Source organism: Mustela nigripes, chromosome 17, assembly GCF_022355385.1.
Source record: "Mustela nigripes isolate SB6536 chromosome 17, MUSNIG.SB6536, whole genome shotgun sequence".
Classification (NCBI taxonomy): domain Eukaryota; kingdom Metazoa; phylum Chordata; class Mammalia; order Carnivora; family Mustelidae; genus Mustela; species Mustela nigripes.
The window spans coordinates 17,657,723-17,726,482 of record NC_081573.1 but is presented as its reverse complement, the minus strand read 5'-3'; the positions used below and the strand labels follow the sequence as shown (position 1 = coordinate 17,726,482).

Sequence of the window (68,760 nt, the reverse complement as noted above, 5' to 3'; positions counted from 1 at the left end):
ACCGTCATCTAGAAGCTGAGCTGAGGAGCCTAGAACAGATCCTTCCCCCACCCCCAGCTCTCAGAAGGACCAACCCTGCCAACCTCGATGTCAGACCATGGCCTCCAGCACCGTGAGACCATAAATTCTGTTTTGTAATCCACCCAGTCTGTGGTACCCTGTCACACCTGGTTTTGAAGGCTTGGCTGGATGGGAGCATTGGCTACCCCTTTGGCCAGGCACAGGCCCTCCAGTGTCCCATCCTCCTGGGGCCTGGGGACCTGGGATTGCAGATTTCAGTGACAGTGGCCCCACACTGGCCTGTGCATCCTGCCCCCAGGGACAGCCTACGGTTCACACCTAGAGAGGTGATGGGCCCCCAAACTGTGCAGGCCCAAGACTCCAAGGGGGTTGGCATTGAGGTTGAAGGCTGTGACATAGGAGCACTCCAGGATCTCAGTGGCCTCCTCCAAAGCCCAGGCACCAGGGCCCTCTCTTCTCTAGGACCCAGGCGTTCAAGCCCCACCCTGCTCTCAATGGGCCTTTGTCCCTGTCTGGGAAAGGCACGGGCAGAGTCTGACATCATGAAGCCTGAGGTGGGGGTGGCACTCCCCCTCCCCCTCCATCCAGCCTTCTCTGACTCCACACACTTGGGTCTGAGGGATTTCCCTGCCCTTCACCCTCCCCACCCTGGTGAGGTTCTTCCCTGGGAGAAAGGAACCCCCCGCCAACTCCCCGAAAACCACTCTGGCCTAAAGGACAGAAGATACCCCAATGTGACTGAGCAGCTCATGGTCAAACCATTACTACACTTGGTCACAGTACCATGGCTCCCTCCATCGCCCCCCCACACGAGCACCTTGCAAAGGTCAAGACCAAGGGGAACAGTTGGGCTGCGGGGAGGGAGGCATTGTAAAGTCGGGAATCTGTCAAGCATCGTGCTTCATAAGCCCCGCTGGGCACCTGGCACTGTTCTAGGGGACCGAGGGTGAAGCAGACAAGCAGGCAGAAACCCAGTCCTCTGGGAGCTCCCATACTAGTGGGGAAGGAGGGCCCCCGGAGTGCGGTCGGCAAACGCACAGAGGCCTGTGGAAGGAGAGGGCAGCATTTGAACGGAAGGGCTTGGTGTGGTGAGAGGGGCAGGGCAGGCTCCAGAGGAAGTGGCATCTGGGCTGAGAGCCTAATCGATGTGCCCGGCTATGGCCTATGGCAGAATGGGGTACAGGATGGGGTGGGGAGGCCTGTCCAGGAGGAAGGAGCAAGTGCACATGTCGCCAGTCAGAAGATGCCTCTGGCTATTTGAGGAACAATGTGTGCACCCACCCTGTGGTTTTGAAGCTTAGCCTGCTGCCAGGAGCCATTCTACAAACAGGTTAGAAATCAGCCAGCAAAGCCCTTATCTTCTTGGAGATCATGTTCTCGTGAGAGGAGACAATCAATGCATAAGTTCATTTCCGATGGCAAGAAGAGTCTGGAAAAGAGACCAGGATGTGGGCACCAAACATGATCCAGGGACGTGATTCAAGAGAGGGTGGAGGCGACGCTGAAGCCAAGAGTGGGCAGGTCCTCTCTCCTGCTCGGCTCCTCAGTGGCCTCTTTGGTCTAAGGTCATACCTGTCCCGGCCACTAAGATTCCCTAGATGCTGAGAACCATGCTTTTGTTTCTTAGCCTGAGACTTCCAGAGATACTAGAAGACCCTCCCAGGGACCCAGGACCAGGGTGCACAGTGATGGAGGAGGGAGAGCAAGTGAAGCTGCCTCCCCCCATCCCCTCCAGGAAGGAGCTAGTAGAACCCAGGCATCAGACTGCCCAGTTCCAGCAGTGGTGACAAGGGCCCCTTTGTGCCCCCCTCCCTCGGGGGCAGGGAGGAGCTGGGCCCTGGAGGCAGGCGGCCCCTGGCACCCGGGGGGAGGGGACGGGCTTGCAAGTGGGGGCCTGGACCCTAGGAGGCCAGGGGACTGTGAGCGGGGCTGGTGGAGCAGAGGGACAGAAGCAAGAACATCCAAGTGAGTACTCAGCCGAGAGGGGCCGGCAACCCGGTGGAGAGCGGAGGATCGGGGCTGAGAGGGTGGGGCAAAGGGGGCCCAGAAGCACGTGCGAGGCAAGGTGCTCTGGGCCATGGATGGTCACCGGGAGCTGCCACAAGTTTAGGATGGGGCAGCGTGCTGCTCAGGACAGCTCAAGGAATGGGCTGGGACCGTGGCAGGGACAGTGACCGGGCTTAGGGAATGAACCACAGAAAGGAAGAACACAGGGGTCTTCTCAGCATCCCTGGGGTCTGCAGAAACAGCTGCCCTGGGGCTCCTGAATTTGGGGCAGACTAGGGAGGGGACGGTGGTCTGGGGCTAGAAGAGGAGCAGAGGGATAGATCGGGATCCTGCCATCTGTGAGGGGGCAGGGGCAGAGAGCTGTGGGGGCTGAGAGCTGCGAGTGAGGCTGTGTTAGCACTGGGGCGCACGACAGGTGTGTGTGTGTGTGTGTGTGTGTGTGTGCACACATGTGCACGCACGTACCTCCCCTGGGTGAGCTTCCATCTACATCAGCGTTCCTCAGCCTTGTTTTCATTATATTCCACTAGGGCACAATTTTAGAGCTCTTTTTCCTAATCCCATTCCCACCGTGAAATTTTACGACCACAGACGTACAGTGTTTGTGTTTATGAACTGTGGCCCTTCAGAGAGTCACAACTCACCCTTAACAGCTAAGATGAGAACCAGTCTTTGCCCCCATTACAAATAGGTGGGTTGCCCGCTTACATCCCAGGTGTGCCCAGGCCCGGTAACCGGCCCTCCCAGGGGCCCCGTCCCCTCCTGTCACAGTGTGTCCAACTGCCTGCATCCAGGTGGGTCTGTCCTCGGCCACCCCCTGGTGTGTGTGTGTGCACGGGTCTGTGCGTCTTTGTGAGCACGTGTGTGCCTGAGTGCCCATGTCAGCCCCATGGTGTGGAGGGCAGGAGGCAGGACAGTGCAGGGGTGCCTCTGGACTGTGTGTGGGGGGCAGTCTGTGGGTGCAGGGGGCTCGCTGCCCTGCCCGGGTGTGTGCCTGCGTCGCTATTGTGTGAGCCTGTTCCTTCTGGTTGGGTCTAGATCTGTCACATTTCAGACTGGCATTTGCATGTGTCTGACTATGCATGCGTCCGTGTCCGTGGGAAGAGGGCGGTGTAGGCCAGGCAAGGCAGCCACTTGAAACCATGTCTTTGACCTTGGGGCGACCCACAGAGCAGCCGGGTGCCAGTGACTCATAAACTCCCAACCCCAAGGTCCTTCCTGGCCCTGCTCCGAGCCCAGCCAGGACCACCCGACTCTTCTTTCATCTCACCTACCTCTAGAAGTCCCCCAGGATGAGGCACCCTTCACTTCTTCCCTGAGGGAACAGGGCTCTTTTGTACCGGGCCCTGGCCTCTGTTGAGGGTGGGGACAGCAGGGGCCATCTGTGGGGTGGGAGAGGGCGGCAGGAATTCCCGCGGCATGTTGGGAATGCTGATGCTGTGAAACCCAGTCATTGATGGGCTGGGTCCCTGCCCGCCACCCCCAGCCCTCCGCCGTGGGACATCTGCTCCCTCACCCCACTCACCACATGGCCTGCTTCACCCCCCACCCCAACGCGCTGCTGCTCCCCCTTCCTCCCCAAAGTTCTTCGCAATCACAACTTGGGGGCGGGCAGGCCATGACTACAGAGTAGCTTCCAGGCTATGTGGGAGCGTCCCCAGCATCCCCAGGCAGCGGAGACCACGTGGGCAGCCTCACAGCGGGCCACCACTCAGAGCGGACGCAGAGAGAGGGCGGCTGGCCGGGGCTACACCTGTCTGGCTCTCATTCCAGGTCGGCTGGCCTCCAGGTCGAAGGCGTTCCCAACTCAGGGAGACTGAGGTGAGGGGCAGGGTTCCAACTTCTCTTTCCCCCTGGTTTCCCCTGCTTCCTGCAGCCGGTCCAGCCCTGGCTCTGTCCTTACTTTCTGGAGATGCCCCGGGGGGGCATGATGGCGATGAAGATAATTATCCACATGTCATTACGAAGTGGTGGTTAAGTGTGCAGACCTGGAGCTTGGCAAATGGGGTTTGAATCCCAACTCTGCCACTTACCAGCTGTGTGGCCTTGGGCAAATGCCTTAACATCTCTGGACCGCAGCTATAAAATGCGGGGTCTAACTGCCACTTTCTCAAAGGGACCAAATGAATTAATACAGCGGAGTCAAGCATTAGGGCCTGGGGCATGGTCAATACATTAGAAATGTTTGTAATTCCAAATAATGATACCAGCAGTAGCCAACTTCTGAACAGGCCCCCTCCTGAAGCCTTACCAGGGGCACCCTTCACTTCTTCCCCGTGCCTTTAGTGCTCTCCTCTCCCCTCTCCAGCTGTCGCTCACTTGCTGGACAAAATGATTTTCCTCACGACCCTGCCTCTGTTTTGGATTATGATTTCAGGTAAGGACTAGGGGTGCAGGGGATCCTGGGGCTTTGGCCTCTGAGCGGGCTGGGGCTATTTCTGTGGGTCCCTGCAGCCTCCAGGGGGGTGATGGAAGGTGATAGGAGTTGTGTGCCTTTAAGGGTGGGGCGTGATGACCTGGGAAGGACATGTCGCTCCACCTCAGTGGTCCTGCTTGCCCACAGCCTCTCGTGGTGGTCACTGGGGTGCCTGGATGCCCTCATCCATCTCTGCCTTCGAGGGCACATGCGTCTCCATCCCCTGCCGCTTCGACTTCCCCGACGAGCTGCGGCCGGCCGTGGTGCATGGCGTCTGGTACTTCAACAGCCCCTACCCAAAAAACTACCCCCCAGTGGTCTTCAAGTCTCGAACCCAAGTCGTGCACGAGAGTTTCCAGGGCCGCAGCCGCCTCCTGGGGGACCTTGGCCTGCGTAACTGCACCCTTCTGCTCAGCAGCCTCAGCCCGGAGCTGGGCGGCAAGTACTACTTCCGCGGGGACCTAGGGGGCTACAACCAATACACCTTCTCGGAGCACAGTGTTCTGGATATCATCAGTGAGTCCCCAGAGCGCCTGCGCGCGGAGGGTGGGGGTGGCACCAAGTTTTTCCCGCCTTTCCAGGGAGGTTGGGGATGGCCAGGCCCGAGGTTTCTCAGTCTGGCCTGGGGTACACACCCCCCACACCCACACAGAGGAGGAAGATGAGAGAAACAGACAAAGCAGGGTCCCCAAACAGTCTTGCTGCCCTCAGAGGAGAAAACGAGGGTTCTTCCTCTTCTTCTAAAAACAACTGGAAGAAAAGCAGTGGGGCCCAGGGGTTAGAGGTAAGGCCTCTGGATTCCTGGGTTGTCTGGGTGACTAATGGCATATTACTTACTGTCTCTGGACCTTGTTTTCCTCCTCTGTAAAATGGGGATAAGACTAGCACTTACAGCTCAATGAGTGAATCCTTGTGGGGTGCTCCGAGCTGCGCCTGGCTCTGGGTGACCAGTGCTCGGGGACAGTGTGGACATACTGCTCTCAGACAGTCTGAATTTTTAAGAGAAACCAGAACTGCCTGTTTTTCTGTGCAATCTCCTAATTCCTAAACATTGGCTGCTGATTCTGATTTTTAAAAACAAATCCTAAATTTAGGCCAAAGAGCATGCAGTTCTGGGCCAGATTTGTCAATCAGAGAAGGGCACGCCGCCCAATTTCCAAGAGGCCCTATAGCATGGAGCCCCTAGATTCCCGTTCCCCATCTGCATGGAGTTCTCATGAGCCAGATCACAGCCCCAATGCAGAAAGAGACCCCACTGGCACAGCCAGACATAGATCTCCAAGACATCACACACACACACACACACACACACACACACACACACGCACACTGACATATGTGACAGGAAAATAAACCAAAGCAGACATGGGAAAGGAGAGAAATTTCTTGAGGAGGAAGCCGGAGTGAGTTTGAAGTTCATTTCTACTCCACACTAGCTGTGGCTCCAGTTTCATCATCTAAAAACTGAGCAAAGTAATGTTACCCTCCTTCTAGCTTGGCTGGAAGGACTGGCAAGGGAACCACTGTCAAGTATTCAGCCCATTATACTGTGATTTTCATTATTACACGTCTGTGGTCAGATGAGGAGGGCCTCCAGGTGAAGGGTATCCAGGGAGAGAGAAGGTTGTAGGGAATTCTTTTGGGGAGGGGACCGGGAACCGAGAACGCTTCCTCGACCCTTTTGTTCCCTCCCTCTCATCTAGACACCCCCAACATCGTGGTTCCCCCAGAGGTGGTCGCAGGCTCTGAAGTGGAGGTGAGCTGCATGGTGCCAGACAACTGCCCGGAGCTGCGCCCGGAGCTGAGCTGGCTGGGCCACGAAGGGCTGGGGGAGCCCACCGTGCTGGGTCGGCTGCGCGAGGACGAGGGCACCTGGGTGCAGGTGTCGCTGCTACATTTCGTGCCCACTAGGGAGGCCAACGGCCACCGGCTGGGCTGCCAGGCCTCTTTCCCCAACACCACCCTGCAGTTCGAGGGCTACGCCAGCCTGGACGTCAAGTGTGAGCCTGGGGACTGGGCGGGGGGCGGGGCGGGGAGCAGGGCGGGGGGCGCGGTCTGCGGGCCCGAGCCCGCTGACACCCGCCCCCTCCTCTTGTCGCGGGCCTTAGACCCCCCGGTGATCGTGGAAATGAACGCCTCGGTGGAGGCCATCGAGGGCTCGCACGTCAGCCTGCTCTGCGGGGCGGACAGCAACCCGCTGCCGCTGCTGACCTGGATGAGGGACGGCACGGTGCTCCGGGAGGCCGTGGCCGAAAGCCTGTTCTTGGATCTGGAAGAGGTGACCGCCGCGGAGGACGGCGTCTACGCCTGCCTGGCAGAGAACGCCTACGGCCAGGACAACGGCACCGTGGAGCTCAGCGTCATGTGTGAGTGGCCCCGGTGTCCGGCACTGGCTGGACAGAGGAGGGGACAAACAGAGGAGGGGAAACCGGCGCCCGCCTGCCCAGCTGGGCGGGGGCGGAGCCGGGAGCTGGGCCGGGAGCGGGGGCGGATGCGGGCGGATGCGGGCGGGCCCACCCGAGCACCGCCAAGGTTGAGGCCAAGGTGGAGTGGAGGGCTGCAGGTTGAGGCCAAGGTGGAGTGGAGGGCTGCAGGTCAGGGCGTTCCCTCCTGCGTCCCACAAGTATCTGATGAACACCTACTGCGCACCGCACCACTCTTCTCCCCCACGGCGAGGTGGGAAGACGGATGGGTCCCTGCCGCGCAGGAATGCCGGTGAAACTCTGACCAGCCGGGTCTGGGAGTGGATCTGGGCCCTGGAAATCCGCATTTCCCAATGAGCCCCCTTGCAGGGACAGCCCCCACAAAGGGACAAGGGACCCCAGACCTCACCCAGCCCCTCGCCAGCTGTTACGTTCTGGAGTCCCCCGCGGGACTGACTGGTCAGATAGGGTTCTTTGTTAGGAACCAAGGAGAGGTCATTCATTCATTCACTCATTCACAAATATTTATTGAGGCAAAATGCCCAGGCCTGTGGATAATAATAATGAGAGCTGCCGCCAGCATCCACTCAGCAGTTTCTGAGTGCCTTCCACAAATACTCTTCCCCCGGACATCCCCAGGCTAGCCCCGACCCTCCTCTTCTCATCTCCGGGAAGCCTTCCCTCACCATCCTAGTTAAAACTCCAACTACCCTGATTTCCCATCACCATGTTTGTTTCTCCCCAAAGCCCATATCCCCGTCTAGCCAACTACATTTATTTATTAACACAGTGTCCACTCACGTGGTTAGGAATCTTCATCTCACCTTGCTCAGGCTAACTCAGCTCCTGTCATTTAGGTTCTCCGTGACTCCTGTGAGGTTGGGACTATTATTAAGCTCATTTTGCAGATAAGAGAAATGAGGCCCGGAGAGGTTAGGGCGTGGGTACAGGCACAGCTGGGGAGGGGTAGAGCTGGGATTCGAGCACAGCGGGCTGGCCGCAGAGTCTCTGTTCTTATAAATAGGATAGCCGGACAGGGATTATCTGAACCATCGGAGCCAGTGTGCTCAGATTGGGGTATATAGGGTCACATTGGGGATGGGAGTTAGCTGGCAGAAGAGGCACCCTTGGCTTCTGACCATCGCTCCCCCCGCCGTCCTGCCCCTCCCAGATGCACCCCGGAAGCCGATGGTGAACGGGACGATGGTGGCTGTGGAGGGGGAGACGGTCTCCATCTTGTGCTCCACACAGAGCAACCCGGATCCTATTCTCACCATCTTCAAGGAGAAGCAGATTCTGGCCACGGTCATCTACGAGAGCGAGCTGCAGCTTGAGCTGCCTGCCGTCACTCCCGAGGATGACGGAGAGTACTGGTGTGTGGCTGAGAACCAGTATGGCCAGAGGGCCACCACCTTCAACCTGTCCGTGGAGTGTGAGTACCCCCCCGCTCCTCTCCCCTTGTCCTGCCGGAACCGGGCTGGACTTCATGTCCTTCCTCATTCCCCGCCTTAGTGGGTGGTTCATTGGGGGCGCATGGGTCGCTGGGAAGCATTCACGCATTCCAGCCAAGGGTCAGCTTTACCCCAGCAGATGAGAATGGGCAAGGTAGGGAAGCTGAATCCACAGCAACAAATTGAAAGTCCCACCTGAGAGTACTGTGTTTCCACATCCTGGGATGCGCTTTTAACCAAGAAGATTTCTGGATCCTGTGGTCTCTGCCCCCTTTGCAACCACCAATAACCAGGACATCTAACCCTTGTGTTGCATTGCTATGTACCAGGCATTGCTAGAAGCTTTGTATGGGGACCCATTCATTTCAACCACATGACATTCCCAGGATGGAGGTTCTGTTACTGTCTCCAGTTTCCAGAGAAGCAAACGGAGGCTCAGAGAGGTTATGCCATTACCCAAGGTCACACAGCCAGAGAACGGTTCACATCCAGACAGTCTGTCTCCACTGTTCTGCCGAGATGACCTCATCCTGTTGTTACATCAGAATACACTGATGGAGCTGTTGCTATGTGCCAAGGGCAGCGTGACTGTGGGGAACGTGGGGGAGAGGACCAAGAGGACACCAAGCTGATGAACAGGTGGAGTTTAGCCAGAGAAATGGGATGGGAGGGATGTATGTAGAAAGCTTGGAAGTCTTGGAAATGAAGCTTATCATTCCACTGGCAACCAGCAGCTGTCCCAACCTCTTCACTGATGACACGGCCAACACCCCCACCCCACCCCAACCCCACCCCCCGCGGCCATGCAGGGCTGTAGCCCCCAGTGAGTGGTTTCCACTCCCTCTCCTGCAGCAGCTCCCTCTGGAATGTCACCCCTATGTGGCCATCTCCTCTGCTTCCTCTTCAGCTCCTGCCTGGTTTCTGGCACTAGTTTCCAGACCTGACCAGTCCCTGCCTCCGTTATTCTACCTCCAGTCCCCACCCCCCAGGTTTGCCAGAAGGTAGTGAGCACCACCTAGACTCAGTACTCTGAATGTGGTAATAATCAGTACGTGGCAGAGACAGGCTATTTCGAGTGCCACCTTCCAAGGCAAAGGGATGACCACACACTGCTGTGCTAACCTTTCACTCTGGAGCACACTCCCTCCCAGCCCCTGCTCGCTCGCAGTACCCAAGGCAATCATGCATTGTGGGGTTCTGCTTTCTCCATCCTTGCCTCCTGGGCTAGCTTCCTCCTTCTGCTACACCCCTTTTCCCTGTCACACCCCAAGCCAGTGGCCTCATAAGTCAGAGGGTCAGAGAGCCCCCTGAGAATCGGGTAGAAACCCCTGAGCCCGAAGACCATAGGGTCTCACTTACATTGGAGTCACAGGCTCTCCTGGACAGTGAGAGGGGTGGCAGCAAATGGTCATTCATGGTATCCTCTGGGCAGGACCCTGCAGTGTTCTTCTCCTGAGCCCGTGTGGTCACTCTGTGAAGCAGGTACACGTTATCATCATCCCCTCTTTGACGGAGCAGAAGACAAAGGTCAGAATCCCCCAAGACCATGCAGCTCAGAGGGTCAGTCATAGCCAGGAGTCTTTTGGACTTTTCTCTGGCACAGCTCTTAAACCCCTGGCTGCTTTGCTGCTCTGCAGCCCGCGGCGCCCAAGGACTCACCTAATCAGGCTTCTTTTTGGAAACAAACCAATGGATTTGGAGTGGAAGGCCTTCAGCCTGCTGGAGCCGAGGAGTAGCTGTGGAAGGCCTTCAGCCTGCTGGAGCCGAGGAGCAGCTGTGCCACCCCACCGGCCCTTGCCCCACCTGCTGAGCCCTGCCAGCTTCACCCAGGCCTGGGTCACAGGTGTGCCCTATGGCAGGGCGGCCTCAGGCTTCTGGCCACGGAATCCCTCAGGCTCCTCTCTGTCCCTGAAGTCCATGTCCCCTCGCACCAGGGATTTGGTGCCCTCTGACAATGGCAGGTGCTCCTAGAGCGGGGGCATCCTTCTGACCCATTGAGCCAGGGCCCAGCATGGTCAGGGACATGCGGCAAGGCTCTCGCCTCTACTGAGTGCTTGCACGCAGGGGACTGGTCTGAGCCCTCGGCGCACGCTGACCTATTTTGGTCTCATCACAACATGATTGTGAGGGACTGTTCTTCAACCCAGTTTAAGAAGGAAACAGAAGTGTGAGCTGGTGTCCAGCACCAGACAGAGCTGAACCCACCTGGGTCAGAATCCCTGCTCTGTCTTCATCCTGCGGCGGCATGATCCCAGACAAGTGACTTCACTTTTGCAGAGCCTCTCCACTGAAAAACGGGTATATGATAACCATAGCTGACCCAAAAGAAGGCTGTGAAGAGTCTGGAAGTTATGCTGAATGCCCACATTGCCTGACACCATTTGCTCCAAAAATCATTTCCCACTAATCTCTCCCTTGGACTCCAGGCTCCTGGCCCTCCTGGAGTTCCTGTGGCCAAGGCTTTGCTCACATGCTCCCCCTGCTGGAATGGTTCCATTTATCGCATCCTGAATCCTTGGGAAGGATGTTAAGCCAAATGGCCTGATCAGGGCCAGTAAATGGCAGAGCCCAGCTCTGCCAAAGCTGTCGCACCCCAAACTCCCCATTCTTTGTGGGACTGGGGGTTTGTATAGGGTCAGTCAGGGTTCCCCAGGTCTCCCCGGCTGCCTGCAAAGCTGCGGAGATACTGAGCACATGGAGGCAGGGTGGTGGCAAGGGGTTGAGGGCGGATGCTGTCCCTGGAGCAGAGGGGTGCGGTCTTGAATGAAAGGGTTTCTAAAAAAATGTAACAGCTGTTGGTTCGGGTTTGTCATTATTCTGCAGGGTGTTAATTCATTAACACTACAACAAGGCATAGTGCATGTTTGCCTGTACAGATTTCGGGCTATATATTTTTAAATTACTAGATTTAGATGCAAGTACACATTGAGGTTCCAACTGGAACCATCTCAAGCTCGAATCGGGTCACGTGACTCCCTGGCCCGTCACTGTTACTTGCATATTCTTTTTTTTTTTTTTTTACCGGAAACTGGAAGTAAATGGCGGTAGGTGGCCCAAGGGTCTTTTGGCCATTGTGTAGGGGGTTTCTGGTCGGAGCTGAGAACCAGAGCTCAGTCTAGAGTGAGCAGACTCCAGTGCTGGATTCTTCAGGAAGGGAGAGAACATGGTTTTGAAAAGCAACATTCTGTGTTCTATTATATTATCATATTTTAGAAAATGAAAGAAACCAACACCCCCCCAAAAGTCCCCCACAAAACCCAGACCAGTACCATTTTTGTAATACGTCAGCAAAGGAGAGCTCAGCACAGTGACCTTGGGTGGAGGATGGGGGTTGGTGCCAGTGGCAGTGGAAGAGCCCAGGACAGAGGGACAGTCAGGGTGCAAAGGGGCTTGAGGGAGTCAGCAGGGGCATCTGCAGGTGTCCAGGGAGGGGAGCCGGCAGGATTCTGTAGCCCATGGCAGTCTTCGCAGAGCTCCGCTATGTGAAAGGTGGGTTCTAAGGATGGGGATGGAGAGTAGGCAGAGCGAGAACCAGTCTTGACAGCAGCAAGAGCCCAGCCATGTGGGTATCTCACATGGGTAGGGATAAGTTCTGGGGAGCAAAACCCAAGCAGGACTAACCAGCGAATAGTTAGTGAAGCGAGGCACAATTTCTGTGAGTCGTCAAAAAAGATATCATCTGAGTAGAGCCCCGGGCACAGAGGGAGGGACTGAGTTCAGCAGGTGTTAGGGGAGTGTTCCAGGGTGAGGGAGAATCTCCAAGACCCTGAGCTGGGAAGAAGCTCCATGAGCTTTAGAAAGACTGAGGAGGCCAGTGTGACAGGTCAGGAGCCATGGCAAGAGAAGACCCGTGCGGCTGTGTCCCACGGGGCCTTGCCAAGCCAGGGAAAGAATTTGGGTATCATTGTCAGTGACCTGGGGGCAACGGAAGGAGGGTTTTGAGCAGGGAGCCTCGTGATCTCATTTGTTTGACAAGGTGAACAAAGAGAGGGGGCCTGAGGTAGTGCGAAGGGGGAAATGCAGCTTGTCTCATCTCCCAGACAGCTACCACCTGCTCCGCCACAGAGTCCCCTGAGGCTCCACCTCCGGTTGGCGCCAATCCCCTGAGTCCTGGTCCTTTTGCTCCTGCAGTTGCCCCCATGATCCTCCTGGAGTCCCACTGTGCAGCAGCCCGGGACACGGTGCAGTGCCTGTGCGTGGTGAAATCCAACCCGGAGCCGTCCGTGGCTTTCGAGCTGCCCTCACGGAACGTGACTGTGAATGAGACTGAGCGGGAGTTTGTGTACTCGGAGCGCAGTGGCCTCCTGCTCACCAGCATCCTCACGCTGCGGGGTCAGACCCAGGCCCCGCCCCGGGTCATTTGCACGGCCCACAACCTCTACGGCACCAAGAGCCTGGAGCTGCCCTTCCAGGGAGCCCGTGAGTGCTGTGGTCGGGGGGGGGGGGCGGGGGGCCACAGAGGTGGACGGGACTTCTCTTGGATCCAGGCTTCCCTCCCCGAGGCTGACCATCAGCCACCCAGCGTGGGTCGGGCGACGCAGGTGGAGGAGGTGGTAAAGATGCCCTTTCCAGTTGGTAAGAAGAGGCTTCCCTGGGTTTGCCTGTGCTTCATGGGCCTCTCCTGGACCGTCTGGCCACTAAGCCCTCCGGGCCAGTCAGGCAGTGCAAGGCTGTGCCAGCTCTGGACACGTTTTCACCATCATCTCTGCCCCAGCCCATCTCCCAAGACCCCGAGTGTCCTCACTATCACCAGCATTCCTGAGGGTGTCTGGGTCTCTGTCCTCAGACCGCCTGATGTGGGCCAAGATCGGCCCCGTGGGAGCCGTGGTAGCCTTTGCCATCCTAATTGCCATCGTCTGCTACATCACCCAGACACGCAGAAAGTGAGTGGCTTGCCAGGGCTCATCTGGGGGGTTGGGGACTCTCCCGGGGCTGGGGAGGCGGGGAGATCAGTTAGAGGTAGCAGGTGGCCAAGCCAGGGCAGCCCTGTCTGTGTTCAGGAGGGCGATTCTACTCTGTGCATGTTTGGCTGCATGGAGGAGAGAGGCTCCTGCTAACATTTCGGGGTGGGCCAGTGCCCGGGCTGGGCACTTTCCCCTGTTGGTTACCCGGTCCCCACGTTCTGTGGCCACAGCCCCTTGCCCTCTAGGAACCCTCCTGCACACGCTCCAGTGCAGTGGGGGAGAGCCAGAGACCCCTGGCTCATAGCCACGGGGCCAGTCACTGTTGGTTTCAGGGCCTGGGTGCTTACACACATCATCTCTGGCAAAAGGACACTCCCCAGCCCCAGACCACCCCCCACAACAACTCTGCTATTCTCCCTCCTTGTGGCACACACATCAGCTTCCCTGAAAACAAATTTATCCTTCTGCTCCATGTCCTGGCAGCAAGAGGGGAGGACAGAGCCAGAGCACATGAGAAGAACCCCAAGAAACTAAGCTGGGGTCCCCAAAAGTTGCAGAGGCCAGGAACCTGATGGAGGGATGGGCCCAGGTGACAGGAAGAGGCTGGTCATTCTGGAAATGACCAGAAGGGGCCATCTATGCCGTCTTAGAGAGATGGGTGGGAACTGCCCTGGGGTCCATTGAGCCAAACTCCTCAGGTAGATGGGGTGCAGAAAGGGAGCGGAGAGGGAGGCCTGGGACTCCTGCTGGGGCTGATGTGTCCTGCCCTGCAGAAAGAACGTGACAGAGAGCCCCAGCTTCTCGGCGGGGGACAACCCCCCGGTTCTGTTCAGCAGCGACTTCCGCATCTCTGGGGCACCAGAGAAATATGAGGTGAGGGCCGGAGCCTTGTGGCTCCAGACTAGCTGGAAAACCTGGGTGCCGGGGACCCTGAGGGCCTGGGAGGGCCTGGGAGGCTAAGGGACAGCGGGGAGGCTGGTCCCTTCAGAAGGGAAAGGGAGGAAGCGTGGAGGGCGGGCTGCACCCGGGCCGGGAGGGGTGCTCAGGCTGAGGCTGGGATGGGGGCTGAGGGGCTCAGCAGAGGGCAGCACCCGGGTCTATGACTGCATTTCCTTCTCCAATAGTCCAGAGAGGTCTCTACCCTGGAATGAGCGCCCCAGGAGGTAGGATCCAGGGAGCTCAGTGTGCCCGCCTCTGGGCCCTTGTGGGCCTCGGGGTTGGCGTGCATGTGTGTGCGTTCTCGTCAGGTGTCCAGGATGTTCCCTGGCTAAGTCTGGCCCTGCCCAGCTCTCCTGGCTTTGTCTGTTCTGGCATGTTGCTGCTCCCTTCTGTCTGTGGTCACTGTCCCATGTCTGTGTCCAAAGACCCCATGTAGGGGTGGGGGCGGGGTGGAGCACAGGACAGGGAAGATGAAGTCACCCCTGCAGGATCTCCCAGACTGAGGAGGGAAGTCACCCCAAAACGAAACATGGGAGAAGGTCATATGGAACCAGGCACTTACACATTTGGGAAGGCGGGATCCCAACCGAGTGACTTTATTCTGACAAGACGCTATGGGTTGAATCGCCTGTGCCCCAAATCCTTACGTTGAAGAGGTCTTCCTGGACACACTGAATTTGTGAGTGACTCTCAGGCTTAGCAATGAAGAGGCTGTCGTGCGTGGGCGCACCAGCATGGGCAAAGGCCCCAGGCTGCACCGGCGGGCCTTGAGAAAGGAGGTCTACACGGAGCTTTGGGACTTGACTTTGGAGCTGTGGGGGTGAATGTGACTGCAGCTGTTGGACCTGGAAAAGATGGAACAAGACTCTTCTATTGGGCTCTTTCTGTTTGCAGAGTGAGAGGCGACTGGGATCTGAGAGGAGGCTGCTGGGCCTTCGCGGGGAGCCCCCAGAGCTGGACCTGAGCTATTCTCACTCGGACCTGGGCAAACGACCCACCAAGGACAGCTACACCCTGACGGAGGAGCTGGCCGAGTATGCTGAAATCCGTGTCAAGTGAGGGAGCTGGGGGCCGCCTGTGCGGCCACCCCTCCCTCAGGACCCTCACTGGCCCCTACTGGTTATGGGCTCCCTTGCTCCCCAGAGTGGAGGGGGCTGGGGCTGTCAAGGAAGGGGGCAGGTGACAGTGAGGTCCTAGGCGCCTGGCCTCCCCTCCTTCCCAGCCGTCCCCGGCCCGGCCAGCACCCACCCCACACTGTGGCTCCTCTCTAACCTCCTTTAACCTCATGTCTGGAGGGGAGCTCCGTCTGTCCGTCCATGTTATTTATTGCTACCCCCTGCCTGGTCTCCTGCCCCCACACCCGGCCCCAGGGCCTGTCCAGAGGGACGTGAAATAAATGCCACGAAGCCAACCACTTGTCTAGATCCTGATGGTTCCTGATCCATCCTAGTGAAGCCTGCTGCCCCTCTCCTCACCCTCTGCGAGGTCCTGGGCAGGGACAAAGGGCCAGGAATTCTAGCCCCGAGTCCAAGGCCACTACCTTGGCTGGCAGCTGTGGGCTGGGTCTGGCCCCTTCACTCACTCACATCCCCTCACGCCCCCTGCCGGTCGGGGTGTTTCGTGAGCCTGCGCTGATTTGACCGCCATCCCTCACACTCACGCCGTATTTCACAGCCTCAGCCTTCCCAACTTTACTTTTTTTGGTTTAAGAAACATTAAGTAGGCACCAGCTGTGTACAGAGCCCCTTCAGGAAGCTCAGGCCATCTGGGGTAAGGAATGGGACAAGGCCGCGATGATGACACTGGAGCTCAGAGAAGCTAGGGGATTTTCCTAGGGCCCCAGAGCTAGCAAATAGAGTGGCCAGGCCCTGGACACCATTATTCTCTTTTCCCTAACCCCTGTTGGCAATCTGAAGAGGGCCAGACTCTCTGGTATGAATGATATTAATAACTAAGAGTTGTTATGTGCCCCATGGTTCTACCTGATCTACATTATTAATCTCCACTTCCCTTCCCTAACTAGCATGACAATGGCTCTCAAAGTGGGGTCCCACACCAGCAGCATCCATATCAACTGGGAACTCGTTAGAAAGGCACATTCTTGGGCACCTGGGTGGCTCAGTGGGTTAAGCGTCTGCCTTCAGCTCAGGTCATGATCTCCAGAGTCCTGGAATTGAGCCCCACGGTGGGCTCCCTGCTCGGTGAGGAGTCTGCTTCTCCCTCTTCCTCTCCCCGCCAATGCCTGCCGTTCATGTGTGCTCTATCTCAAATAAATAAATAAAAATCTTAAAAAAAAAAAAAAAGGAAAGAAAGAAAGGCCCATTCTCAAGTTCCCATGCCAGATGGCAGGAGCCCCAAACTCGTTTTGACAAGTCTTCCAGGTGATTCTGATGCACGAATGTTTGAGAACCTAGAGAAGCTGAGGTCCCCCAGGTGGTAACTGCACAGCCCCGACTTGAGCCCAGAGCCCAGAGCTCTCCCACCGTGCGCCCCGCCGTCTTGGTGAGAAGCACCTGAGCTCACCGGCCCAAGAGCACTGAGGGAACCCTGAGAGTAGAGTTGCCGTTTGGGAGTGGCTCCTGAATAGGGCTGTTTCCCCCTGGTTTTTGAAGAGGGCAGAGGATACCACAGAGGCCATAGTGGAGACTGAGGGCAGGACTCACCAAACCACGTGGGCAGGGAAGGTGGTGAGGACACCTTGGCTGGAATGGGAGGTCGACTTGCAGGACAAGAGCTGTGGGTGCTAGTGGGGTTGGGAGTGGCCAGGAGGGGACTGACCCCAAGGCCTGCCCGGGCTCTTTCCTGGTGGGACTCTATCCTGTAGAGAGGAAGACATTGAATCAAGGACTTCATGCACAACGCCCGACTGCAACCCGTGACACCTGCTCCCGGGACCAGGGCAAGGGGGGCTTTCAGAGCACAGAATGGAGGTGTGTCTGGGGGTCTCAGGAGCCAGGGAGGTGTCCCACTGACAGGAAATCCCACAGGGACACTGTGTGTGAAGGCTCTAAGTGGGAACATATTTGGCAAAATTTCAGGCGCTGAAAATAAGGCCAAACAGTGGTCCAGGATTGGGCAGAATCTAGTAGGGGCTGCCCAGCAGCTGCGGAAGCAGTCCCCACCGGATGCATATGCATGGGGACCCCGCCCTGACACACCTGTCTTCTGACAACAGACCCTGGCTCCAGCAGGTCTGGCCTGGGAGGAATGCTCCTAAGGACTTCGCCCTGAGGAGCAGAGCAGTGTCAATAATGAGAGACTCCGGTAACCCTGTGCTGCTCAAAGCGCCGCCACCGGAGCGCCATGCTGATGAGCCCGCTGATCCCGGGAGGAGGGCAGAGCAACTTTTACCTGCATACGTATGTTCAACTCAGCACTTACCAGAACAAAAGGACACCTGCATGCCAAAAGGGTGATTTTTTTTTTTTTTTAATAAAAACTTAGGAGGAGACTAAGCTTAAAAATAAGTCAAGTGATTGATTTAAAGAGATGTATGAAATAAAGTTTCACAGATAGGACAAAAGTCCTGAAAATCATAGGCAAACCTCTAAAGTTTAGGAAAAATGAAGTGATCTGAGGCAAGATCATCTCATAGGAGGGACAAATTTTTGGTGATGACATACGAGGAGGACCAAAATTCAGGAGTATCACATTCCACCCCTCTCCTGGACTCCCCCAGAATTCATCTGTTCCAGCAAAACATGTTTATTGAGCACCTACTCTGTGCCAGGACTATGCTGGGCTTTAGGGCTATCACAGGGGCCAAGAAGAAACACTCTCTGACCTTGTGGAGCTGACATTCTGTGGAACGGACAGATTACAATCAGATAAACAAGTGTTGGTCAGATAGTGAGTGTGCTAAGAAGGAAATTAAGCAGGCGAGAACGGAAAGCGCTCGGCAAGGCTGCTGTTTTAGAGCATTTGAGTAGAGAGCAGAAGGAAGCAAGGGAGGGAATTCTGTCCCTTTCTGGAGAATGTAGAAAAGCCAAGATCCGGTGCAAAGGCCCATGATGGGAAGGTACTTGATATGCTCAGGAACAAGGAGGGAACCAGCATGCCTGGAGGTGGCTGGTAAACAGAGCAGTTGCCCAAGGGTGCCTGATCACAGAAGGCCCTGTAGGTTAGGACTCAGGCTTTTACTCAGAGTGAACTGGGCTGTCAGGGAGGGTGATACATGCAGGAATGTTTCGGAGGGGCTGAGGTTTCTAGGACCCTGCTTGTAGCTGTGGGGATAATGAGCTCAGCAGGTGCAGGCAGAGGGATCAGAAGGCCAAGAGAGAGGAAGTGGAGATGGTGAGAGGGGACAGGTCAGGACCTCTTTTGTAAGAGGAGCTGATGGAGCTTGCTAAAGCTGGAGGGAGGGAAAGAAGAAGTCCAAGATAGCCACTTCCTCAGCTGCCCAAGATGGTGGAAGGAACAATGTTGTGGAGAATACAAGTGTGCTCTACTCCAGTCCTTCTCCCTTGCTGGCTCTCCTGGCTGGCACCTCTCCCTTGGGAAATGATGAGCCGAGGAAGAGTCAGAACCCATGGTACAGTGCTTCAGAGAGGTGGGGACAGGTGCACAAGAGGACCTCTGTCTGGGCTTGAGTAGAGGTGAGCAGGTCTTGTGTTGGCAGAGACAGGCCACCTTGTGTAGGAAGGAGGATGCCCGGGCACCAGGCCAGGGTCAGGACAATATGGATCTCCTTTCCCTCTTCTCCCGCCAACCTCCCAGGTGCCCCCTGGCTGAGACAAGCCATTGGTGGCCCCCAGTCCCATCCTGAGGACAGTGTCTGTGGCAGGCACCTCTCTTATCCTCATGATGAAAGGGCTCCAGGCCAGGGCCGGCTATTCCAAAGCCTCTCCCTGGGCCAGGGTGGGGGACTCACAGCACTACTCTGGAGCAGCCAAGCCTGGGTTCAGCCAAGCCTGAACCCATCTCCTGGGTTCAAACTGCGTCCTGGGGAGGGGGCTCAGAGGGGTCACATGGCTCACAGGGGGCACCTAGTTGCCTGGTTCCACTGCTTCCCCAGTGGGAGGGGATGTCACCCCAAATGGTGGTCACCCACCATAGAAGAGTAGGCATACCACCCAATGTCAATTACAGGAAGAATTGTCAATTACAGGCCTCAGTGGAAGAATCATCAACAGGAAGGAATCACCGATGGCAGAAAGGATTTTAGAACGCTTGGTCACCCAAAATGGAGACCATCTACATCTTTGGAGGAAAAGATGGAAGGATGAGTAAAGGCACCAAAGTTACAGAGTCCTGCTTCCACCCTGGCCTCTTCCATTAGCCCTTGGCCTCCAGAAATCAAGGCACATCTGTGAGCCTATTGCCCAGTTTCCTCTTGTTAGAAGACTAAGCAATGCCTGGAGTTATGCCAGCAGAGACCTTAGGCCCTCCTTCTAGGTGATGATCAGGGATTTAAGTCCCAAGTGGGTCTCCTGTCAGAGACCTTTGGGACCCTGTTCCCCAGCTGGAGTCCCCATTGAGATTGCTGGGGATTTTAATTATTGATTTTGAAATAATTATAGAATCACAGGAAGTTGCAAAAATAGTAGTTTTAATTTCGAAATAATTATAGATTCACAGGAAGTTGCACAGATAGAATAGAGTTCTGGTGTGTCCATGTCTTACACAATGTCTTACACAATGATGATATAGTATGAAAACCAGGAGTGTGGCATTAGTACAGTGTGGGTACAGTTCCAAGTCCTTTGATCACATGTCTAGATGTATGTGACCATCACTGCCAGCAAGATCCAGAATTTGTCCCTTACTACAAACCTACTTCCTTTTGCCCCTGGCAACCAGCAATCTGTTTTCCATCTCTATCATTTTGTCATTTCAGGAATGTTATATAAAAGGAATCAAATGGTGCATGACCTTTTGAGGTTGACTTTTTTTTCCTTAGTATAATGCCCTTCAGAATCATTACCGATATTGTGCCCTGCTCTTGCTGCTCCATGGTATGGATGGATCACAATTTAACTCTTCCCTTACTAAGGGGCATGCTGGTTGTTGCCAGTTTTTGGCTATTACAAATAAAGCTGCTGTGAACAATTGTGTAAAGGTTTGTATGTGGACATAAGTTTTCATTTTGGGGGGATAAACACCTAGGAATGCAATTGATGAGTCACATGGTAGATGTATTTTGTTCATTTTTCAAAAAACCCACAACCTAATGTTCTGGAGTGGCTGTAGCATTTATATTCTTAGCAGCAACGTATAAATGATCCAGTTTCACTGTATCTGTCACTGATACGTGGTATCATTGCTAGTTTTTTATTTTGGCTGTTCTAATAGCTATGTAGTGATATCTTACCATGGTCTTGATTTGCATTTCACTGATGGCTAGTGATGTTGATCATCTCTTTATGTATTTATTAGCCATCTGTGTATCCCCTTTGATGAAATGTCTCTTCAGGACTTTAGCCCGTTTTCTAATTGCCCATACAATCCACTTACTTACAGTGTACACTTCAGTGGTTTTATGCTCACAGTGGTTTATATTCACAAAGTTGTGCAAACATCAACACAATCAACTGAGCCAGTCAGGCACCTCCAACCACAATCAATTTTAAAACATTTCATCACCCCCAAAATAAACCCGTGCGCATTAGCAGTCACCTCCCATTTCCTCCCAGGACCCCCACCCCAGCTCTAGGCAATCATTAAATCTACTTTGCATCTCTATAGATTTTCCTTTTCTAGACATTTCATATAAATGGAATCGCATAATATGTGGTCTTTTGTGATCAGCTTCTTTCACTTAATGTTTCCATGTTCAGCTGTGTGGTAGTATCTATCAGTACTTTATTTCTTTTTATTGTCAAAAAATTTATTATGTGGATTTACCACGTTTTCTTTATCCATTCATCATTTGAAGGACACCCGGGCTTTTCCTATTTTTTGCCTTTTATGAATAACGCCACTATGCACATTTGTGTTCAAATTTCTGGATGGTTATGTTTTTCTCTTGGGCATATACCTAGGAGTGGAAGTGCAGAGTTATACGGCAATTCTACATTTAACCTTCTGAGGAACTGTTTTGAGATTGTTTTCCAAAGTGGGTGGAGAATTTTACACTCCTACCAGCAATATATAAAAGATTCAGTTACAGCACATCTTTTCCAGCATTTTATATATATATATATATATTTTTTAAAGATTTTATTTATTTATCAGAGAGAGAGGGGGAGAGAGCGAGCACAGGCAGACAGAATGGCAGGCAGAGGCAGAGGGAGAAGCAGGCTCCCTGCCGAGCAAGGAGCCCGATGCGGGACTCGATCCCAGGACGCTGGGATCATGACCTGAGCCGAAGGCAGCCGCTCAACCAACTGAGCCACCCAGGCGTCCCTCCAGCATTTTATATTGCCACTGTTTTTTATTTTAGCTAGCAATAATAGGTGTGTGGTACTATTACCTCATTGTGGTCATAATTTGCATTTCTCTAAAGGCTAGTGATTCTTGAGCATCTTTTTATTTTATGTATTTATTTTTTATTATTAGTTTCAGGGGTAGAATTCAGTGATTCTTAAGTTGCATTCAACACCCAGTGTGATCATCTTTTATATGATTATTTTCCATCTATATATCCATCCATCTTCATGGAAATGTCTCCTCATGTCTTTCGCCCATTGTGAAAATTACTGAAGAAAAACCTCACTAAAACGGAGCAGGGAGGCTAGAAGGGGAAATTGAAAGGGGGAGCCATACAACTCAATGTCAATTACATGAAACATGGTTAACTACAAAACCCAAAAAAAGAATTCTCAACAGGTAAGAATCTTCAATTTACAGGCCCCAAGTGGAGAAAAGATGAGCATTTCACCTCCTATAAGAAATCAACGACCACTGCAACTCATCCTATGAGAAACACTTATCACCCTGGACTTGTGTTTTTCTCCAACAGACTTTTGTTCCCAACAACTCCTTTTAACTTCTTCCTTGTCCATAAAATAACGTTCCTCTCCTTTGTTGCATTTAACTGTGGTTTTACCATAGCTTGCTTGTACACTGCAATTCTGTTATTCCCGAATAAACTAATTTTTGCTGGTAAAACAACTTACTGGTTTATTTGGCGGATTAACACCATCTTCTAATTTGATTGATTTTTTTTTAATGTTGAGTTTTGAGAGTTCTTTATATATATGCATTCTAGGTATGCACATATTCTCTTCCAGTCTGTAGTTGGTCTTTCATTGTCTTAACAAGGTCTTTTACAGAGCAAAACAAAACAAAACAAAAACCAAACAAATTTTCAATTTTGATGAAGTTCAATTTATAGATTTTTGGGGTTATGCTTTTGGTGTCATGTCTAGGAATGCTTCATCAGGCCCTATTCCCAAAGATTTCCCCCCATGTTACCTTCTAAAAGTTTTATAGTTAGCTGTTTTGTACACAAATCTGTGATCCACACTTTGAACTCCTTTTTGTATAAAGTGTGAGATTTGGGTTGAGGTTCATGTTTTTGCTTATGGATATAGCCAATTGCTTCAGCAACATTTGTTGAAAAGACTTACATTTCTTCCACTGGATTCCTTTTGCTTCTTTTTAAAAAATTAGTTGGCCACATGTGTGTTCTCTAGTTCATTCAGCTGACCTATGTATTTATTTCCCCCACCAGTACCACACAGTTTTGATTACTGGATTTACTTTAGAATAAGCTTTGAAATCAGGGTAGAGTGACCACCCCATTATTCTTCTTCAGAAATGTTCTATCTAGGAGCGCTTCAGTGGCTCAGTCAGTTGAACGACTGACTCTTGATTTCAGCTCAAGTCATGATCTCAGGGTCCTGGGATCGAGCCCCCTATCAGGCTCCATGATCAGCAGTGAGTCTGCTTGAGGATTCTCTCCCTCTGCCTCTCCCCTGCTCATGCACATGTTCTTTCTCTAAAATAAATAAATGAATCTTTAAAAAAATAATCTATTCTAGTTCTCTTTCTATATAAACTTCAGAGTAATCTTGTCTATAGCTACACAAATGTTTGCTAGGATTTTGAAAGTAGTTGCATGAAATCTGCTTGTCAACTTTGGGAGAATTGACATCTTTATTGTATTTAGTCTTCCAGTTCATGAATCTGGTATTTATTTAGGTTTTCTTTTATTGTTTCAGCATTGTTTTATCATTTTCAGTATGCAAGTCTTATACAGGTTTTGTTAAATTTATTACATCTAATTATTTCTTTTTAAAAAGCCATTATAAATGGAAGTGTATTTTACATTTTAGCTTTCATGTGCTCATTGTCAATATTTAAAAAAGTTACTAATTTTTGTGTTGATCGTGTATTCTGTAACCTGGCTAAACTTCCAGTACTATACTGAGTAGAGTGGTGACAGTTGGGCATCCTAGCCTTGTTCCCAATCTGCAGGGGGAAAGTATTCAGTCTTTCAGTGTTGACATATCACCTTCAGGTTTTTGTTTTGTTTTGTTTTAAAGGTTAGTTATAGATGGTCAAGTTGAGGAATTTCCTCTCTGTTCCTGGTTTCCAGAGAGTTCTTTTCATAAACAGCTGTTGAATTTTGTCAAATGTTTTTTTCCTACAACAATTTATATGATCATCTGATTTTTCTTCTTTATCCTATTAACGTATTACATTGTTTGATTTTCAAATAGTGAATCAGTTTTGCGTCCCTGGAATAATAGTCACTTGGTCATAGTGTATAATTCTTTTCATATATTGCTGAATTCTATCTGCTAGTATTTGGTAAAATTTTTTGTCCCCCATATTCATGAGGAATATTGGTCTGTAGTATTCCTTTATACTGCTTTGTCTTTTATATCTGTTTATTTGTTTGTATCAGGGTAATCCTGGCTTCAGAGAATGAGTTAAGAAGTGTTCCCTCTCCTATTTTCTGGAAGAGATTATGTTGAATTGGTGTTACTTCTTCAAACATTAGCTTGAATTCTCCAGTAAAGCCATATGTGCCTGGAGATTTTTTTTTTTTCACATTTTCAATTATCTCAGTAGTTATAGGGCTATTAAAATTACCTAACTGAGGGGCACCTGGCTGGCTCTGTTGGTAATGCATCTGCCTTTGGCTCGGGTCATGATCCTGGGGTCCTGGGATCAAGCCCTGCATTAGGTTTTCTGCTCAGCTGGGAATCTGCTTGTTCCTCTCCCTCTGCCCTGCTTGTGCTTTTTATCTCTCAAATAAATAAATAAAATCTTTAAAAAACACAAAAATTACCTAATTGACATTTGGTGAGTTGTGGTAGTTTGTATTTTTTGAGGAATTGATCCATTTAATCTTTATTTTGGAATTTATGTGCATAGACTTGTTCATAGTATTCCCTTATTATCTTTTTGATGTCTGCAGGACCTCTCATGACGAATTGATGTTAACAATTTGTCTTCTCTCTTTTTTTGTCAGTCTTGCTAGAGATTTGTCAGCTTTATTGGTCTTTTCATGAAATAGACATTTAATTATCTCTATTATTTCTCTGTTTTCTGTTTCATTGATTTCTGCCTTTGTACTTATTATTTCCTTTCTTATGCTTGCTTTGGGTTTATTTTTCTCTTATTTTCTAGCTTCTAGAGATGGAACCTTATATTGTTCATTTGAGGCTTTTCTTCTTCTTCTTTTTTTAAAAGATTTATTTATTTGAAAGAGAGAGCGTGGAAGCCGGAGGAGGGGCAAAGGGAGAGGTAGAGAGAGAGAATCTGAAGCAAACTCCCTACTGAGTGTGGAGCCTGACGTAGGTTCAATACCATGACCCTGAGATCATGACTTGAACTGAAATCAAGATTCAGAAGCTTAACTTACTGAGCCTACTTAAGCAGGTGCCCCTGAAGCTTTTCGTCTTTTAATGTAAGCATTCGATGTTATAAATTTCCCTCCTGAACTTAGCTGTGCCTTACAAAATTTGATAAGTTCTATTTTCATTTTCTTTCAGTTCAATTTTTTTTTTTTTACATTTCTCTTGAGACTTCCTCTTTGACCCATAGATTATTTAAAATTGTGCTGTTTAGTTTCCAACTCTTTGGAGATTTTCCTGTTATTGATTTCTAGTTTGATTCCATTGTACTTAAAGAATATACTCTACAAGATTTTAATTATTTCAAAATTTTTAAATTTTTAAATTTTCAAAAATTTTAAGTTTTTGTTTCTATCCCTACATACATATTGACTGTTATGTGTCTTGTCATAGATTTCTTTGGGCTTATCTTGTTTGAGATTAATTCAGCTTCTTGAATCTGATGTATGGGTTTGTTTGTTTGTTTCATCGAATGAGGGATATTAGCTCTTCAAATGTTTTCTCAGCCTCACCCTCTTTCTCCTCTCCTTCTGAGACTCCAATGACTTTAATGTTAGATCTTCTGTCATACTAGCCATACATGCCCCGAGGCTCTGTTCATTTATTTATTTATTTTTTTAGTTTATTTTCTCTCTCTTGTTCAAATTGGTTAAATCCTATTGGTCTACGTCCCATTTCAGTGATGTTATTTCTATAATCCCCATTCTGCAGTAGAGCCCATTCGTTAAGGTTTTCATTTCACTTGTCGTATTTTTTTAGTTCTAAAATTTCCTTTTGATTCTTCTTTATGTCTTCTTTCTTTGCTGACACTCTCTATTTTTTCACTTGTTTCAAGTATGTTTGTAATTGCTCACTGAAGCATTTTTATAATGGCTGCTTTAAAATATTTGTCAGATAATTCCAACATCTGTGTCATCTTGGTGTTTATGTCTGTTGATTATATTCCCACATTCAGTTTGAGAACTTCCTGGTTCTTAGTGTGCCATGTGATTTACAACTGAAATCTGGCCATTTGGGGTATTATTTATGGGACTGGATCTTACTTAAATTTGTGCTATTTAGGGGCACCTGGGTGGCTCAGTTGTTAAGCGTCTGCCTTTGGCTCGGGTCATGATCCCAGGGTCCTGGGATCGAGCCCCACATTGGGCTCCCTGCTCGGCAGGAAGCCTGGTTCTCCCTCTCCCACTTCCTGTGCTAGTGTTCCCTCTCTTGCTGTGTCTCTGTCAAAGAAAAAAATAAAATCTTAAAAAAAACAACAACTATGCTTTAGTTTTTCACTGCTCCAGTGAAATGAATGGGGGCACTGCCTCATTATTGCCAAGTGGGGGTAGACGTTCAGGTTCACCACTCAGCCCCTCCTGACATCTGGTGTGTGTGTGTGTGTGTGTGTGTGTGTGTAGCTTTCTTATCATTGCTAGGCAGGGATAGAAGAACAGGTTCCCCATTATGCATTCACTAATACCACCCTGGCTGGGAGAGGGAGGGTCAATCCGTTGCTGTTTTCCACATCGCTTCTATGTAGATTCCACAGTAGGAGGTGGGCTTATGACCACTGAGTGATGGTGAAAGCGCTGACCCTCCTCTAAACCTCCTCTTACACCACTCTAGTGAGGAAATGATGCCTCATCACTCCTGGGGTATGTGTGTGTGGATGTTCAGGCTCCCCAGGTGGTCTCCACTGACCCTGTGGGAAGGAATAGTCCAGTGGGGATGGAGTCCAGCTCCACACTCAGCCTTCTCTGGCACCACTCAGATGTGGTATGGGGGACTGGCCTGGGTTTTTCATTACGGCCCAGCAAAGTTGGAAACCTAGGGTCCCACACAGCCTTTGCTGTCAGGGGTGGGAGTGAAGCAGCAGGGTTTTCTGTGATATTTAGCTGAGGCAGAGCAGTTACTGCCTGAAAGACTTTTGTCTTTCTGGGTTTCCCCTTTCTTGGTTCTTTGGCTAGAAGATCAGAGTTTTGCTGAACTCTTTTTGTCTGTGCCCATTGGCATTTCTAGTTTCTTGCTTCTTTAGTATCCAGTGAAAGCCCAGGAATTCACCATCCTACCATTCCTCAGGTCCCAAGGTTCCTAACCAGTGTGTCTTCTCTCAAACTTTCAATGTCTTCTTATGCTTGTTTTATAAAATCCAGGGTTTTAGTTGTTCTGAGCAAAAGAAATAAGGAAGAACACACCTTCCTAGAACATTACTGTTTTTTGAACTAACTGTCCTTTCCCTTTTCCTTCTCAATGGTGACAGTCAGTAGAGCTTGGTGATGTCAGGATGCAGATTCCTCAAAGACTTACCTATTCAAATCCCCTGTAGGATCTGGACGGCTCTGCCTGATGTCTGGTTCTAGTCTCAAGACACTGATTAGAAGCCCGACCATATAGAAAGGTTCCAGTCTCATGACTTGCCCGTTCACTAACATTTCATGTAACTTCATGTAAGTTACCTTTTTTCTTCCTGATACCTGTGTGCTCTTCCCTCAACTCTTGGGAGCTGCTGAAGCATCCAGGTAAGTGACCAGACGCCCCACCATTCTTGCCTTTGGAGGAAAAGCATGGGAATGAGAATAACTGGATGGTAGCACTAAACTACAAATATTTTCAGATTGCCCTGTGCCTTTTAGGAGCAGGCTGGCAGTTCTGACGGCCTGGCTTGAATTATCAGCGTTTCCTGAGAGCTGGATGGGGAGGAAGTGGTGGAGGAACTAGCTCTAACTTTCTGATGTAGAAACTCCATATACTGAAACTAAAAACTGACCGTGGGCACTCGAGTGTTCCCTCCAATCTGCCTCTGACCCACATGGCCCTTATTCCCTCTTTTCCCACCTCTCCACTTCGCCATGCCTCTTGGTTGCCCTGCGAGTCACAGAAGGGTAGGGGGTGTGGCCGAGGAGGGTGAAAATCCTTCACTCTGCTTCCCCTTTCACTCTCAGATGCGCCCAGGGTCGCCGAAGAAGGAAGACACGAGGTAACAGGTAAAAACCATTTTGCTGTCTTTTGCATTCGGCAAGTCAGTGTGGAGCAGCTTCTGTGTGCCAGGCCTGGGAGCACAGTGGCTAGTTGTCCTTCTTCTTGCCTGTGTTCTAACAGGACACAGACCCCTGTCTTTGAGCATGGCCGCTGATGGGCTTGATGGTCTTCTGAGAGTAAGATGGGTCACCAGATTCCCCGGGAGGGAAGAATGGCCTCGGGGAGGCTGGCTCTGAGATCCGGCAAGGCCCTCAACTGGCCTGTTTTGAGAGACCAGGGGTTTGGTAGTGTGACCTTATGCTGAGCCTTTGTGCCTAATGCCTATCTCCCCCCCCCCCCCCCCCCCCCCCCCCCCCCCAGCCTCCTGCCTAGTCTCAGCAGCCTTCCAGTTCCAGGTCTGTGGTCCCACTTCTTATGGCCCAGAGACGGCCTGGGGGTGAGCACACAGCCCTGCTCTGAGGCGTGTCCTCTCACACTCGTCCTGGTATCCTCAAGCCATTCCCCCATGAGGGCAGCTGGTGGCAGATGGGGTGCAAGTGTCCAGCTACTAGAGGCTAGTCTTTGCCACAGAGAAGGGGCTCTAGCCCTTGCCACAGCTCTTGTGGAAACACAAAGGGACTTCCAGCGCATCCCTCAAAACACTGACCCTGCGACCTTGCCAAAATCAGTCCTGTGACTGAAAAGTAAAATCAGTCCCATAACTAAAGAAGTGTGGGGCAATGGACTGTACTCTGGCCCCCATGCTGGGAGACATATGATTTGCACCCAGCTGATGAAAGGGACCAAAAAGACACACATTTGGGAATCAATTTACCTTTTTAACCCAAGTTTTTTCAAGTGGATGTGGCCTTGAAGATGTTTTTGTGTGTAGCACTGTTAGCGCCCGCACAGCTGGCATCTGTTCTGCCTGGAGAGTCTGCCCCCATTCACAGTCCTCACTCCTAACCTAGGCCCAGCCCAGGCTGGCACAGCCTCTACTCCTGGGGACAGGCCCCCTTCCTGCTCAGCAAGTGGCCTCGCTTTCCCCATGCTGGGTACTGGGCCCCCAACAGCAGCTGGCATGAGCCACGCAGCCTGAGAAGATGAACAGCCCGAGGGGGTGAGGGGCCCTTGGTGCGTGGGAAATGTTGGCTGCGCAGGTGGGATGGGTGCAGGTCTGTACTGAGACCGGAGACACACTCTGTCACACATCCTGCTAACTCCAGAGGGACCAGCACAGAGGGGCCCAGCCATGCAAATTGGCACTTAAATTTAACTCTCTGTAAATGTAACTCTATGTAAAAGTCTAGTAAGGTGGTGGAGAAGCTCACTAGTGTCTCACAGAGAGACAGACGGGTCGTGACTGCAAACTGGGGGCCCTTGACTGCCTCCGGCCCACAGATAGGTTGGGTTTGGCCAGCACCGTGTTTGTTTCTGAAAGCAGGACATTTCACATGAAAATCTGGCTTCTTACTTCTCTTAAAACTGGAAGGTCAGGCAGTACTGAGCTCCATGTTCCCAACTGGCAGCCACCAGGCTTCTCTGAGTGGGACCCTTGGACCACATTCTCCTAAGTTCTTTCAGTCCCCTCTATATGTTCTCCTGGAATCACACTTAATTATTAGTTTTAGAGAAATTTTGTTCTTGGTCTTTAAAATCAAGTTTTGAGCATGGTTCTGCCCTACATAAAACCCTCCACTACTTGCCTCAAGGTGAGCTTCAAGTTACCCAGGGCCTGGGATTCAAGGCGACCTAGTGGTCTGGTGCCACTCAAAGACTGAGAGCTGGGCAAGAAGTTTGTAAAATTATGAGTGGATGGACAGGTGGATGAATGGAAGGAAGGATGGGATGGATGGATGGATGGATGGATGGATGGATGGAGGGATGGATAGATGGATGGATGATGAATGGATGGATGGAGGGATGGAGGGATGGAAAGAAGGAAGGAAGGAGGGAAGGAAGGATAGATAAGTAGATGGATGGTTGGTTGGTTGGATGGAAGGAAGGAAGGAAGCTAGGAAGGAAGACAGGCTCTCTGTACAGAGTTCTTGGGCTGATACAATAGACATGGCATGCCCACAAAGGGCCCCATGAACATCCAGAATTCAGTTCCTGCCATGTAACCAAATGTGGTCCTCCTGGGATCAGGGAAGAGGGGTTGGAGCTTGGTGGGTGAGCAAGAAAGTCATCTGAAAGAAGTAAGTGACCAGACAGCTCAAAGACAAATTCTTCCCGGCCCAGGTTCCTGCTTAGACACAGCACCATGCATCTCCTCGGCCCCTCACTCCTGCTCCTTGGTAAGGACTATGGTCTAGGCTTGGGTTCTGGGATGTCTGTGGGAGCTAGAAAAGGAGGAGAGTTGGGGAGGGTGGGGACAGACAGGTAGTGTAGTGTGTTTGTGTGTGTGTGTGTGTGTGTACACTTCTCTCTTTGTGTACCTTCCTCTCTCCCTCTAGCTAATATTCTAGAATACTTGGCCTTCTCTGACTCATCTAAATGGAGGGTTGAGCACCCCCACACTCTCTACAGCTGGGAGGGGGCCTGCGTCTGGATTCCCTGTACCTACACAGTTTACTCTGGGAGGAAGGATGAGCTGGAAGAACTGATCGTGTACAGAAACTATAAATATGATGAAGCCACCAAGAGCTTCGAGGGGCTTATTCTGTATAACGACACAAAGCCTTGGAAGGGTCCTGATCCCCTGGAGAGGGTTCAGTTCCTGGGAGACCAAAGATCCAACTGCACCATACACATCAACCCTGTACTGGAAGAAGATGATGGCTGGCTGGGGCTGAGGATGATAAAGAAGAATTCCAAATGGATGGAGAGAATAGACCTCAATGTCTCTAGTAAGGCCCTGGGGGATGGGGGCCTCTGCCTCGGTTTCGGGCAAGGAGGGAGGTGGGAAACCCCCAATTCCTGGGACAGGGGATGCAAACCAGGCTGCCTGTGGAGGCCAGCCAGGAGCTGCCAGTGAGTGACCCGGGCAAGCCCGAGACAATGGAGCCTGAAGCCTGAGCACCTGTCTCTCCTCAAGCATTGAACCTGGTCCTCAGCTCCCACCCATGCTAGAATCTGGGTTCCAGTTTGCCTGATTTTTCTTTCTTTCTATTTTTAAGACTTTATTTATTTATTAGAGGGAGAGAGACAAGAGGACAAATGGGGCAGGGGGGATGGTAGGCAGAGGGAGAAGGAGAAGCAGGCTTCCCACTGAGCAGGAAGCCTGATGTGGGGCTGGATCCCAGGACCTTGGGATCATAACCTGAGCCAAAGGGAGATATTTAAGCCAACTGAGCAACCCAGGTGCTCCTGCTTGCTTGATTTTTCAAGGGAGGATGGAAATCTGGTTTGAGTGAATTCTCCCAGTTCCTTAATATTGGCAATTCATTCTAATCAGGCCTCCATGTCTAGAAGAGACACAGGTCAGGGACGAATAAAACCTAGGCCTGGGACCTCCGCCCCACAGCCTATTTCTTCAAGTGCAGGGGCTGGAGGGTTCTAAACCGAGCAGCCCTACACTGCGATGAGAGATGTAGCTTCACACCGTCAGTCCTAGGGGTGGCCGAGCCGGGGGTTCCCTAAAGGAATGCCATGTTGGGCGCCTCCCAGCACTGAGGCTGTTACAAATGCAGGTCTGTCATCAGAGCCAGGAAAGGCATGGTGACCAAATCTGGTAAAATTGTCCCAGGGCAGGGGAGCGATCTTGAAAATGCTTAGAGAGCAAACATCAGGGAAGGATAACGAGGTTAAGCATATAATATAAAGCAGGATTCCTAAGGAGAAGCAGGGATCACAGGACCTTGAGCAAAAGCGATGCAAAGCAGAGAAATGCAGGCCTGAAGAGAGAGATGGAAGGGACTGGCAAGGGGGCCTGAGGGCTTATTTGGGGGCAGGGCATCTATAGCCAGGGGTGAGAGGCCGGCAGGAAGGCACCTGGTCTCCCAGGCCTCCAGCTTGGCCCCTACTCTCTTGCAGAGACCCCGCTTCCACTTCAAATTCAGCTCCCTCCAGAAATCCAGGAGTTCCGGGAAGCCACTCTGACCTGCTTGCTGAATTTCTCCTGCCCTGGGTACAATATCCAGCTGCAGTGGTCCCTGGAAGGGGATCCTGGAGGGTCCCTGAAGGAGCGTGCCATCACCTTGACCTCCCTGACTACCAAGACTATCTCCACCCAGAGCAAGCTCACCTTCCAGCCGCGGTGGACGCAACATGGCAAGAATCTGACGTGCCAGCTCTGGGACCGCAAAGCAGAGCAGATGCTCTCCAAAGCAACGGTGTTGCTAGATGTGAAGCGTGAGTGCCCCCCCGCCCAGGGCCCCAGGGGAAGGATGAGGGTCTTGTCTCTTCTCCTCCACCTCAGAGTGTGCCAAGGGTAGCGGGTACCGACACGGAAGGATGCGTAATGGGTCCGGGGACATCCATGGCTGGGAAAGGTCCCACCAGGGCTATGTCCCTCCATCACCCCTGTTCTTAGGCCCAGTGTTTTGGGGGAACAGCTTCGTCTTAGCATCTGGTTTGGTCTAAGAGAATAACATAATATCCTTGAGGTATGGTGTGAATTTGAGATCATGTGGTTAGGTTTTTTTGCTTCCCTTGGGTGGAGGAGGCGAGGGGTAAGAAATGTCTTCACATCATTGTTTATGCCTCATTCATTCATTCAGTAATATTTACTACGAGCCTCCTAGGTGCCAGGCCTCTTCTTGCCCACTGAGGAGCTAGCGCTGCAGCTGGGGAAGACAGACAATGACTAGATTAACAAAGAAATGCCGATCTTAAGGGTAGGCAGTGATAAGTGTATTAGAGGGAAGCAAAGCTGGGCTCCGACAGAGAGAGGGAGGGACAGAGGCCTCTCTGAGGACAGTGAGCTTGGGTGGAGGGAAAGATTGAGACAGGCAGCTATTTGCCAGAAGATCCCAGGAAAAGAAAAGAGGAAGGACAAAGGCCTGGGGGCGGGAGCTTGGTGCACCTGGGTCAGAGTGAGGGGCCGGAGAGCCTCAGACCTGTGTCCAAGGGGCCAAGTGGTAGGAAAGGAGGGCCAACGCCAGACCTCGTGGGTGGCAGTGCAGTTTTGGATTTTATTCTGCATGGGGAATCCACTGAGCAGTTTCAAGCAGGGGAGGGGCCAAGTCTGACGGACAGGATCAGGAAGACAGCTGACTGCTGGTGGAGACCAGAACTCTGGGAACAGGTTAAAGGGTGGTGCACAGAGCAGAGACTGGTTAGGAGTGTGGTGACAGTCACCAGGTGCTTGGACCAGCCCACCCTTGTTGAGAAGGGGGACAGCAAGTTCCGCCCACCCTCACCCACTGTGTATAGGCCGCTGCTTTATCTGAATCAAAGCCCTGTAACATCCCACCCCACGTGGCCCCCTCTGAGAAGTCTCCGCCCCCCTCTCCCGCTGCCCCTCTGCTCCTCCAGATGTCCCAAAGTTGAAGATTGAGGGCAGTCCCAAAGAAGTCAATGTAACAGAGGGAGAGTCTGTGACCGTGACGTGCCAGGTCATTAGCAGCAACCCAGAGGTCCGGAACATAGCCTGGCTCAAAGACGGCACCCGGCTGAGGGAGCAGAAGACATCCACGCTAACTCTGTTCTCTGTGACCAAGAAGATGAGTGGAAAGTACCAGTGTGAGGCCTTCAATGACGTAGGCTCAGGACGGTCGGATGCAGTGGTCCTCCAAGTGTATTGTGAGCCTCCTGGGAGCTGGGAGCGGCGGGGGGGGGGGGGCAGGCAGGGAGTTAGCAGGGCGTGGAACTGAGGCCCTGGAGCAACAGGGGCCTCTGTTCACCTCCCTCTTCTGCCTCTGCAGATGCTCCAGAACCTTCCAGGGTTGAGATCTTCTCCTCGACAGCTAAGGAGGGGGATCAAGTAGTGATGACTTGTATGTCACTGGCCAATCCTCCTCCAACCAATTACACCTGGTATTACAACGGGGTGGCAGTGCCGGGAAGGACAAGCAAGATCTTCCAGATCCCAGCGGTTCTCCTCAGCCAAGCTGGGAAATACTCATGCATGGCAGAAAACAGACTTGGTTCTAGTCAAATTGGCCAGGAGACTGAGTTAGACGTCCAGTGTGAGTAGTCACAGAGCCTCCGGGTTCTAGCGGGAGAAGGAGGCAGGCCAATGGGGTGAAGGAGAGTCCTGGACCCCCCTGGCAAGCAGGGGGTCTCCCGACACGTACGCTCCTTGGGCAGGTGCCTCACTACTGTTCTGAGTTGTATACCCAGCGTCAGAACAGGGTCTGGCTCGTAACAGGTGCTCAGTAGATGTTTGCTGAATGAATGAACAGCAAGATGCCAGGGCCCGTGAGGGACGCGGAGAACTTGGTGTCACTTAGACAGTGCTGGAGCTCCAGAAGGGGGCCTGAAGTTTTGAGAACTGGAGCAAAATGTCTCACGGCTCTCATCAGAGGCCAGACCCTGTTTAGCATAGTCTCGTCTGTCAGTCAAGCCCGGGACCAAGAGAATCCCTAAGTTTGAGCCTTGGACCCCGAGATGTCCGAGTCTGAGTCAGATACTCACTCTGATGGGGATGCTCGAACCCTGAACATCTAGACAGTGGGTGTGTGAAGCAGCAGCAACAGCCACGTTTCCAGACTGTTTACTCCTCTCTGAGGGCTTCATCCCAGGTCCCCCTGGCAGGGACTCTACCAGGTCAGGTGTTCTTAGGACTCCATCTGATGGAGAGCACACTGGGTCCCACAGTCCACCATCACTCAGCTCTCAGCCCATCCAGCTCCAGGGCTGTGCTCCGCACTACCCCCCCCCCCCTTAATGCCTGCACTACAGCAGACTAGCGCTGTGCCCCAGGTCCCCGAGGAGACCCACAGATGGAGCACTTCTACCTTGCATACCCCATGCATTCTCTGCTTGAGCTCTGCTCTAGTCACCACGCCTCAGACCACAGCCAGGGCTCTGGTCCTCGTACAGACCCAGGAGGGAAGCACAAGCCTTCCTTTGGTTGATTTAGGAACTGTGTGAATGCAGGGGATATGCTGGGGTGGGGCGTGGTGGAGAAGGCCCTGGGAAAGGTAGCCTGGACAGCAGACTTTTCCTCGCCCATCTGTCTGGTTTTCTCCCAGATGCTCCCAAAGAGGTAACCACGGTGATTGAAAACCCCATGCGGATTCAAGAAGGAGATACTGTGACCCTGTCCTGTAACTACAGCTCCAGCAATCCCGGAGTTACCCAATATGTATGGAACTTCCAAGGCTCTCAGATGAAACAACCACATGAGGTGCTGATAATTCAAAAAGTTGCCTGGAACACCAGGCCAATCACCTGTGCAGCCTGTAACCAGTGGTGTTCGTGGGCTCCCATTGTCAACCTGGATGTCCAGTGTGAGTGACTGGGCAAGGGGACCCAAGAGGTAGCCCAGCTGTGATATGGGCTCTCAGGGCGAGGGGCCTAGGGCCTGGGCCGGAACCTTCGCAGAGAATTAAGGGCTGAGAATCTGGCCTCAGGGCCAAGGGGAGAGGAAATCATGGGGACGGGAAGAGGGAAAGGGACCCAAGAGGCCAGCCTGAGGCCCTTGCTCTCCAGATGCCCCCAAGGATGTCAGGGTCCAGCAGATCATCCCCTCTTCTGAGATTCGCTCTGGGAACCGAGTCCGCCTTGAATGTAACTTCTCAAGTAGCCGCCCCAGAGACGTCCGCTTCTTCTGGAAGAAAAATGGAATCTTTCTGAAGGAAGGAAAAGAACTGAGCTTTGACTCCGTCTCTCCAGAAGATGCTGGCAATTACAATTGCTTTGTCAACAATTCCATAGGTCAGACCATGTCTGAGGCCAGGACGCTCCAAGTGCTATGTGAGTGCGTGGCTGGGGCTGGAGACAGGCCGAAGAGCCCGTGGCCAGCTACCTGGATCCTGATTTTGCTTCTCCTTATAGATGCACCAAGGATGCTGCATGTGGCCATCAGCCCGAAGGACCAAGTGATGGAGGGGAAGAAGGCCATCCTGACGTGTGAGAGTGATGCCAACCCTCCTGTCCTCCAGTACACCTGGTTTGACTGGAAGAACCAAAACCTCCACCATTACGATCAGATGCTGAGATTGGATCCTGTGAAGATCCAGCACTCGGGCGCCTACCGGTGCGAGGCCACCAATCAGCTGGGCAGGGTCCAGTCGCCCCCCAGCACCCTCACTGTCTACTGTAAGTCTCCTCCTGGCCCCTCCTCCCCTGACCCCTCCCCCGCCATCCTGTGGGGTGGCCCAGTAGGTCACTTCCTGCTCCACACAGGCTCACCTGTCTGCCTCCTTCTCTCGAGACTTCTCCCGATTCTTTCTAGGAGGGTTCCCTCTAGGGCTGCCCCTACCTGCCAGACATCCTGGGCTCTGTCTTTCTCTGTCTCACCCCTGATAGGCTGCTCATCTTTATCTTGAGATTTCAGTATTTTTTTTTAAAGATAAGGTAAAATAAAATAGCATGAAAAAGTAAATAGTAGAAAGACACCTCTCCTTTCTTTCTCCCTGAGGACTCTACCCTCTCTCTGAAGGCCTTCAGCACTGGTGGCTGGTTGCATGCCCTTACAGAACTATTCTGTACACAATACCATATTCTGCACAATACCATATTCTGCACAATACCATAAGTAGGTCTATGTCTGTACACCCTCCATCACGTGCACACATTGTCTTGGACGTTCTTTTCTTCCCACATAACAATACCACTCGGAGACTGTGCTATATCCATGTGTGGATATACATACAGGGTGTATGAAGAGTCTGGAAACAATAGGGAAGATATTTAATTGACTTTTTCAGATTAAACTTGGAGCTATGGCTTTAGATTTAGAGGATCGTGGCCTGCAAAGCTGGATGCCTGAACTTTGGAAATGCGACATATTGTATAAACACCTGTGTCTGGGGTCTCCACTTTGCAGACACCCTGGAGACCTGCCTTTTCCCCTCAGGGCTGCATTGTCATTGTCTTCCCGTGCACAGAAGCGACAAACCCTATCCACCCTGAGCCTTCCCCAGACCCAGCTCTGGTCCCACTGAAAGACAGTTGCAGGAGAAGTTCTGATAAGTATGGCCAAGCAGCCGCTAAAGAAGTTGTAGCTTGTACTGTGTGTCCAGTGTGTACCTGTGTCTGTCACAGAACAGGTGCTTTCCTGAAAGTTAGCCCTTCCCCCACCCAGGCCCCAGTGGGCAGGGGTCAGCTTCTTCCTTTTTCTATATCTTGGCCCCTGCGTATGGAGAAGTTGCCCATGCAATGACAGTGGCCACGCAGAGAAGCTGAGGATGCCTCCTGGGCAAATGCTGCAAAGCATTGCTGGCCATGATCCGAGAAGCAGTATCCCCAACTCATGGTTACTCCTTCTCCCACCAGACAGCCCAGAAACCATCGGCAGGCGAGTGGCTGTGGGAGTGGGGTTCTGCCTGGCCACCCTCCTCCTGGCGTTCTGGGGAGTCAAGCTTCAGCGAAGGTAAGCTCCTCCCAAGGCCCACATCCTGGGCTCTCCCTGATACCTTTCCTGGAGTGACTCTGGTTGGCCATCCTGGAGCCCCCCCAGCATGCCCACTGCAAGGGGTCCTGTCCCCACTCCCCGATCCTCACAGAGTGGGGCTTTATTTATTAGCTGGAAGAGGATACGGAGCCAGCAGGGGCTCCAGGAAAGTTCCAGTGGCCAGAGCTTCTTTGTGAGGAAGCAAAAGGTAAGAAATGGAAAAAGATGACCAGGAGGGCAGACTCAGAAGTCAAGTGGAGACAGAGGGAAGGGGGGATGCAGAGCATAGTCGGAGGGGAGGTCAGGGGTCAGAGGCCAGGGGAGGGGGACTCGGGTGGAGAAAGAAGTGGTAAAAGCTGAGGCCTTGTCTCTCTCCCAGGTTAGAAGGGCCCCACTCTCCGAAGAGCCCAACTCCCTGGGGTGCTACAATCCTGTGATGGAAGATGCCGTCAGTTATGCTGCCTTGCGCTTTCCTGTCGGCGACAATGACACACCAAGAACTGGGTACTGAGTGAGGGTCCCGGGATGGGGACACGTGAACCCAGGGAGGGCTGTGGGAGGAACAGCTCGGCTCGTGTCCTGCCTGCCCTCTTTGCGGCAGGCCCATGAGCCAGGCTCCGCTCTGGGGTGCTCTCAGGGGCTCGGGGAGTTCGAAACAGGAAGAGTTCATGCAAAAGTCTTCATCTGCGGCCATCCACCCACCCTCCTTCAGAGATGCAAGGACCCTGGAGACAGAGGGACCTTCTCCAAACACGGATGACACCGTCACTTACTCTGTCTTGAAGAAGTGTCGAGTGGTAAGGGGACTGGGCTGGGGAAGGAGGGGGTGCAGGGGGACCTGGCCTCAGCTGGGAGCCCCAGATGGGAAGGACTTGGCGACCTCTGCGGTGGCAAGGGCTGGTGAGGGGCAGGGGGCTGCTCAGACACAGGTGTGGTGGGAGCCAGGGCGGATGGCCCAGTCTGAGATGCTGACTGCACCAGCATGGGAGCAAGAGGACTTCCGCTCGGGCTCCTGGACCCTCAGGAGGAGCCAGGGAGGGAGAAGGCCGGGGACGCAGACCGGGAGGCCGGCGGCCGTGAGGCCCACCTCACACTGTGTGGCTTTCTCAGGGCGACTATGAGAACGTGCTTCCAAACAGTCCAGAAGATGAGGGGATACACTACTCGGAGCTGGTTCATCTTGGGGTGGGGGAGCGGCCTCAGGCCCAGGAAGCCGTGGAATACGTGACCCTCAAGCACTGAGGGGCCACACCCGCTGGAGCAGAGGCACTGAGGAAGAGACCAGAGGGAGAGACCAGGGACGGAGGAGCTGGCCCCACCCCTGCTGCTCAGCTGCAAAGCCACACAACCTCCCTTCCACATCCAAGCACACGCATGCGCACACACACACCATCACTCGTGCCCTGGTCAGCGCCCAGAACTTCGTATGTGGCCCAGGGATGGGCTTCCTTCTCCACGCTGGTGACCCTGACCTTCCCAAAGACTTTCCTTGTCCGCTCTCCTTCCCACTGAGAAAGTCCTCTAAACCCCGATCCTGCACTGCACACATCCCCCTGCCCCTTCCTGGCCACCTGCTGCCTACCCCCATCCCCCACCCCCAAACCCCATCCCCAGCGGGCCGGCATCCCTGCTGGGGTCAGCTTGTGACTGTATTTTTTCCTTTCCCTCTCCATCCATTTGGACCTCTCACTCCTGCTCTGAAAGCCGCACTCACTGGTCCTGTGCCTAATTTCTGCCTCTGGGGCAAAGCACAGGGATAGAGCGGCTGTCCTGAGCTGCGTTCTCCACAGGTCAGCAAGGCATTCCATTACGCTGCTGCAGCCCCTCCCCATGGGGGTCTGGTGGGCTGAGACTTACACTGGTGTGGACAGACGTGTAACACACACAGAGCTGCATAATAAAGATGGCTCAGATACCACCTCAAAGAACCCATGAACGATTCCCATCTGTGGGGTCAGAGTGAGAATGGGGAGATGCAGGAGGGCCTCGTGGGACCTGGGGAGAAGGGAAAGTGGTCGAGGCAACCTCAAGGTCAAATCAGCAGCCTGGGGAGTCCGTTGTCGTGTTGCAAAGGGTGCACTGACCCTGCAGGCAGACCAGCACGAGTCTGAGTCCTGACACTTCTGCTAACAAGCTCAGCGATCTTGGGCAAGCTCACCAGCCCACCTGAGCCTCAGTTTCTTCATCTGCAAAATGGAGATGCCGACCCCTACGCGGCAGGCAGCTCAAGACAGGAAGTGAGGACATATATTGGAGTCACTTATCAGAAATGTAACACAACAGCCTGACGTCCCTAAAAACCAGATTGCCATCTTGTTTGCCACTCTTGAAGAATGTAAGAAGGGGAACCCGATTCATCACTCGCAGCTCTTCTCAAAAGTCCAACTGCCAAGCTTGGTCACACCCCACAGTTGCCCAAGAACTTCTCGAAAGCCAGCTGCCTTGAGAAATCTCATCACTTGCCTCTTGACCCACCGTCACCTTTACCCGTTCCCTGTCACGTTCGCTAATTCGGACTTTGCAGTTCGGTCCTCCCAGTTTCCCCACCATGTTCAGGTTTGACCTTTCTCCACCTATTCTTAAAAGCAGAAACAAGGGGACGCAAGTTCCTGGCCCGTGGTGGGCGTTGCACAAATTCCACCTTCCTCCCCTGTGCTCCCTTCCCATCTGCTCGAGACCGAAATCTACTCTCTGAGCAGACGACGTTCTGGTCATTCTTGGAATTGTGCCAGAACAAGGCACTCATTTCCCCACCAATCCACTTTGTCCCCAGTGTGAGTCAGCACTTCTGGACGAAGGGGGGACAGCCAGAACTGTCTCAGGCAGAAGGTAAGGGTTTAGGTTTCCTGTCTCTAGAATGAAGTCCAGGATCATTCGCCCATTCAACTGTGTATTCAGCAAACATTTACCGAACACCTGTCAGCGCATCCAGTATAGAGCAGTTGTTGGGGGTACAAAAAAGAAAGGACATCAGCCTCATCTTGGGGACCTCTCGTCTAGGGTACCCATAAGGTTTTAGGGCATGATCCCCTCTAAGGAGCTGGAGGCAGCCCTGAACCTGATGAGGCCTGGCACGGGCTCCCTGGCAAGCAGCATGTGCCCTGCCTTCCTGTTTGAGCCCAGCTGCCGACATTAACCTACTTCGTGACCAACTGACCGAGAGATGTGGCTGTCAACAGGCCAACAGAATTCAGACAGCTCTGAAGCCAGGGCCTCCAGAATCCAGGCAGCAATCCACATAGCCCCAGATCACCCTGTCCTCTCAGGGCCCAGACAACCAGCCATTCATTCACTTACTGAGTCCTACTATGGACACAACAAGCAGAGGATAAAGCAGACAGAAATCTTGGGCCTCACTGACCAACATCCCAACAGAGGAGCCAGCAAATCTGATATCACAGACTCATGAATGCTAGGAATAAACACAGCGTAAGATGAAGATAGACTGAAGTGGGGGAGGGACCCATCTGGAGAGGGTTTGAGGAAGGCCCTCAGGTGACACTGGGCAGAGACCTGAGCCGGCAGAGGCATGGTGCTGAGGCAGAGATCTTGAAGATCCAGGGTCTCCCCTCACAACCTGCTTTTGTCTTCTTCCAAATGCTTGTTACAGGAGGTGAAATGGCCCTTCTTTTGACTTTTCCTGGGTTCTGTCAGTTTCCGAAGATAAAATATTAAACACAGATGGCAAGCTCTTCTACAGTCCAGGGGAGGTGCTGGACCACCTATGTAGGACAGGGAAGGGAGGCAACCAAGACTCAAGTTGAGTGAATGAAGTAGAAAACGGGGATCCAATCGTGTCTTTGGAGGCCGTGGTTGGTATGCTGAGAATCCCTTGCTGTCTCCACCAGAAGCCTGGTGGGGAGCACTTCGGGAAACCACTAGCGAATCTCGTTCTGGGTGACGGGGAATCTGGGAGAACGTGGCAGCCTGATGACTGACACACACACCCAAAAAAAAAAGTCCAGAGAGAGGCTGTCTTGTCCATTTGAGGGAAATACAGACAGGCAGAGAGAGAGAGAGAGACACAGGCATAGTCAGAGACAGAGACAGAATCATAGAGACAGGCTGTGGCCATTTTAAATCCCACTTGGGTCTTCCTAGAGAGGCAGGGTGACCCCAGTAGGGGGTAAACAGCTAAATTCTGAGAGGCTGAGAAGAAATCTAAGCAGGCAGCTGGAGTCTCGCACCGTCTATGCTTTACTGAGAGCCGCTCAGTGTCCCTCCATGTGCCCCAGAGAGAAGCCTGGCACCTTCGTGCCACCAAAGGAGACCCATCCTTGGTCTGTCCTCCTCCCCATTCCTGTCAGCACCAGAAGGCAGGGTCAGAAACTACTGTCACTGAGCCAGAGGGCAGAGGAGAGGGAAAACCTTCTCCTCCCAAAACGCGCCCACAGCCTGTCGCAGAGGCAACACCTTGGAATGATGACTTCATCGTCCCCACATCAGTCACCAGATGGATATGGTGTGGGTCACCCAAGCTTGTTACCTATGAGTGAGTGCTGCCCACTAGCCAGGGCCTGCCCATGGGCTCATCTGGGAGGAGAGAAAACAGTGCCCAGAGCAGGTCTGAACGGGCTGGGGTGGGGTGGGATTGAGCTGTGCTCTGGTCGTACCCCAACAACCCTGCTCCTTTAAGGGACTAGCTACACACTCCTCCTGCTGCCTAGGGGTAAAACCCTGGTTGCCACCCTGTCCCTTCCTGTGTTTGCATCATCTGTTTGGACCCTCACCTCCTTGCCTCAGCTCCTGCTCGAGATGCCCCATTAGCTGCTCACCCAGGCTGCTGATGCCTCCGGCTAATGGCCTGCCACCCCGCCCTCCTCTCCCTTCCGGCTCACTGCCCATCCCGGACACCCTCCCTCAGCCGGGCCAGGGGGACTCCTGAGCCTCAGAGACATCTGGCAATGCCAAGAGGTGAGTCCGTCTTTCTGTGGCTCCTCTCTCCATGGCGATTATTCCCCCAGACTCCTCCATTTACCCACTTAGGGTGCCCCCGAAGTTGGCTAAGCTCATTCCCTTTGGCACTGATGGGACCTGGCTTCCCCTCGGGCTCTGCCCCGCCATCCCCCGTGCCTGCCCTTGGCCACAGCCTCTACCTTACCCAAATCCTGACATTCCCTCCACCCCCCACCCCAACTAGGAGTGGCCTGCAACCCTCAATGACTGCGATGCAGACTCTCAGCCATCCCTTTTGGGAGGAGGGGGGCAGCTGCTTCCCTTCCCAGAGAATTGGGGGCGGGGAGTGGACACAGGACTCTAACTTCCCGTCCTAGGAAAAACACACAACCCGTGGGGCCCAACTATGTACTAATTTTCTACCCTTTCTCTCCCCAGTCTCAGAAATTAGGAGGCTTTTCCTCTAATGGGACGTGCACGCTTTCCATTGTGTTTTAAGAGAGGACATGGTGGAAAGGAAGCAGAGGACTGAGGGCGAGCCGTCCTCACTTCGAATCCAGACTCACCGTCGTACTGGCACCAGCTCTCTCATGGGCCTCTCTGCTTGAGATAGTTGTCATCCCACTAGATGACTTCTAACACCCTGAGCAGTCTGTGACCCCAGGAGCCCCCGAGCACCACCCCTCACCTTACCCCAGGCCTATCCAAGGGTGGGGAGGAAGCAGAGCTCAGGAGCGTGGAGGCCAGCCCCGGCCCCATGGACCTGCCCCCGCAGCTCTCCTTTGCCCTCTATGCGGCCGCCTTTGCGTTGGGCTTCCCACTCAACGCCCTGGCCATTGGGGGTGCCGTGTCCCACGCCCGGCTCCGCCTCACCCCTAGCCTTGTCTATGCCCTCCATCTGGGCTGCTCTGACCTCTTGCTGGCAGCCTCTCTGCCCCTGAAGGCGGTGGAGGCCCTGGCCTTGGGTGCCTGGCCTCTTCCGGCCCCACTCTGTCCTGCCTTTGCTCTTGCCCACTTCGCTCCGCTCTATGCCGGTGGGGGCTTCCTGGCTGCCCTGAGCGTCGGCCGCTACCTAGGGGCTGCTTTCCCCCTGGGCTACCAAGCTGCCCGGAGACCGTGCTATTCCTGGGGGGTGTGTGCGGCCATATGGGCCCTTGTCCTCTGTCACCTGGGGCTGGTGTTTGGGTTGGAGGCTCCGGGAGGCTGGATGAACAATACCACCAGCTCCCTGGGCATCAACACACCAGTCAATGGCTCTCCAGTCTGCCTGGAGGCCTGGGACCCAGCCTCAGCGGGCCCCGCTCGCCTCAGCCTCTCTCTCCTGCTCTTCTTCCTGCCCCTGAGCATTACAGCCTTCTGTTACGTGGGTTGCCTTCGGGCACTGGTCCGCTCAGGCCTGAGCCACAGACGGAAGCTAAGGGCAGCCTGGGTGGCCGGGGGGGCCCTGCTCACACTGCTGCTCTGCTTAGGACCTTACAATGCCTCCAACGTGGCTGGCTTCCTGCGCCCCAACATGGGAGGCTGCTGGCGGAAACTGGGGCTCATCACAGGGGCTTGGAGTGTGGTGCTCAACCCGCTGGTGACTGGCTACTTGGGAGGAGCTACCAGGAGGGTGACAAGTGTGGCAAGAACAAAAGGAGGGACATCCCAGAAGTAGTAGCCCCTACTGGGGAGAAGGGGTATGGAAGAGAGCTGGTTGCTTGTCTGGGCCCCTGGAGCCCAGAGCAAAAGAAACTTGCAGGGCAGCGTGGACTGGGAGCATCCTTGGACCTGCTTATGGAAAGAACTGAGCCTGGCAGAAGACTGCATCCCAGCTGGAGGGCAGAACAGAGGCTGGGAGCTAGGTCACAGCAAGAAGGTAAGCTTGTGTCTGTACACATCAGCATGACTCCCTACCTCTGCCTGTCCCTTTTCTCCTCATGCCCCACCTGCCAGTGCTATGGAAGTTTTCTTCCAATATAGAGGAAATGCCACTCTGATGATACACTTTGGGAGACGCTACTCCCAAAATATTTCCTTGGAAAGAACAGTTTAAATTTCCCAGTAAGAGAAGACGCAGGAGCAAGATACTGATGCTGTTATACCATCTGGAACTCACAAGAGGGCACCATTCGAACTGTGAATGGGAAGTTGGTAGGAAAAGCTGCCTCAGCAGCAGAAAAAATACTAGCAACACCAGAAATAGTCATGAACAAACACAGAGTCTCTGAGACGTGACAGTCACCACATCGAGCACTTTAAAAGTGTCCCATTTCACACAATCCTTTGATATGGCCATGCAGCTGCTGTACACATGGGCAGGTGGTTCACTGCACAAGGGTGCCAGGCAGAGGGGCAAACATTGATCAAACTCTAACCTGAGATTTGCTCACGAGGCCATGTGCCTGGCATGGGGCTGTTTCCATCCGAAGGAAAGAATATGTTATTCTAATCTGAACAAAGTTGCTGCTTACTCCTCAAGCAGTGCACCCTGGTGGAGGGTGCTGCCACTTGGAGGGGGGGCGCCTTTTCCTCATTTGTACAGAGGCACTATGTAAGTTAGCTACAGTCCTGGAACAAGTCTTATCACCATCTTCATTTTGCAGGTTAAGAAATGTTCCCAAGGACAAACCATAAGAGACTCTTACTGTCACAAAACAAAATGAGGGTGACCAGGGGGAGGGGAGCAGGTGGAGCAGAGAGAGGTTATGGACATTGGGGAGGGTATGTGATATGGAGAGTGCTATGAAGTGTGTAAACCTGATGATTTGCAGACCTGTACTCCTGGGGCTAATAATACATTATATGTTTATTTAAAAAATTAAAAAAAAAAAGAAATGTTTCCAAGGCCCTACAGCAAGGAAAGGGTGGATGTGGGATGCGATACTTCAAGGCAGGACCTCCAAAGGGCAGGGGCATTTGAAAAACTGGGTATCAGGGTGAACGCCTGTCCTTGTGGTCCACTTTGCGAAGGTGAATGGTGGCACCCTCAACCTGTGAAAGAGTGAGTAGAGGAGAGTGGCCATGGAGGAGACAAACATCTGGGCATCTGCTCTGATGAGGCGAGGTGCAGGAAACAGACTTGTTCCTTTAAAGACGATAATGCCACGGACATATAAGACACAGGAAGTCAAGCTGCGTACCTGGCATGCACGAAGCAGTTTATACAAGCTATTTCTTTTTATGCATAAATGTCCACGAGGGCAAGGCATTTTATTTGCTGATATATTCCCAGCACCTAGAGGGGAGCTTGGCACATAGCAGGCTTTCATTCAATGTTTACTGCATGAATGAATGTTCACAATAGCCTTCCAAGGAAAATATTATTTCCTGTTGTATAACTAAAACAGACCAGAGAAGTTATGAAACTTGCCTGAGGCTCTGCAGAAGTGAGAAACAAGTTTATTCCCTGCACAGTGGTGAGACCAACGAATTTCAGTGTAAGCTGACCTCTAGCCCAAGTGGCCTTACTCCCCTCCCCTCCTCCCAGGAAGCCAGGGACCGCTCTCTCTCCTACCGCTCGGGAACACCTGCTGCTTCTGGACCACTTCTTCTGGAGAATTGTACCTGCTCCTTCTAAGGGTGGAATTTAGGGTCCCTGAAACCCCATGTGATCTGCCACAAGCACCCTCATGACCCTTGCCCCTTAAGCCCGAAGGCTCCTACATGTTCTCCCAGCAGGTCAGTCCATGCACTTGTCATTCTGCTTGCCTTAAGTGCTTCCACCATGGCTCTCTGCCTTTGTGACGCTGAGGTTTTATTACCCTCTGACCACTCCATTCCCTGAGATCTCACTCCCATGAAACCCACGACAGCAAAAACTATTTTCAACAACTTATTTGGGATAAAATCGATACCTCATAAAATTCACCCATTTTAAGTGTACAAGTCAATGCTTTTCAGCAAATTTACTAAGGTAGGCAACTCTCACTTTCATTCAGTTTAGAACATTTTCATCTGCCCAGTAAGACCCCGTCCTGGTCATTTACAGTAAATCCCCCTAAGTCCCCGGGGCAACGAGTAATCTATTTTCTATAGATACAAATTGGTCCATTCTGGACATTTCATATACATGGAAACATACAGTGTATGGCCTTTTATGTCTCACTTGTTTCACTTGTCACATTTTTGGGGTTCTAGTACTCATAGATATTTCATTCCATCTTACGGGCAAATAGTATCCCATCGTAGGGATAGGCCACGATCCATCCTTTCAGCAGCTGATGGACCACCGGTCGGGATGGGGGGTTCCTACTTTCTGGCTAGTATGAAAAATGCTATGCGAACACTGCTGAAGCAGTGGAGCTGGATCACACAGTAAACTGATATTAACTGTTTTAAGAAACTACTTTCCAAGGTCACTCTACCATTTCATATTCTTACCAGCAACATATGAGAGGATTCCCACTCCTTAACCTCCTGCCAACCATCTGGCCTTGTCCGATTTTTTGCCTATAGCCATTCTAGCGGGCATAAAAGGGTTATCTCACTGTACTCCATAAATATTTGAATGAATAAACCCATAATCTCTGAAGTCAGACAGAACTGGGGTTTGAACCCCAGGGGTGATCCTTAACAAGTTGTGTTGCCTGGAGTGAGTCACTTCCCCACCGAGGAGCCCGAAGACAGAATGGCGATGCCCTCATGGGCAGAGTGTCTGCTACTGATTATGTGACCCCTAAATCATCATTACCGTCATTAGTCTTCTCATTATTACCATCACCCCGGAGACAAGCCCACACCAGTGACTGGGATGATGGCAGCCACCATCTGTTAGGTACCCACCACCACATGCCAGGTTCCCTTCTCAGCCCCTGACATACTAATGCTCTCATCTAACGACAACCCTATGAAATTGGTACTGGGATGGTCCCTCCTTTGCAGATGGAGAAGCGGAGACAGAGTTTAGGTCACTTGCCCGAAATCACAGAGTCAGTGACAGAGCTGACAGCACAGCCAGGCCACTGGCTCCAGATCCCCAGGCTCCCCATCACTGCCTTAGGCTGCCTGCCCTTATTAGGCAAATTAGATGGCTGCCATTCCAGAGAAGCAAATAAGAATCAGGTGCGGGATCCAGAGGGGAAGATGAGGTTGGCTCAGGGTTGTCTCAGGCATCCCCTCCGAGATAGCCTGAGAGCAAGGCACGGAGTAGTGGAATTTGCTCCTCGTTTTGCATACTGGCTTGGAGCTGATAAAGGAGCTAAACGCATCTTTTGTGCGATTGCTCAGTGGTGAATGATGTCACGGGTCTCTATCAGTTCTGCCAGATAATAGCTAACTTACACTGTTCTCCAGAAGCTGGCAAAGAGCTGGGCGCAGAGCAGCTGAGTTCTCAAATAAGCAGGTAAGCATGGGGCCCTGAGGGGCTTGGGAGGGGGCCCCTTGGTGGAAAGGAACAGGGAATAGGGTACAACCAGGAAGACAGGCAGGCTTACCGTTTTGGAGAAAGCATCAGAGGGCATGAAGGGGCTGCATGGAGGGGCGGGTGTTCCCTGCCAATGGTTGAGATGCTGCTGGCACGGGGCATGAAGTCCCCCTACCCCTGAGCCTGTTCCCTCCATCTAGCTGTCTCTTTCTCCAGTGGCCATCACCATGGGCACAAGTCCGAAATGGTCCTTCTTCCCTGGCGATCACTGGCTCTACTTCTCCGTGTATCTCTTCACCTTCATCGTGGGGCTCCCCCTCAACATGATGGCCCTGGTGATCTTCGTGGGCAAGCTGCGGCGGCGCCCGGTGGCCGTGGACGTGCTTTTGCTCAACCTGACCCTCTCCGACCTGCTCCTGCTGCTCTTCCTGCCATTCCGCATGGTGGAGGCCGCCAGTGCCATGCGCTGGCCCCTGCCCTTAGTCTTCTGCCCCCTCTCTGGATTCCTCTTCTTCACCACCATCTATCTGACCTCCCTCTTCCTGACAACTGTAAGCATTGAGCGCTTCCTGAGCGTGGCCTACCCAATATGGTACAAGGCCCGGCCCAGGCCTGGACAGGCCAGCCTGGTCAGCGGGGCCTGCTGGCTCCTGGCCAGTGCTCATTGCAGCATGGTCTACGTCACTGAATTCTCAGGGAACTCCTCCTACAGCCAGACTATCAACAGGACCTGCTACTTGGAATTCCAGGAGGCCCAGCTGGCTATCCTCCTCCCCGTCAGGCTGGAGATGGCTGTGGTCCTTTTTGGGGTGCCCCTGCTCATCACCAGCTACTGCTATGGCCGCCTGGTGTGGTTGCTCAGCAGGGGAACCAACCACCGAAGGAAGCGGCGCGTGGTTGGGCTTGTGGCAGCCACCCTGCTCAACTTCCTTATCTGCTTCGGGCCCTACAACGTGTCTCATGTCGTGGGCTACATCAAGGGTGAAAGCCCCGCGTGGAGAAGTTATGTGCTGCTTCTTAGCACCTTGAATTCCTGCGTCGACCCCCTTGTCTACTACTTCTCATCATCCGGATTCCAGGCTGACTTTCACCAGCTGCTGAGAAGGCTGACGGGGGGCAGGGGCCCTTGGAAGCAGGAGGGCAGCGTGAAGCTAAAGAAGAGTGAGGAGGGGGGCAGCCATGGGAGCTGTCCAACGTAGGGAACAGGGAGCGGACGCTGGCAGTGGCCAGGCAGTTCCTAGCTGGAGTCAGGCAGGACTAGGGAGTGAGATGGGGAAGCTGGCAGTTGATGCAGCTGGGACGGCGCAGGCATCCAGCCTCCCCAAGGATGCTCACCCAAGCCTAGCTCTCGGCCTCACCCAACTGCCCTCCTTTTATATTCCCCCTCTGCCCCCCACCCCTGAAGCTGTGGATTGAGCCCTGGGAGACAGTCGGGATGAGAGCATGCTCTGAAGAAAAATGACCTCCCATGGCAGCAGGGCGGCTCCCATGCTTTTTGGAAGGTAAAGGAGGAGTTGAGAGCAGTGACAAGGGACTGAGGGAGCTGCCTGGTGGCTTGGGACAGGAGGGAGAAGAAGCCACCCTCCAGAGCTGCTCCTACTCGCAGGTCAAGAGTGGGTACACAAAACCCCAGACTTGAGGGAGCATCCTGCTCTCATGCGGATTTTTCCAGAAAGTTTCCATTGTTCAGTAAATTCAGATTTTGGGGGACATTTATGGAAAATAATAGAAGAAAAATTACCTAAATAAATCTGGTAGCAAGTAAAAGAGAATGGTCTTTCCTTATTATTATTATTATTATTATTTTTTGAGAGAGAGAGAGAACATGCATACATGTGCAAGTGGGGCCGGGGGGGATGCAGAAAGAGAGAGAGAGAATCTCAAGCAGGCTCTACACCCAGTGCAGAGCCTGACACAGGGCTTGATCTCACAACCCTGAGATCACGACATGAGCTGAAATCAAGAAATCAAGAAATCAAGAGTTGGATGCTCAACCGCCACCCAAGGGCCCCTGTCTTTTTCTTATGGTATATCTAAGCCAAATGGGATTGGTGCATGGAAGCATAAAACACCTAGACTCCGAAGGAAAAGAGCTAAAATCCCTAGATGCCAGGAGAGGATCTGCGTCGGAGGAATAAAAGTAACAGCTACTCTATGGGAAGGACTTGGCCTCACCCACTAGCTTCTTCCATCCTCTCACTAACCACAGAAGATACTATTATTATTCCCACTTTGCAGGTGAAGGGATGGGCCAAGAAGCTGAAATCTACCTGAGATCCTACAGTCCGTAAGTGATTGCAGCAGGCCTGGAGGCCAGAATTAGCTGACCCCGACTCCCATGTCCCCCACCCACTCTCCTCTTTTGCCTCCAGCTGTGTCATCTGCAGAGAGAGGGCCAAGTCTAGCTTCCAGAGCCAGCGAGACAGTCTGCCCAGGACAGATGTAAACAGGCCATGAGGACAACTGGAACGACATGCAAAGCAGCTCGGCTGTTGCTAAGTCCTCTTCCCTTATTATTAGAAACCCACTCGAAAAAACAAAGCTTATCAGTCAGCACAGTTGACTTCAAAGACAGATGTATGTTCTTAAGAGCTATTTTTATAAGATGGGACCATTTAGTAAGCTTTCCTTTCCTACTGAGGGGTGGTGCATGAGAAAGCGTGGGTTAGAGCCTCCTCTACCAGCAAGGCGACCAGAACAACACGGGCACCTGTTTGTACTCACTCTGCTCTAGTTCAAAAACATTTGTTGTGCACCTACTGTGTGCAGCTGGCTGGGCTGAGAACTGCAAGGGCTTTTAATATGAACGTCTTTAGCGTCTGCTTTTCTCCTGGGGTGAAGGTCACTGGAGAACCACAGCTGGCTGTGGGTGCAGGGCTGGGTTTCAGATGGAAGGGGAGAGACATTATCTCAGCGCCGAGATGGAGGCATGCGCTGTCTCTCTGACTGTGACTCATCTTCTGTCCCAAGGCACTCAGCCCTGGTGACAGCTAAGAACTTAATAAAAACATGAGTTTACATGGTTCAGATAGGGAACAAAGGTTGACATGGAGTTCTATCACTCCAGCATTGGTAACAAGGACCCAACTCAGAACAAAAAGGAATTGGAAATCCTATGTTCTAGAGAGAGCCTCGAAGAACAGGAACCTGACTCCTCTCCCAGAGTTTACAATGAGGAAGAAGAGGCAGCTTTGAGGTCTTTGCTACTTCCAACTATCCCCCAGCACTAATTCCTTCCCAGTCTGTATAAGCAAAAGGCTAGGGGTGGGGAGAGCGAAAAGTCATCAGAGGCTGGGTGGTTGTCTGGGCCGTGGTGAGGGGACTGTGGTGGCATTTTCCATATCTTGCAGAAGCCAAGGGACAGGGGTGCTCAGGGAATGGCAGGGCAGGTGTCTTCTGCGACTGTTGCCCTGTGCCTGTCCAGGCAGAGAAATGAGACCAGCAGACAGGTGGCATGGGAGCGTCTGTGTGCGTGACGAGCACCGTGCTCTCTCACCAGCCGGCTGAGCAAGCAGGTGAGAGCTCCCTATGGGTGAAGTGGAAATTCTAGATGCCGGAAGAGGTCAAACCAGGTTGGCTCTCCCAAGACAGAGGTCAGAAGAACTCAATTCTAGCTACAACAGAAAGCCAGTAAGTGGGCTTCCAATGCACAGTGGACACCAAAGGCTACTTGGTATTTAGCTAAAGCACTGTTGCCCAAATTTTTTTTGTGTCTCCATGCCTTCAAGGAACCTTGTTGGGCATTTTTTCCTATTCATCACCTTCTTCTGCCCTGTCCGTGAAATTTTAATACAACACACACTAGATACCTGTTTATGGGTATGGCCATTTGGAAGGCCACAAACCATTGCTCCCCTGCGGCTCATTTTCTCCTTTTTGGAGAAGAAAAGGAGAATGCAGAGCTAGAGAAGCGGTTTTACCTCACAGAGTGATAAGGCCCATCTCACACAACGGTAGCCCAACAAAGTGACGTTTACTAGGCTGCCGGAGCAAAGGAGAGCACATTCCAGAGGAAGCGTGGGTGCCTCACCAGAGAAGAGACAGGGGTATTTTAGGATTCGGGGTGAGAGGAATATTTGGGTGAACTTTCAGTGAAGCAGTGCTTGACAAGCTCAGAGCAAAGACACCTGTTTGCAACGATGTCAATGTCAGGTCCCGGCTGAGAAGTGGACTCCGGGTCCTGTTCTTCTGGAAAATATGAAGAAAAGGTAAAGGCAGGATTCTGTGTCTGAAAACCCTTGTTCTGAAGCTCTGGGGATTGAAAAGCTGGGCTGCTTCTCGGTGTCACACGCTTCCGCTCAGACTCTCGGAGCAGCAAGGGGAACGTTCAGTTCTTCACTGACCGGATTTCAAACAGCCAATTTTCTGACAGCGGGATTTTAGGAAGTAAGGGTTCTCAGCAATATAATTTTGTTAATCAAAAAAAACAAGTTCTTCAAGGTTTACAAAAGGAACTCATTGATGGCCATGATGGAGGAGGAGATTTTCTTTCCTAGTAGTAGGAAGGGTCCCCCTGCAGCACAACCCAGAAGGAGGAGAGGAAGGACAGACATGACCCATCCCTGCCACAGGTTCTCTGGGCCGCAGGTCAGGTCTCAGCATATAGGGAACAGAAAGGAGGCCAGAGGTTTTAAATTTCCAAGTGCACCAGAAACTGAGGGAGGCTATTCACAAAGTCATTAAGAAACTGGCAGAGAGGGGAGGCGGGGTGGCTCAGTCGGCTAAGTAATTGCCTTGACTTGGGTCATGGTCTCAGGGTCCTGGGATCGAGCCCCACATCAGGCTCCTTGCTCAGCAGGGAGTCTGCTTCTCCCTCTCCCTCTGCCTGCCACTCCCCCTGCTGTGCTCCTGCTTTCTCTCTCCCCCTCTCAAATAACTAACGAACTAACTAATCTTTAAAGAAAAAAAGAGAGAGAGACGGGCAGAGACAGTTCAGTACAGCTTGGCTGATGGCCGTGAGTGTTGCAGGGTTGTGCTACAAGTTCAAACTCTCTGTAGACCAGTGCCCATCTGAGGAGGGCAGGGGGCAGGCAGGAAAGCAGAGGGACAATGGTACCGCGAGGCAGGCTGACTCGCTGTCTTTTCCTAAGTTGAAGACACCACCTGTGACCAGAGCCTTTTGCTGTTCTAGCAAGTGGCCTCTCAGCCAGTGAACGTGCCTGGCAGGGTAAAAGGAAGCTGTGATGCAGGGCCGAGAGGTCAGTCTGCCTCAGCAGGGTGCTGGTCAGGGTTGAGGGAGCAAGAAAGAAGGGGAAGGACAGACGGGGGTGAGCAAGAAGCTTGGGACTCTGAAAAACTGGTTGCAAAACTCATCCCAAAGCAGGAAGCAGAGCAGCAATAAAGGTAAGAGAATGTGGAAGACCTCGGGCCATGGATTCCGGGAGATGAGAAATAAGTGGGACACAGAGTCTGCTGTGGAGGAAAAGAATAAAGTGAAGTAGTGTGAGAAAGTGCTCAACTTTTTACCTTCCTCTCTCTGATATGACCTCTCCGGTTTAAAAAAAAAAGAACCCAAGGCAATATAGGTAGTTGCAGCCCTTAATACTGCAGAGTCTATGAGAAGCCTGCTGACTTCCCTTTAAGGCCAGTTCTGAAAAACCATTTGAATGGAGGGAGATCAAGGCATCAATATGCCGGCCAGCAATCTGGGAAAAGGATGCTGGGATCACATTCCAGAAAAGAATAGGAGAGAAGAAATGAAGTCTGAGAAAGTGGGTGGGCATGGGATGGTGCACAGAGCTCACCGCCCCCCTCCCAACCATGGAAGCATGGAGCAAGGGGAGAGAAAATGTTGTAGAAGAGGAAATGGGGTCCAGAAATGTTTTGGAAGGGAGGTGATTTCGCTGAATTTAGACTCATTTCACTGAATTTAGACAAGCAGATCAACCAACCATCCCCTGGCGCAGAACCCCCAGTTCCAGCATTAAATTGCAATTGGCACTAATCACGACGATATCATTCCCCTTTACTGGCGACTGCTCTCAGAATGTACACACAGTGACCCAATTCTAGACGGCAAAAGGTAAGAAGTCTGCAGGAGAAGGAGGATGTCTGGGAAAGATTTTTCTCCATACTGAAAGAGATAGCTGTGTGAGGAGCTGCCCTCCCCCTTCCTGGTTTGAAAACTTTTTTTTTTTAATTAATTTTTTATTTTTTATAAACATATATTTTTATCCCCAGGGGTACAGGTCTGTGAATCACCAGGTTTACACACTTCACAGCACTCACCCAAGCCATCAAAAGAAATGAAATCTTGCCATTTGCGACAACTTAAATGGTTTGAAAACTTTTACATAAAGATGTGATACTTGGAGCTGTGGCAGCCATTTGGGGGCCATAAGGCCACAAACTTGAGGAAGGAAGCTAACAAGCTAAGGGTGGCAAAGGAGAAGGATAAAAAGGCCTTGTTGAGCTGAGATCCCTACCTCCACACTCATTGTCAATAAACACTCCTATAGGGGCGCCTGAGTGGCTCAGTGGGTTAAAGCCTCTGCCTTCGGCTCAGGTCATGATCCCAGGGTCCTGGGATCGAGTCCCGCATTGGGCTCTCTGCTCAACAGGGAGCCTGCTTCCCTTCCTCTCTCTCTACCTGCCTCTCTGCCTATTTGTGATCTCTCTCTGTCAAATAAATAAATAAAATCTTTAAAAAAAAAAAACACTCCTATAGCTGATTCACTATTAGCTAGAGAGTCTCTCTAACTTGTAGCAAATGCTTCTTAACTGTAACAGATAAGCCTCTCTCTAAACAAGACTATCTAAACATCCTATGTCCTACTAGAGTCCACTTGGTGACATCTTCTCATCTTCTAACTTGTTTAGCGATCCTGGAATTTCTAAATTCTGACTATTTACTTTGGAGGAACTATGAAATCCTAGTGTTTTATCTTACTTATCAGAGCTGGACTCGAGGGAGATTTCTTATGGATCCCAACAAGTAGCTCTGGTACCATGATGTTGGGACTCCCCTCATTCGAAGGCTTATGAGAGTTGATTGGCTGGGTCTGTGAGGATACAGCATTACAAGACAAAAAACCCAAACTTACTGGATGGGACCTTTTTTGAGGCTGAATATCATCTGACTGATAGTCTGCGTTGCAAGCACCTCTCCTTTTATTGATAAAAATTCCCATGCTTGTTATGGGACACAGATTGCCATGGAAACAAGAGAGGGTTGAATGGGGTGGAGGGATCATGAACGATATCCTCAGTGTTCTTAGAAACAGGAGAGCTACACAGTCTTCTTGCCTGCGGAGTCACTGTCACACACATAATGGCGACATGATGATGACAAGGTGTCTTCCTGGATGCCTAATTCACCACTTAACAATGTGTGTACATGGTCAGGAGTTTGTGGCTTACCTTGTTCCTGCCCCCCCTTCTAATAATTGTTGCCTAGTGGTTCTCAGTGCTCAGAGCACATCTTTCTGACACCCTAGAAACCTCTTTCGGAATAACTCCTTGTTTGTTCATCCTCTGGAAAACCATCAAATTATATGCTGTGACTCAAAAGGTCAGCTGGAGAACACATAAATGGCAGTTCACTGCAGAGTGGACTGAACAAACAGGCAGCAAGCTTGGGCCCGGTTGAGGGTGCGGACAGTGTTCCTGCTGTTGCATGCCCTCCCACCATACCCCAGCCAGCCTGATAAGGCATCAGGCCAGGACCTGGGAGAAGAGAAGAGAAAAGCACAGGCTTTGGAGGCATTACTTGTGACCTCACAACACAGCAATGTCCTCCCAGGTGTTACTTTGGAGGATGAGAGCAACTCTGTGCACACAGACGGTACACAAATATTCATACTGGCTTTAATCACCATAGCCCCAAATGGAAAATGGTGCAGGTGTCCATCAGGAGAGAATGAGTTTAAAAACTGTGAGGTAGCCATGCAACGGAATACCTCCAGGCAATAAAAGTAATGAACTGCTGACCTAGGTAACAGTATGTAGCCTCTGACTCTGAAACTGCGATTTATAATAACAAATAGATTTGGTCTTCAGCCAAGGGTCTTGGATGCTCGGCGGCCCATTCCTGCCATAGAGCTCCTCAAACCCTTGGGATTTCCTAAGTGATAAGAGTGACAAAGGGGTCTTTTGTTATACTGAGGTGACTCTTGGACCCCCACTTAAGGATGGGGACTGGTTGCCAGTGGGACCAGCTGAGGGATGAGAGGGTTGGAGAAGGAACAGGGGTAGAGGCTGAATCAATCCCAGTGGCTAGTGATTTCATCAATCCTGCCTCTGTAATGAAGCCTCCATATTAACTCAAAAGGGTGGGTGCAGAACTGCAACTGGGGTGCTTCCAGTTGGTGAATACATCGAGATTTGGGGAGAGCATGGAAGCTCTGCACCCCTTCCCCATCCCATCGCTTGTCCTGTGTGTCTCTTCCATCCAGCTATTCCTGAGTTATAGCCTTTTACAATAGATGGGTGATCTAGCAAGTAAAATGTTTCTGTGAGTTCTGCAAACCACTCTAGCAAATTAATCGGATCCTAGAAGGGGATGGTGGGAACCTCCAATCTGCAGCCATTGGGTCAGAAGCACAAGTGGACAAACTGGACCAGCAATTAGTGTCTCGAGTGATGGTGGGGCATGGGACAGGTGGGATGGTGGGGGAAGGACCAGCGGGGGAGGGTAGTCTTCTAGGACTAAGCCCCCTAACCTGTGGAATGTGACATTACCTGTAGGGAGACAGTGTCAGTATTAAGTCGAATCACAAGACACCCAGCTAGTGTCCAGAGAATTGCTTGGTGGTGTGGGGTGGGGGGCAGTCCCACTCCTGGTTAGAATTGGTACCAAAACCCTACACTGACAGAAAGCAGATGAATGGTTGCCAGGAACCAGGGATGGGAGGGAAGGGGAAGAGGACCGAGTGGCACTTGAGAGGGATGGAAGCATTCTATAACTTGATTGGGATGGGGGTGACACAGATTTCTAAATTTGTCAAAACGAACCCAACTCTATGCTTAAAATGGATGCCTTTTACTGTGTGTAAATTTAGCCTTTCTAAAAACAGTTACAAAAGTCACATCGCCCTGCATCTCTGGGTCACTTCATCTTATGTGTGTACATAGTGTCGGCCATATACCCTCCCCCGTTTTGACGAGCCACGCAGCTCTCTGCCTTTGTGGTGCCACTCTGCTGAAGTGACAGCTAGAGGGTGACCCAGATTGCAGGAAAAGGCCCGAAACCATGGTACAAACAGATGAGAAAATGGCAACCGGCTCTTATCTTGGTGCTGGAGACCCACGGGGTGTAGCAGGGACGAGGCTGACAAGGGAATGCACCACTCGTCACAACTCAACTCCAGTCTTGTTGCCAAGAAGGGCTGTACGTTTGGGGCTGCCATACCTTCCCATTCTTCTAGTTGAAAACCCAGAAGCTGCTGCTGGTTTTGAAATCTTATCTTTTTTGAAGCCGATACAATGTTAACATTTGTGTTGTGTGTGGTGAACCTGAGACAAACCTGAGGGTTGTGGTCTGGCGCCTGGGCTTGGATTCAGTCTGTGGCCTTGCAGCAGGGGAGGCTGAGGAGGGTTCGTCTACCGGGAATGGGTGGGGAAAGAAGTAGGAGGAAGTGTCATTTTGCCACAAGTGCAGCTTGGAGATAACTTTGTCCAGATCAGCTGGTAAACAGTTGCAGAGATCTGCTGACTTTCTAAAATCATTCTCAGTATTCCCAAGTACCCCCTCCGCCCCAGCAGCCTAGCAGCCTGGCTCTGAGAGCTGTACCTCCTACCCCTCTCCACTCCCCGCCCCCTACCCTCCCCTATCCCCCTTTCCCACGTTAGAGAGATGTCTCTGAAGAACACAGACAGCAGCAACATCATCTACCTATCTGCCCATGCCAGAAACCCAGGAATTGCTTTGGTTTTTTAAATTATTATTAAAGGTTTCTTTTCTTACGTTTAAAATGATCATATAATAAAAAAAGGAACTTTTTCAGGGAGGACTCCACAGTTCTGTGAATTTGAACACTCATGGATTCCTGTAACCACCACTGCAAGCAAGATAAAGAACTGCTCTAGTCACATCCCCCCCCCCCCCCGCGCCCGGCTCCTGACCACTTAACAACCACAGACCTATCATAGTTCTATCTTTTCAAACATGCCACCTAAAGGGAATGAAACAGTCGCTAAACTTTTGACATTGGCTTCTCTTACTGGACACAATGTCCTTGAAATTCACCTCGGTTGCTGTGAGCATCATGGTTTGTTCCATTATCTGGCTCTACCATGATGTGCCCATCTACACACCTGCCAAAGGACATCGACGTGCTTGCTGGTTAAGGCAGTGATGGATAGAGCTGCTTGAAACGTTCACATACGATGTCTGTGCGGACTCAAGTTTTCATTTCTTGAGGTCAGATATCCAGGAGATGGACGGCTGAGTCATCTGGTAATTGTATGTTTAACTTTTAAAGAGAACTTCAGCCTATGGGTTGGTGGCTGTGCCATTCTGCATTCCTTCCAGCAATACGAGAGATCCGGTTGCTGCACAACCTTGCAGCACATGTGGGGTGGTGTTTCTATTTTGGCCATTCAGACAGGTGTCTGGTGGGCAAGCAGCCATCCTTGATGCCTGCTCCTTACAGCCCACAGGCAATTTATCATCAAGTCCTACTGCTTCTATCTCCAGATCACGTCTTGCATGAATCCGCTCCTCTTGCATGAATCTGCTCCTCGGCAGAATGCAGGGCAACCATTATCTGTCATCTGGACTACAGAAGCTTCCGACCTGGTTCTTCTTCTTGCCCTTAACCCCATTAAGTCCACACCACAGCCAGAGGGCCGGCTGAAGGACACTAATTGGATCAGGTCATTGTCAACTATTCATTCCTCTCCCCTCCCAGGCCCTGTGCATCTGGCCCCACCTCTCAGCGTTTCTAAGCTCCTGGGGAGCCACCTTCACTGACATTGCTGTGCTGGCCTGGCCTCAATCAAAAACTAGCACAGAGTAGGCATTTGGTATTTGACAAATAAATGAATGAATAATAATAAGTATCTCTGATTTTCTACTATTATAAATAATGCTATAAGGAATATCCTTTTCCATAAATGCTAGTGCATCTATACATTTCCTAAGGGGTACTGCAATATTACATAGTATATATATTTGATTTTTTATAAGTACTGACAAATTACCTTCCCCAGATGAATCAATTCTCTGTTCCTTAACCATCAGTAGGAGACTTCATAACCTTGCCATGAAGGGGAAATACCATTTTTCATTTTTTTAAGTTGACATTTAATTTTTTTAAATAGGCTCCATACCTAGGGTGGCGCCCAACATAGGGGCGCAAATTCATAATCCCAAGATCAAGACCTGCGCTGAGATCCAGAGTCAGACAGTTAACCAACTGAGCTACACAGGAGTCCCTTTAAGTTGACATTTAAGATGTAGTAACTCAGTGTATTAGGGTGATCCGGAGAAAGAACCAGTAGAATGTGTGTATACATAGAAAGAGATTTATTTCAGAAATTGGCTCATGTGATTATGGTGATTTGCGAGCCCAGAATCTGATGGAGGAGGCTGGCAGGCTGGAGGCTCAGGTCCAAAAGATTGTAATTCAATTCAAGTCCAAAGGCAGTCTTTGCTGAGAGTCAGGAGTCAAGTTTACAACTGAAATCTGAAGGCAGTCTGCTGGAGAATTCCCTCTGACTCCGGGAAGGTCAGCTTTCTATTTAGGTCTTCAACTGATTGAATGAGACCCACCCACATTATGGAGAGAAATCTGCTTTACTCAAAAGTCTAAGAATTTAAATGTAAATCTCATCCAAAAACATCCTCAGAGAAACATCTGGAATAACAGTTGACCAAATATATGGGCACTGCGCCCCAGCCAAGCTGATGCACAAAATTAAACATCCACTCAGAACTAATTTAACTTTAATTTATTGGATAAAGATTAAGGTAGCCAATATTTGCATATTGAAAACATGCATGTATATTTCTTCATAGAGTTGCCTTTTTCTTATTTACTTTGTGGGATACTTGCATATCTTTGAGACTGCATACAAACCCTTTATCAGTTACATATGTAGAAAGTGTGTCTTTCAGTTTGTTCATACCTTTTTCCCATAGCTTTATATATTTTTTAAAGATTTATTTATTTATTTTAGAGAGAGATAGCATACACACACGGTGCAAACAGGGAGGGGGCAGAGGGAGCGAGAATCCTGACGCAGACTCCCTGCTGAGTGCAGAGGCTGATGTTGGGCTTGATCTCAGGACCCTAGGATCATGACCTGAGCAGAAATCAAGAGTAGGCCGCTCAACCAACTGAGCCACCCAGTTACCCCCAGAGCTTTATATTTTGATGGGCAAGTTTATCATTTCTTCTAAGACTTCTACATTTATGTCATGCTCGAAAAAAAGCCTTCTCACTTACGGGGCTTAAAAATGATCTCATATAATACCTTCTACACAACTTAATTAATACCTTAATATAACTTCTATAGTCTTTAAAGACATAACTGATCTTTAATACACCTGGATTTTACTTTTGTTTTCTAATTGTCACTCTTTCAAACTCTTCCAGCTGTCCCAGCATAATTAACTGAATAACTAGTCCCTTCCCACTGATTTGAAATGGGTTTTGATCACTTAATTAGAAAGAAGCCTCAAAATACAATCAGTGCAATCCATTACATTGTAATCAACTGTAATACATTATATCAGAAAGATATCATCATTTTCACCTATCTCATTAGCAAAGAATATTAAAGATTCAAAACATCCAACATTGGAGAAGGTACACAGAAATGGGTACTTTTATACCTAGTTGGTAAGAATGTAAATTGCTGAACATTTTCAGGAAGGTAATACAGAAATACCTATCAACAATTTTATTTTTATTATTTCTTAAAGATTTTATCTATTTATTTGAGAGAGAGAGAGGAAGAGAGAGAGCATGAGCAGGGAGAGCAGGGGAGGGGCTCCATGCCAGGACCCTGAAATCATGACCTGAGCCGAAGGCAGACGCGTCAGTGACTGAACCACTCAGGTGTCCCTCTATCAAAAATTTTAAAGAATATCTCTTTGACTCAGTAATGATATCAATTACATATCTAAAATCCACCTAACCCAAATACTCTCACACATATTTACATAGATAGACAGATAAAAAGACAGACGGATGTACCCGTCTTTCATACCCGATATTCACTGCAGCCCTGTTTGTCATAACAAAAACACTGGAAACTATGATGACATGGAAGGTCACCAGGCATAGTAAGTAGTGAAAAATGAAGTTTCAGAGCAATATATATGGTATTACTCCATCTATGCACTTTTTAAAACTACACGTTCATATATGTACATATATGGGTATAAACCAATGAGAGATTGCTTCTGGAAAGGAAGAAGTGTCAGGAAGAAGGGAAGTAGCATTTCACATTTCACTTCTGTATTGTTGAATTCTCCTACAGTAATGATATATTCTCACATTATCATGCCATTTTTAAAAAAAGATTTTATTTATTTGACAGACAGAGATCACAAGTAGGGAGAGAGGCAGAGAGAGGCAGAGGGGGAAGCAGGCTCCCCACCAAGCAGAGAGCCAGATGCGGGCCTCGATCCCAGGACCCTGAGATCATGACCTGAGCTGAAGGCAGAGGCTTAAGCCACTGAGCCACCCAGACGCTCCTATTATGTCATTTTTTAAATTTAAAAAATATAATAATAATAGTGGAAGAACACTCACTACCTTGCTTGTGACCAAGTTAGAAGAGAGAATAGGGCACAGAAATTCCAGTTGCCTGAAAACTCACAAGGCCATTGTGAGGTTAGCTGGGATAACAGGGATAAATCATTTCATAGTCAGCCCTCCCTGTCCCCACCCTGGGAGCTGGGAGGGGTTTAATTTTCTCAAATCTCAGGCATTAAAAACAGGTAGAGGGTTTTCTCTAAGAAAACTGAAGTGTGTTATCCCTGAGAAATGCAGAAATGTGAGCAAGACTGGCCATTCAGAAATGACCCAGGAGACACCTGTGGGAGTCTCAATACCTGCCCTTCGTGGAGGGCAGCAAGTGCCCTTGGACACTACTACTTCTCCCACTGATAGGAGGTAGACAATGTGACCCCCAAAGGGTGACTACCAGGATAATCACTCCCACAGAGAGCTCTGAGTGATCGCCGATGAACCTGTCACACAGAATCAGCAGCAGTGACTTTAACAAGCAATCAGATTGCTCTGTGTCTCCCTGGGCTGATCTTCAGACCCCCCACCCCCACCCCCGCAAAAGCAGGCATGGGATTTTCCCCAAATTAGAGGGCTCCTGGGAGCTTGGGACATTCGGCAGCAGCCTCTGATGTACAAACAGTGTCACACCCTTTTGGGGAAAAACTCCTACCACAACAACCAGAGAGAGGAACTTAAAAATGGTAACTTAGGGGTGGGGGGATGGGCAAAATGGGTGAAGGGGAGCAAGAAGTACAGGCTTCTAGTTAGGGAATGAATAAGTCATGTGGATAAAAGGCACCGGAAAAGGAACACATGACATCATAACAGTGATGTGCAGTCAATGAGATCGTAACAGCGACATATGGACGCATCAGCACAGGATGGACAGCATCTACGTGTAAACCTGTGGAATCAGCATGCTGTATATCTGAAACTAGTGTCACATTGTGTATCAACTATATCCAAGCAAAGTAAATAATAAAATAAAAATTAAAAGGGTAACTTAGAAAAAAGATCAACAGATACCAAGTGCCACCGCATCCTGACCTCATGGGAGGCCTTAGGCCACCCCTCTAAAAACTGGTTTTATCAGCACTGGCTCAAGACCCACCTCTAGGCCAAATATGAGGAGCTGCGAAGTGGAAGAAGAGACACTGAGGACTGTTCTGGACCACTGGGGCCTCAGTGGGAAGAAAACGGGAAGCTCTTCTTGCTCACAGATAATGTACAATAGAAGGACTTGAAGACAGCCACAAGCAGGCTGGACATGTCCCTGAAGTTTAGAGGACACAAGGCCTGGTGCCAGATGCTTGCTGGGAGAAATCAAAATAGGGCAGGTGTGGGCTGCTGTCCCACTAACAATGGTATTAATAAGGTCCTTGGCCCCCTTGGAGCAAAGCCTGCCTAGACAAGCCAGCCTAGAGTCCTTTCATGAATGACCCCACCCAAGAGTCAGCCTGGAGAAGCAGTGCAATCCCAAGCGGGGAGGCCCAGGGAAAGAGACTGGACTGGGTGACCAGGCCGAGGAGGCGCTCTGTGTCCTGAGGTTCCAGCTGGGGAAGACTAAGGACCCGCAAGAAGTCCCCTCGGGAGAATGAGTCAGCATTAGATATATCCCACTCGGAGGGCATCCAACCCCAGGTCATAACTATATCAGGCCAGCTAGACATTCCTGGCCCTTCACTCTTCCTCTCTGCCCACAGGGCAGGGCTGAAACCTGGGGCTAATGAGTGGGAGAGCACGGGAGATAAGGTAGAGCAAAGACAGAGAAATGGCACCATGCCACGTGCCCCCCTCTGCAGGCTGGGAGTCCAAGGCATTGCAGAGCTGGGAGGGAGAAGCGCTCCTTGGAACAGAATTGGGAATTCTGATATTACACTGGGCTGGAGCTATGTCATGACACCACCAGACTTTTAGGGTCTAAGCATACCCAAAGAGGCCATGGCCCTACCATAGGAAGAAGAAACGGGGTTCACTTGTATCTGCCAAATCCAGTTCACTCCGCAGCAGTTATAGTCCATCTTAGGTGGCCTCAGAGTGTAGTAAGTTACCTCCCTGGCATTCAGCCTCTGCACAAGGTCTAGGGCTGTTCTTGGCTCTTGTATAAGCAGATTTATTTCTGTGCAGGCAGGGGCTGCTGCCCAGGGCAGATCCTGACTCAGAGCAAGGCAGCCCTACGCCATCGGCTCACCCCAGTGCTGCCAGCAGGGCATCTGGCCCAGGCCTCACAGTTACTCTCAGGACATGATTCCCAGATAAGGTTAAACATATGGTCACAAAGGTGTGTGCGTGTGTGTGTGTGTGTGTGTGTGTGTGTGTGTGTGTGTATAGATAGATAGATAGATAGATAGATTTTATTTATCTATTTGACAGAGAAAGAGAGCACAAGCAGGGGGAGTGACAGGCAGAGGGAAAGGGAGGAGCAGGTTCTCCACTGAGAGCCTGATGCAGAATCCTGGGATCATGACCTATAAGCCAAAGGCAGATGCTCAACCAGCTGAGCCACCCAGGTGCACCTCACACAGATACCCTGGCAGGACCTAAATTTCAACCCCATGGCTCATTTCTGGTTCTACATTTTAGTGAATTCTTCCAAAAAGTAAATAAATAACATCCTGAAACTATTTTGTGAGTGGTACAACTACACATCATATTTCATGTGAAGAAGCCCCCCTACCATTACAATCCCACTTGGGCATGTCATCCAGTTTTCTCTTCTTTTTTTTTTTCACATACTGGGAACCTCAAAAAATGGAAGTGGTCTGGGCTGTCCTGACACTGAGTGATCCTGTCGTAAGAACCTGGGCTGTCCTTATGCTTCCTAGCATCTGAACCCCTTCCCATGCTTGGGGAACTATCCACGTGGGAATCTTTAATCTTGGTGGGAAGCACAGACCGGCTCCCACCAGAGAACTTATTTTCCCCCACATCCCTCTTATGTTTAGCTAATCAGGTTCATCTGCCCAAATTCAGAATCATGGACTTCAAAGTGGTACAGAGAAGGACAGCAGGGAATGACTCTGGGTGGTGGCAGCAGTCACAGCAAACAGAAGAACATGGCTCTCGGGCCCAGAGTTGAGCATGTGTGGGTTTGGGAGGAGGGGCTCCCCTCACTGGACGGGGCCAGTGGCATGACTTTCAATGTGGTCCTGGTTGCATGGCTCCCTTTCTTCTCCAAGCCTGATTCCCCAGGCTACCTGGGAGATCTCTGAGCTACCCAACATGTTATCATATGATCCCTAAATTATCGGAGTTGGCCTCTGGTGCTACAATTAAGAGCCATCACTGGGAGATTGTCCAGTACAGTGATTAGGGGCTGAGAAAGCCTGCCTTCTGGTGAGAGATGCGAAACCCATTAGTAATCCATAAAATGTGGCTGCATTAAAACAGCAAAGAGACACCGCTTGATATCCACTTGACTGGCAAAAACCTGGAAGCTGGATAACGGCCAAGCATGGGTGGGGATGTGGCTCAGAGATCTAATGCCTGTGAGACCTGTAGCTCTGTCCTTTTTCTTTCTATACCTACTTTGGTCCCATCCACTCCTGCAGCTGGGGCAGCCCCACAGAAGGGAAGGCTGGGGCCAGGTGGGGTGGGGCCGGGTGGGCTGTGCTCTGGACCCACCTCTGCTTAATCACGAGTGTTCACAGGATACACAGTCCAGCTTGTGATGAATGCTCAATGAATGTTAGCTGCAAATGTTTCTCTTGCTTTAAATTACTTTTTGAGTAAGATTACACACGCTCAGAAAAAGGATTTTTTTTTTTTTTAACAGCACAAAAGGATACCGTGGAGAAAAGTAAGTCTCCCTCCCACCAGAACACCCAGTTCTCCCACCTGGAGACAAACCACTGCTACCAGTCCACGGATGTCCTGTCCACAGTCCATTCCTCACCCAGCATCCAGAGGGGCCCTTTAGAAATGTGAAACATCATGCCTTTGCCCATCATACTCCAGATGTCATGCCACATCCTGACCAGGGCCGAAACGTGGTTGGGGCGGGGTGGGGGGCTGCCGACCACCTGACCTCATTATCACAACTCCGCCCTCACGCGGCCCCCTTGCTGCCACTCTGGCCTCCCTGACCTCTTGCAACAACATACTGGCTCACCTTGGGGCTTGCTGCCCCTGTGTCTGATGAACCACAACAGTCTCGCACCTCAATCTCTTTGTTCCTGCATGTCTCTGCTCAAACCTCACCTCCTGGGAGAGGCTTTCACAGACTGCCCTCGTGCTCTGCCCCTTACTCTGTTTTCCCAGTATCTGCCTTCCTCCTGAACCCCAGCCTAGCCCTGGGCTTGCTGTTATGTCCATCTGCTGCTCAGCAGAAGGTCAGCTCCGTGAAGCAAGACACGTTTGCTGCTGATTCTTCCCCAGAGCTTGCAAGTGCTGGACTGTGGGGGCTGCTCAGGAAATCCTTACTGAGCGAGTGTGTGGGTATATGTTCCCTTTTCTTATACAACCTGCTATTCTTATAACATGCTTTTTTCTTTTGACAATACACCTCAGAGTCTGATCTACGCTGGCCTTTGGAGATCGGCCCTATTATTCATAACACGCATACTATTTCTATCGACTGGTTGCCCCATTTTTTTTTTAACCAGATCCTTACTGGTTGTCCCCAGTCTTTTATTATCACAGAACAAACAAACAACACAGTGAGGAATATACTTCTTCATGCACACAGCAAAGTATATCCATATAATAACTCATCAATGTCAGCTCGTTAGACCAGATGGTATGGGATTTTGAATATTGAAAAATATAGTCAGAGGCGCCTGGGTGGCTCAGTGGGTTAAGCCTCTGCCTTCGGCTCAGGTCATGATCTCAGGGTTCTGGGATCGAGCCCCATATCGGGCTCTCTGCTCAGCGGGGAGCCTGCTTCCCCCTCTCTCTCTGCCTGCCTCTCTGCCTACTTGTGACCTCTGTCAAATAAATAAATAAAATCTTAAAAAAAAAAAAAAGAAAAGAAAAATACAGTCAAATTGCACCCTCTAGAGAAGTGTCCCAAGTAACAAGGAGAGAAAGAGGAATAGGGGTTGAGGTCAGAGAGTGACAGGGACAGGAAGCCAACACAGTAGAGCTTGTAGGCCACTGTAAGGACTGTGGCCTCGAAAAGAGATGGGAAGACCGAAGGGTTTTGTATAGAGGAGAGATGTGACCTATTTAGGTTTTAAAAGGACCACTCTGGCTGCTGTGTGGAGAGAACAGACTGAACAGGGCAACAAGAGAAGCAGTGCGACCAGACAGAACATTGCTCAGAAACACAGGCCAGGTGACGGGAATGACAGCTTGAACCTACGGGGCGGCAGTGGACCTGTTGAGACATGTTGGTTGGGGATATATTTTGAAAATAGAGCAGAAGACATTTGGTGAAGGAATAAATGTCAGAGTAAGAGAAGAGTGAAGGATCTCTCTTGGGGTTTTGGTTTGAGCAGCTGGAAGGATGCGGTGGCAAAGTCTGTGTAACCTGGGTCCCACCCCTGAGATGTGGGGAGTCAGGGCTGCAGCAGCAGCAGCTGGTAGAGAGGAGGGGGTTGGAAAACCTTAATTTCCTAACAGGTGAGGATTCTCAATCTAACACTGTGTGGTTTCAAGGGGGTACAGCGGAACTGCAGTGGACTCAGCTGTATAGCAGTCTAGTTCAAGGGCAAGTGGGATAGTGACTACCTTGAGCCCCACTCCCTGGATGAGCCCGTGTTCCATCTCTTGACTTCCTATGGTGCTGCATGCTGCTGCATGTGTGGCTGGGCACCTCTGTTCCCTAATCTCTTACAGTGTTTCCCAGTGATCCCATGTTTAGTGTCCTCCTGTCTGGCCTTTCCCTGATCAGTGATTGCCAGATGCTGAAGAGGACAGTGTTGTCAAGATGGCAGAAGGGCTCTGAACAGAAGGGGGCTGTCAGACTCTGCCTGGCACAGCAGCTTATCGAGACACGCCAAAGAGCAGGAGAGAGAGAGAGAAGATCAACAGATGAGACAGCTGTCCTCCCAAGTCGAACTACTCCAGATGACAGTCAGCACTCACAAACTCACTCCTGTGTCCTCTCCTCTCCTGTGGCCCACAGGCTGAGCAGCCCGACCTGTCTCTTATGCCCAGCCACAACTGGCCTCCTTTCTGTTCCTCTGACATAGCAAGTCTGTTCCCACCGCAGGGCTCTGGTGTTTGCTGTCCCCTCAACCTGCAGTGCCCTTCACACGGCTGCCACCTCGCATCAGTTCAAACATCCCTGTTCAGCCTGGGCCTCTCCTGACGGCTGTCTCCCAAAAAAGCCCCACGAGAAAAGAAGACCCTCCCCTGGCATTTTAGGATGAGAGAGGCTTTATGTGACAATCTTTACCTTGCCGGTAAATTTCTGTTACTCAATGAAAGGCAGACAGCAAAAATGGTACAAATGAACTTGGTGGAGAACAAAATGTTGCCTCTGTCCCATGTGTTTCAAGCATCAAAACCAATTCTCGTGTGCCTTTCACAGGACAGGACAGGTACTGTGTGGGTTAGGGAAGGCAGCCTACAGGGATATATAGAGAGATCACCGGGCTACCAACATGGGGAGAAATGAGTAACAACGGATCTTCTCTGGAGGAGAAACTGGGCTAAGGGTCTCTTTTCTGGGGTCAAGGGGAAAGGATGAGGGTCTCTGTTGGCAGGGTCAGGTGGCCAGTGGCAAGACATACAACATACACATTCCCTGAAGAGAAACAAAGCATCCCCAGTGAGTGTCCAAGTCTTCCTGGGTCTATCTCAAGACACCCCCAGGGAGAAATGCAGACCAACACAGGTTGGTGAGAGATCAGTGAAAAGAAGTTTGGCCCAGAAGGGCACAGCCCACCGGAAGAGGGACTGAGCAGGGAGGAAGACTCAGAACCCTACGCGCCTGGAAGCAACATCGACTTGGGAAAGTCCAAGTCCAAGGAAAACCATTTATAAGAAGGGACCTGATGGGCCAGAGGAAGTCAGGCAATGCTTTAGACACTAATGAGTCTCAGAGGAGCCTCCTAGAAACAGGATATTGATTAGGTCAGGGGCCTTGAGAGAAAAGATGGGGAAGGAACAGGTGTAGAAAGACCAGAAGGATCAGGAAGTGGGTGCATGTGCAAAATTGTTTGGAATAATTGCCCATGGAAAAGAAAACAGAATGCATTATTTGAAATGCAGAAGAAGCAGGAAGCCCCAAAGAGCTGGTGTGATCTGGATTTTGAAAGGAATCAGTTGGTGGGGACAGAATTTGGTGGACGATCCAGATGGTCACACTGCGTTGGGAAAACTCACCTATTGACCTTCCTCTCTTTGACCATGTGACTCTTCCAGGCATAAAACCCTCACATTTGTGGAAGAGAAAAAGGTGATCCAGTTAGATAAGCTTCCCTTTGCTCCTGAGACGCAACAAATGTGAAAAGCTGCCTGTCTCCAGGAAAAGGCAAGACACCCAACTTCGCTGTGCTCAGGAAGAGGCCATTGGGAACACAAACCTAGGGAAGGAGTGAGTATAGACAAACTTATGAAGGGGGACAGAGTATGGGCTTTACTCTCCAAGGAGATAA

At 51.1% G+C, this 68,760-nt stretch overlaps 4 protein-coding genes across 9 annotated transcripts; all 4 read left to right on the top strand.

The window, feature by feature from the left end:
• The first annotated feature begins 1,888 nt into the window (after positions 1 to 1,888).
• Positions 1,889 to 15,572, top strand: MAG (myelin associated glycoprotein). Of its 3 annotated transcripts, XM_059381816.1 has the most exons (12): positions 1,889 to 1,986; positions 3,802 to 3,849; positions 4,337 to 4,405; positions 4,592 to 4,960; positions 6,148 to 6,444; positions 6,553 to 6,810; positions 8,039 to 8,299; positions 12,450 to 12,737; positions 13,105 to 13,201; positions 13,996 to 14,095; positions 14,347 to 14,385; positions 15,056 to 15,105. In XM_059381816.1, exons 3-11 carry the CDS (start codon positions 4,360 to 4,362, stop codon positions 14,371 to 14,373), a joined length of 1,743 nt encoding a protein of 580 aa, XP_059237799.1. In that variant the 5' UTR covers positions 1,889 to 1,986; positions 3,802 to 3,849; positions 4,337 to 4,359; the 3' UTR covers positions 14,374 to 14,385; positions 15,056 to 15,105. The 3 variants fall into 3 exon arrangements, with proteins under 3 accessions (XP_059237799.1, XP_059237798.1, XP_059237800.1); XM_059381815.1 differs by lacking the exon at positions 14,347 to 14,385 and having other exon boundaries at positions 15,056 to 15,572; XM_059381817.1 differs by lacking the exons at positions 13,996 to 14,095; positions 14,347 to 14,385 and having other exon boundaries at positions 15,056 to 15,209.
• A 12,112-nt stretch (positions 15,573 to 27,684) lies between these two features.
• Positions 27,685 to 39,233, top strand: CD22 (CD22 molecule). 4 transcript variants are annotated; one of them, XM_059381749.1, is made up of 14 exons: positions 27,686 to 27,875; positions 30,091 to 30,146; positions 30,306 to 30,698; positions 31,825 to 32,142; positions 33,268 to 33,534; positions 33,657 to 33,920; positions 34,929 to 35,186; positions 35,389 to 35,652; positions 35,734 to 35,997; positions 37,177 to 37,273; positions 37,427 to 37,502; positions 37,674 to 37,798; positions 37,932 to 38,091; positions 38,405 to 39,233. In XM_059381749.1, the coding sequence occupies exons 2-14, from the start codon at positions 30,113 to 30,115 to the stop codon at positions 38,534 to 38,536; spliced, it is 2,652 nt and encodes an 883-aa protein (XP_059237732.1). In that variant the 5' UTR covers positions 27,686 to 27,875; positions 30,091 to 30,112; the 3' UTR covers positions 38,537 to 39,233. The 4 variants fall into 4 exon arrangements, with proteins under 4 accessions (XP_059237734.1, XP_059237732.1, XP_059237733.1 ...); XM_059381750.1 differs by having other exon boundaries at positions 27,687 to 27,875; positions 38,007 to 38,091; XM_059381751.1 differs by lacking the exons at positions 33,268 to 33,534; positions 33,657 to 33,920 and having other exon boundaries at positions 27,685 to 27,875.
• Positions 39,234 to 42,909: 3,676 nt separating this feature from the next.
• On the top strand, positions 42,910 to 43,847 carry FFAR1 (free fatty acid receptor 1). The gene has a single exon (XM_059381491.1). It carries the CDS (start codon positions 42,948 to 42,950, stop codon positions 43,845 to 43,847), a length of 900 nt encoding a protein of 299 aa, XP_059237474.1. The 5' UTR covers positions 42,910 to 42,947.
• Positions 43,848 to 43,875: 28 nt separating this feature from the next.
• Positions 43,876 to 49,234, top strand: FFAR3 (free fatty acid receptor 3). The gene is given in 4 exon segments (XM_059381490.1): positions 43,876 to 44,048; positions 47,465 to 47,513; positions 47,751 to 48,698; positions 48,701 to 49,234. Coding segments are annotated over 2 exon segments (1,032 nt in total). The 5' UTR covers positions 43,876 to 44,048; positions 47,465 to 47,513; positions 47,751 to 47,761; the 3' UTR covers positions 48,796 to 49,234.
• Positions 49,235 to 68,760: the final 19,526 nt, after the last annotated feature.

What these genes read in the sequence shown, in the direction of transcription:
- FFAR1 (XM_059381491.1), top strand. Translation starts at nt 42,948, where the DNA reads ATGGACCTGCCCCCGCAGCTCTCCTTTGCCCTCTATGCGGCCGCCTTT.
- CD22 (XM_059381749.1), top strand. Translation starts at nt 30,113, where the DNA reads ATGCATCTCCTCGGCCCCTCACTCCTGCTCCTTG. An exon ending in GGAGTCAAGCTTCAGCGAAG is followed by an intron (nt 37,274 to 37,426) that starts GTAAGCTCCTCC and finishes TTTATTTATTAG; the next exon opens with CTGGAAGAGGATACGGAGCC. An exon ending in AATGACACACCAAGAACTGG is followed by an intron (nt 37,799 to 37,931) that starts GTACTGAGTGAG and finishes GGGTGCTCTCAG; the next exon opens with GGGCTCGGGGAGTTCGAAAC.
- MAG (XM_059381815.1), top strand. Translation starts at nt 4,360, where the DNA reads ATGATTTTCCTCACGACCCTGCCTCTGTTTTGGATTATGATTTCAG. An exon ending in CGTGGAGCTCAGCGTCATGT is followed by an intron (nt 6,811 to 8,038) that starts GTGAGTGGCCCC and finishes TGCCCCTCCCAG; the next exon opens with ATGCACCCCGGAAGCCGATG. An exon ending in GCTGCCCTTCCAGGGAGCCC is followed by an intron (nt 12,738 to 13,104) that starts GTGAGTGCTGTG and finishes CTCTGTCCTCAG; the next exon opens with ACCGCCTGATGTGGGCCAAG.